Here is a 70,767-nt window from a genome sequence, read left to right on the forward strand (position 1 = left end):
CCACTATGGGCTACTAAATCTTACGAAACCGTCGACGTGACGTGCTCGATCATCGCCCTCGTCAAGAAATCATAGAACAGGTTTCCATCCGTCTAATGGCTTGCAAAAATGAGATGCGGAGCTAAGATAAACAGCTCTTTCGTCAACGCCGCGGTCGCAAATCCAAAGAGCGGTCGGGAATATCGGCGTTCTGTACCCAGTAAAAGCGCCGAACACATGCTATAAATAGGTGTCCAATAAATATATGAATGCCTTATTACTTTTAAAGACTTCAGCAGTCACGTTTTTAATAAGCAGCATGTGTCACAGCACGTTCACAGCACAGGACGTGTCAGCACAGCACAGCAGCAGTGACAGCTTTACGGAAGCATCACGATATGAGGACGAAGTCGCCCAGCACTAATTTGATCTGGTGCAGATAGATACGCCTGACGCGCATCCGAGTTGTTTCAGGCTTATGGATTTCCGACCCGGCTTCATTCTGTGTGGTGATTTTTCCTGCTACTGTCAGCATCGCTTCACATACTAATGGTCTCTGGTCACTTTCATCGCTCGCGTGACTGGCTGCCCAAAATCCGTCGCATGCCGCGGCATCCAGCCCTCTTCAAGCGGCGGTTGTGAAATGGGACAGGGTTGGACGATTTTAAATCGTCTTTTCCACGCATGTTGTGAGCAGTTGGAGCGCTCTTTTACCGATAGTCTTCACGCACCCTTATGATTTAAGTATCTAGGGCGGACGGCAGAAGAGGCTGAGCTCTCTCCTTTAGCTTCCTGAAAATTTATCTTTGGCCATATGGGAAAGTTTCAGGTGCGGGTTTTGCTAGACTTTCATATGCTAAAGATTCAGTGAAATTCATGAAGTAGGTCATTGCAAAAAGATTATCGGCCTCCAGCCTGGTAGAACTTCCATTGCCCTTGCTCACACGCCTCGTCCCCACCTCAAGGGTACGGCACGGCTACGGACTGTACCGCACCTATCTGCTCCCAAATCCCTGTGGTCGTCTGCCCCAGGGGTCGGTCGGCACCAGTCCGAGCCATGCACGAGGTCACAGACCGGTTCAAGGTCAGTGACATGGGCAGTTTGGTCAGCTGATACAAGCTCTCCGAGCGCTCACTGGCATAGGCGGGTGATAAGAGGGTGCAGTAGGGACGCTGTGGAGCCCATGGACATGGCTCGGGGCGGGTGAGAAGCAGGTGCAGTAGGGACGCTGTGGAGCCCATACACATGGGCTCGGAGCATATGGCCTTTCGTAGACAGCTCCCATCTGCCTGACGCCCGGGCCGAAGGATGACGCCCGTCTCATCCGCGCCTCCCCTTGGGTGACGCTGGTGGCGCCGCTGTCGCGGGGTTTTTGCCCGACTGAAAGTAGGCCGGTGAATGGCTGACGCGGGCACAAAAAGCGCGCGCTGGCGTCTCCCGCCGGCAGGGGCGGCGCGCGGAGACGGCCTCTCGGCTGCGGATGACGCCTGCTTGCTGACGCCAGCAGCTGCGCGGTGCAGGCTCGGCCGTCACGTGGTCATCTGGCTGCCACCCCCGGCCAGGAATGTCTCCTGCAGCGGACGTGTCGGGCCGCCGGCGTTACTGCGAGCTCGGTGCAGGGGCTCGGTCTTCGCTTTCCTGCGGTCGGTCGTAGTCACGAAGAGTAGTGGCTCAGTTACGCAGGTGTGTATCCCTGCAAACCAGCCATTCGGCCGCACACGACGAATACGATGCAAGTGTAAGTTGCATGTTACGCATCCCGATATTCCTGGAATAGAGTTTTCATCGGTCAGTAGTTAATGCAGGGAGGAGACGCGGGAGCGGGGAGGGGGGAGGGGCACGGGACGACTGAGACCCCAATTTTCTGAAAATTTAGCGTTGACCCAACGAACGTTGCCTGGAAATGGCCGCAAATGTTCCCGTTACCCCTGATTTCCTTATCCTGTTTTTCAGATAATCATGTAAGGCGACTTCTCACACGTGTGCAGTAAATGAATTACATTCCAGAGCGCGTGGATTGAGCGCTGCCAGCGGAGCAAGGGCCAGCTCAGGGCGTTTTTACGCACACAGTACGCATGCTGCAACTGACGCTGCGACACCGCTCGCCGGCCGCTCAACCTTACTCGGCGGCTGGCGGCGGACCACCCCCATGCCAACCGCACGCGCGCCCCAGGACCGCGCGCCGGCGGCATTTTTGAGGTGCAGTCGTCCCGGCGCGGGTCGGCCCGAGCCCGGTGCTGACCGGCACGAGGTGACCGCTGCCGGTGCCGGCTCGGGGGCCCTGCAGGGGACCGGCACCCGGCCGGGCACACACCTGTCCCGGCGGCGGCGGCGGCGGCGGCGGCGGCGGAACACGCCCGCGGGCGCCGCGCGCCGCAGACGGGTCTGTGACGTCACGGGCCCCGGCGGCGAGCGTCGGCGAGACTGTACGGGCCGCCAGTGGCGGAGGAAGGGGTGAGCCGGAGGTTGCTGAGGCGCGGGAGGGCCAGCCATCTGCCGAGTCCTTGACGTGAGATGAGCCGTGTACTGGGAGACTATATGTATCACGCGCTACTGTCCGTGTATGCCCGCTATATGTATTATTTCAACGTCATTGCAGTAAATGTGTCAAATAAGTGTCTTAAGGGTTAAATTACTGTTAAAGTGAATGTTTCACACTTGGAGGCATGAAAGCAAGCATCAAATACGATGAAATAAGCTCACTTATAACTGTTGGTGTACTTGAAGGTGGAAAAGATTGCCCTGGACAACCAAATTTTACTGTTTAGAAAATGTGCCCCTCAGTGCGTCATTGTTTGATAACGTTATCTTACATTGCACAGCATTGATTGAGAGCCAATTGACCACCGGTATGTAGAGCAATCGTGCTTACGAACGCCAGATATGAACGAATCAGCAATCACATCTGTTTTGACCTTGCAGGTGTGTAGCTCAGAAACTAGAGGGGTTATGTGTTAGGGAGGGCACGGCTGGAACTACACCGAATGATCGTTAAGATGCCTGTTTCATTTCATTAACCCAACTCTGAATTTTATAGTATCAAACATCTCTGTTCCTATTATCTGTCTCAATTCCATTTCTGAGGATTGTTTTGAGCGCGTGCCGTGCCGTCAGCACTGAGTCAACGTGCGAGCGCACCCTCGATTGGACTTTTCGGCTGCAGTTTTTGATGTGAAGGCAGGCGCCTGTGTCCGACCGAGGCTCGTCAAGCTCCGTTTAACCGCTGATAAATGGAATAAAATAACGCGCGGCGATTGGCCAACCCCCCGAGTGACGGCGGTCAGTGCGGACGACCTCGAAATCGGCCCGAATATAATGGAAATGCTCACAGAGGAGCGGAAACCACTGCGATGTAAGGGACATCGCTCCAATGAACTGACCGTTCCGGAGCGCCATTCATCGAGTCGGGCCCGCCGCGCCAGCAGCGATGAGGGCGATCACTATCGCCTCGGGTTTGACGGCACGCATTCGCTGGAGAGAATCGACCATTGTGCGCGCGGCCTCGGCTAGATGAATGAAGCCGCGAGCCGGCGGCGGCGCGGTGCACGCCCGAAAATAGACACGCGATATCCCCGTCACGCACGCGGCCGCCGCGTCGCCGCGCGCCGACGCCCGTCGGTTACGGCATCGATCCCGGGCCGTTCTCCGCCAGGCCTGTCGTCAGCCACTGGCTGGCGGCGAGCGGCGACGCGCGGCGCGCGACCTGGCTGACCACGGCGCTCGCGGTGACGCGCGCCGCTCCTGCTCAGCGGCGGCGCGCGCCCTCCCCCCGCGCCGGCCGCCTGGGCGCGCCCCTGGCGTCGGTGCGTGGGCTGGCCAGCTGGCGGAGACTGTCCGCCGGCGGGTCGTGTTCCGGCGCGAGCCCGCTGCCGCCGCCGCCGCCGCCGCCGCCGTCAGTGCTGCCGCCGCCGGCAGGGAGCGTGTGTGTCAGTCGGTGGAGCGGGGTGCGTAGCGAAGCCACGGGAGCCTCGACCGGACGAGGCCGGGCGCGAGGGAGGAGCAGCAACGCGGCGCGGCTCTCCGGGGCGCCAGGCGGGCCCCGCCGGGCTGAGCAAGCCCACAGCGCCGCCGCCGACGCCCCTTGGACGCTGGCCCGTCGGAGCGGAGCCGCCTTCCCGCCATGTGGGGCACCTCCGCTGAGGTCACGACGTGCACCTGCGCCGGCGTGCGCGGATGAGGGATGTGCCGAGGCGCGGCGCCAGAGGCCAGCCCCGTAGTACTCCGTGGGTCGCGGCGTAGCGAGCCGGTGTGGATGAACTCTCGCCGAGCGGAGGCTGCCAGTTGACGGACATTCCGCGGCGTCGATCGTAGGTAGTTTGGGGTGAATGAGCTGGTGATACGCACCGAAGGACATGACTTGATCGGATTACACCCCGCCGCTGTCAAGGTGACCCTGTAGTAGAACAGAAGAAGGCGGGAGTTTTGCCGAGCTGAACCCCTACGGTCCGTTGTCTCCACGTGGGACGTGCAAGGCAGGTGAGTGAACCCGAACCATTTGGCTAATTGGTCTCGAGTCGGTCAAGTATTGATTCAGCAAACGCCTGATCGCGTCGCCGCCCCGTAGTAGCGGAAAGGGCGCGTGACAGCACGCAGAGTAGACACCCCAACCTCCTGCACCAACGGAAGTCGGCCCGCAGCCACCGCGCGGTCTCCATGTTTCGGCTGCCGAGGGGTTCGTTTGTCAGATCGGTCCGGCGGCTCTCACGCCCGCGGCTGTCGTTCTCCCCATCTCCCGCCCACCACCCCCGCCCTGGAGACACCGCTGATCTCCAACGCTTCCGCCGTCGCACCGGCGCCGTGGCGGCGGCGCGCCTCCAGCTGATCCCTGCAGGCTCGCCCCGCAGCGAGCCGCGTGACGCGGCGCGGGATACGGCGGGACATCTGAGCACGCGGAGTCCGTGTTAATCCAGGCCCGGGAACTGGACCTCGGATAACGTGCCAGACCTGAGGCCCGCACCTCCGGCTGCGCGGCTCGAGGCTGGGGATTGGGAGCACGTGCGCCTGGCCATGGGTGTGCGGCGTAGTGCCTGGTCAAGTTTGACATACCTGACATTCGCGCGCGAGCGTGGCTCGACATTTAGGTGACCTGATTTTGTGACTGAGACTGGGGTAGTTCAATTCTGAAAGTTCGTCCCACCAGCCACCGCGAGGCAATTCAACCACGTCATTTACGGGCCGAATAGCCCGAGAGCCCGTTGCCGGCCGGCCGTTTTACAGCCCTCCAAACGACCGTCCGCCTCGCCGCCACGACTGGCCCTGACCCCGCTCCCGGCTGATGGGGGTCCGAGTCCGACCCGCCGGGCCCGGATCCCGGAAGAGGGCGCCCCTGCCCGCCGCATAACCGGCTGTTACCGGGCGCAGGAGCCGGCGCCGCCCATGCATAAGTCATGGCCGGCATCGCTGCAGCCGGCCGGCTAGCGGTCCGCGCCGCCATCGCCACGTCGCGCCGCGCCCATTATGGCGCGTCGGCGGCGCTCGCGGCGCGCCGGCCACGGCCGCGCGGTTTGGGTGGCGTGTTGCAGAGTTGTAGTGCGCGGTCGGCGCCGCCGCCGCGCCTGTGGAGCTCTGCGACCCTGTGCCGACTTCTGCGGGCTTGATCCCGGGCGGCGGCGGGGCGGTGCCGAGTGGGGCAGAGTGCGGCCGGTGCCGTGCCGTGCCGTGCCGTGCCGTGCCGTGCGGTGCCGTGCCGTGCCATTCCGTGCCGTGCCGTGCCGTGCCGTGCCGTGCCGTGCCGTGCCGTGCCGTCCCATACCGTCCCACCCCGTCCCACCCTGTCCCGTCCCGCCCCCGTCCGATCCGCTCCGACCCTGCCGCGGAGGGTCGTCCGGGCCGGTGCCAGCTCGGTCGGGGTGTCGCGGCCGTGAGGGTATACCCCTTCCGCGGTCCCAAGGCCGCCCGTGCCAAGGATAGCCGGGCCATGAGCCGGCGGTCTGGCGGCGCGACCCTTTCAGCCCGGCCCGCGCCTACCGGTGTTGCGCTGCCTTTCATTGTCGGCCGCGCGCTGAGCGGGGTGGGGGTAGGGGCAGGAGGGAGGGGCAGACCGGCCTTTCCGGCCGCCGGCGCGCGGCGGGTCTGGCGGTTCAGGAGAAGGCGCGGGACAAAGTTAGCGACCATGTGTCGGCAATTGGCATGGGACGTGGCGTGCCGCCCCCGCGTCTGGGAAGTGTCCGCCGTCGAAGTTGACAACACCGTACGTCGAGTGACATGCTGCTGATAAAGTTTCACCTAACGATTTAGGTAAAACATTGGTGTAACGGATGAAAAATTGATATGGATTATTGTCTTCATCGGTGTTGGCATGCACAGAACGTTTCGGTCAGGCAATTATCCGGCCGTCGTAGGCGTCACTGAGCCTCTACTCAGTCCTCAGGACTCGAGCTGAGAACGCAGCTAACATCTGACAACGGCCGGAGAACCGACTTGACGAAACGTCCGCTGCGAATTAACACGCCAGGGAGGAAGATAGTGAGAACAATCAATCCATTTGCAGGCTCTGCCGTATCTGTGAAAACAAACATGATGTATTGATTATCCAATTGTCTCTCGGCACTTACTGCCTGCAATCCGACAGATACACGCACCGATAAGCTTGGAAAAACGGCGAGAGGCGTACTAGTTTATGTGCGGGCGAGTGGCGATCCCTCTTCGACCAGCTCGCAGGCACGCCCCGCAGACGTCACCGCACTGTCCAGATTTCCAGCTAACCGCCTCCACTACCCGTGAAGTGATGACGGTGGTGACGTGAGCCGCGCTCTCGCGTCTGGGCGCGACACGTCAGTGGTGGCCCGCCACTTACGGTCGGCCGGCCACCGCTGCCAGCGCCCCTCCCCTCCCCCTCCCCCGCCGCCCGCCTGCCGGCGTCCAGCGCGTTGCCGGCGCGCCGCTCGCCGCGGAGCCTTGGGCGCCGTCGCGGAGCGCCTGCCGACGTCTCTGTCGGGCTCTGGGCGTCAGTGTGGTCCGGAGGGCGTGGCCGTGTGTGCCCAGCTGATCCCCTCTCCGCGGCGGCGGCCGGGCTGCGGCGGCCTCGGCCGGCTGCGGTCGGTGACCTTGTTCGGCCGGCCGTCGGTGCAGCCTTGGGCTGTCGGGCGGCCGCCGGTGGAGGGGGCGGGCCGACGGACCATTCAGCGGGCTGGCTGATCCACGCCGGCGCCGGGGCTCAGCGCCGAGGCCTGGCCCAGCCGGTGGCCCCGTGCAGAGCGGGGTCAACGAGGCCGCCGAGACGCGGCCATGTGGCGCGTGACACGGGCGGGGCAGAAGACGATGGCTCCTCAGGGCCTGCCGAAGGTCGCACGGGTCCAATGCAGGACGGGATGTCTGCCTGGCGGTAGTTACGGGTAGCGTGTGCTGACTGTCCCGGGGGCTGAGCGAGGTCACGGAAGACGAGTAGGCCAGCGATGATGTGGTTGTGAGTGAGCACCGTCCGCCATTGGCGGAAATATGGTGTAGTGAATGACGGTGTCACGGTATTAGTGCTGCGGCAAAAATTCCTACCGACAACATATGCTTCTGCAGTAAAAGTTTTCTCTCGTAGCACTAATGTCGCGGTGTGTAGTTGTTGATAACAGAACAAATTTAGCACTTCTGTCGGTAGGATTTTTGCAGTACTAATATCGTGGAACTGTGAAAGACAGAATCGACCCTGATAAACGTAACCAATACCATCGTGTGCCCAAATAATGCGTGCCCGGCACTGAAGCAAGAGAACAACTGAAGGCTGGAGCAGAGCTGCTCGTCTCTGTTCTGTCATTAAGAGGATAATGCAATTTGCTGAGAACACATTATTTGTACGTTACAAACTGCATAGCGCAAACTTCACTGCACGATCCATGACGGTTAACTGAACGGACCTCCGATTCACTGTAATCACAAGGTTGCGGTTGGATGGATTCCAGCTACGCCCCGTACACCAGCTTGTAATAAGTGAAGGGACGGAATGTTGACCGAAGTTCGACAGCCTATTGGCATGGGACCACAACCACATCGGAAACTGAAGAGGGGCGTGGGACGAACCGGTCTTGCGTTCGAACGGACGCGACGCGCGGCGCGGAAAGCTAGCTTCCTTGGGATGAAGAACCTCACGGACCGGCTGGGCATGAAAGCCCAGCTCAAAGCGCGCGCTCCGGCTCCGCTATTTTCCTCGTTTATCGTCCTCGCATGAGGGTCTGTGTCGCAATGATGACGTCATGCCCGCCCCAATTCATCAAAGCGTGGTTGAGGCGCTCCGCCGTTGACAGGTCTGAGTGGTGCCGCCCACTGAAGGAGCCGTAGCAGGCAGGTGGTGGCGTGACGGCAACGGCTCCCCCGTCTGTTTGTGGATCGGCGCTCAGAACGGGACGATCACAAGCGTGTGGACTGGGAGCACGCTGCTGTTCGGGACGAACACACACACGCGCACGCACGCACGCACGCACGCGTATTCATTGCATGCATTGAGCGCTGATAAGCGCTCGAAGCGTGGAGCCGTCGCTGTGAGTGGCGCGGTTTTCCTGTGGGCAGGAGTACGCTCGTGGCAGCAGGAGTGTACCGTGGAGACGGGAGCACCTCTGGTCCCAATGCCCTTCCGTGTGACGCTCTGGGTTCGGTGTCAGCGTCGCTGCGGGAGAAAAACAGATCGTGTGAGCACGGATGGAGAAGGTGGAGAAAAACTGGTCTGGCATTGATTGCAACGAGCACCCCGCAACATCAAACTGTAAAAAACGTGAAATTAACTGAACGCTCCCGTAGCTCCCGCCACACCATACCATGCCACATACCGCATACCATATCGCATTCTCCACGTGCGCATATAAAGTCAGGTTTTGGCGGTGCATGCCTGTGTTGCGCATGATCGGTGTGCTGTGCTGGTATAGACTGCAGACAGGGCGAAGCGGTGGCAGAAGCGAGCGAGGCGAGGCGATGACGGTTACGAGGCAGGTCACTGTCCGATTGCCGGGCAATGGGACCAGAGGCCAATGTTATAAAAAGGAACGCACTTTCTGCAAAAAGTACGGCACTCTCCCTAATATTTTAAAAAGACGACGAGACAGCAAATCTGTCTTTTTCTCATGCTGGTGTTTTCTTCTTCTACTGGCGTATTTTTTATAAATAGCTCGGTTGCTCTATTGTGCACCCGAGCAAGAAACCTTTCACCGGTTTATGTAACCGATAATGTAAAATGTAACCCATAGTGCAAGTTAATGTAAATTTTGGAGATATTATGCTAATGATATATATATATATATATATGTATATGTATATGTATATACTAAATATCTAACACATATTGTATGATAAATATCAATCTTAAGAACATAATTTTGTCTTAGAAGTCAAATATCTTGAGTCGCATTTCTATGACCCCCCCCCCCCCCGCTCCCCCGTCGAGGCTGTGTTTTTTGAGGGAACTCACGATTAAATGTTAGTTTTTTGTTTATAATTTGCATTGCATCAGCTCATTTATATGTTGACAGTATTATACGAACACAGTTCTGAAAGTTAGCTTATTGTTTATCATCTGCATTTACATCGGTTCATTTATATGTAGACAGTATTATACGAACACAGCTCTGAAACTGGGGCAGACAAAAGGGTGCACTGTATGACAATAAGAATTGGCTTGCATTTCGTGTTCAACTGCTGGGCCTCCGTACATGGACGCACGTCCTAATAATGTGCGCAGTAAGGCAGGTGTCTCACCAATGTTTTCCTCGCAACGGAACATAAGAAACACGAGGTACAAGAGACGGTATAAAAACATGGTTGGAACAATATTAGAACATTCTTGGCTTCATTTTCCATCTCAGATTGCTGAAGTTCCACTCGAAATGCCCGAGTGTCATGCCGAAGTTGACAAAAGCGTTGGGGTAGGGTGGCGTTTTTATCTGACGCAAAATTTGCCGTCTCTTTACTGCTATGGGATAGTGCTGCGCCACAGATTGTCTCTCAAAGAGTGTCATAATACTTAAACGACCCCGCCGTCTGCTTTTTCGTGACGCATTTTCCGTGCCGTTCTTTTTTGCCAGACGTTTTATGATGCTCGGTGATATAAAAGTAAAAAAAAGGAACGTCAATGGTGTTCTTTTTTACAACACTGCCTGCGGCCCGTAGCGTGACGTGGCCCACAGCGGGAGGTTCGTGGACCTCTGAGAAGGTCTTTGGACCTATTGGCTGGGTTTGCCGACCTGAAAAGAGGTCTGTGTTCTGTAAACGGTTCTTACAGACCAAGGGACGTCAGCGTGTGAGAAAGGGCATCTTAGAGCGAAGCTGTTGTGATGCTTTGGAACGGTTTTGGGTCCTGGTCTGAAAGGAGACCCCGTGACTTATATCGAGCGAAGTGTCCCTTTGACAGCCAAAAATGGGTCCTGTTATTAGGTTTCGTCGTAGTATTGCAGGCCGCTCGCTCACAAACTTCAGCTGTCGCTGAAATAAACTTCACTCGCAGATTCATGTGCGGTCCGCTGGGTCATTGATCGTTACAGAATCATTTCCCGTTGACCGCTTCTCGCGTGGCTCATTTCCAGCAATTTCAGTGCTACGTTGTTATGTTGTTCGTCCCATTACTAAGGGATTTCAGATTTACTTGCCTGAGACATGATCCATCCTGACCACATTGTGAACGTTATTTGACATCATCAACGCTTAGTTTTTTTTCGCAATTTGTTTCCGCGTTCGTGGTGCTGAACACCATCCGGATTCCATACTCCACATTCCAGAAAATCATCGATCTTCGCCTGGCAAAACCGGTCCACGTTTTTGCATTCCGATTTGCAAGCTAATGATTGAAAGCAATTTGCCGAATGCCCAGTGACGCTCAGTCCCTGACCAGGACTCGGTATGTCCAGGGGGACCCGGATGCTTCTGCTAGGCAGCGCGTCACAGCCAACTTGGAAGCGGAGAGCGCCGCAATACATAGGCCGGAGACGTACGCCCACATATTACACGTAGGCACAAACCCGGCCAGCCAACCGGCAGGAACGACACCCGCCAAGGATGCCGCTAAAGACCCGAGATCATGGAGTGCGTGTTCTGAGATTGGCTTGTATGCGTCATCAGCCGGGTCAGTTATAGCAGCTGTTCTTCTGGTTCCGTTCTGAGGTGGCAGTTTACAGTAGACAGGCTGTCCCAGCTAGGTTCATGCGTATTGTCTCAGACAGGTTTACTGGATAGGTGGCTCGAGACTGGTCGTCCAAGGCAGGCCATCGTAGACAGGTCGTCCCAGGCAAGTCGTCCCAGACAGGTCGTCCGAGACAGGACATCGTAGACAGGTTGTCCCAGGCAAGTCGTCCCAGACAGGTCGTCCCACACTGGTCGTCCCAGACTGGTCGTCCCAGACAGGTCGTCCCAGGCTGGTCGTCCCAGACAGGTCGTCCCAGACAGGTCCCAGACAGGTCGTCCCAAACAGGTCGTCCCAGACTGGTCGTCCCAGACTGGTCGTCCCAGACAGGTCGTCCCAGACAGGTCGTCCCATACAGGTCGTCGCGGACAGGTCGTCTGTGGAGTGTTGGATACTCAAATGAAAATTAAGTTGTTGGATCAATGTAGATTTGGTCATAGTGCACAAGCAGCTCATGTTGCAGCTTGCATTCACTGTAAACCAAGGCTAGATGGCAGATAGGAGGGGAGCAAGGGAGCAATCAAGCTAACTTGGGCTACTGAATCCGCATGAACTTGCCGTCGCCGCGTAAAGTTAAGAAGAAAAATGAGTATGGCAAATACATGACAACCTCCCGCTCATCTAAGGGGCAGCACGTTCGGTACATGCATTACGGATCTTCTGAGAACAGGCTCAGTCCTGTTTGAAATCAGAGTCTCGTACATGGGCCGTGATATAAGGCATTCTCGTACACAACTTGCAATGCGGCGATGTGCGTAAGGTCAATATTTTGCTGTTTGGACGTAGGGAATGCTGAATGGAAACGAATGTCCATATTTGGTGTATGACTGTCTGAATGTGATCTCATTTCTGATAATAAGTGTACGCACGCGTGCATGTCATGGTGTCAGAAGTAACAGCGTTTGGTTGATGTGTACAGGCGGGTGGTCAGAACAAAGTCAAATGGACTCACATAAATTCCGAGATCGACCTCGGTAATTGCTAGCACACACACAAACCTAGTGCATCAAGCGCACTCAAACGCACACAAGCATAACACACACAAACCAAGCGTACTTGCAAACACGAACACACACATATTTAGCCCACACAGGCGTAGTACACTTTGCAAGCTCAATCTGTTTCAGGCGCATATCTTCGCATGAGGGCTGTGTCAGCCTTTTCAGTCCTTTCGAATCCCCGGACGTGCGAGGCAGCTTACGGAGGATGCACATAACGGAGGAAAGGCTGACAGGGCCTAATTATGTCTGTGTTCATATATACTTGGTGACAAAGCGACTTTGACTTCAAGGTTGAGACTTTGGTTTTGATTTGGGTATGCTCGTAATTTGAATGATCATTGTATAAGAGAGCCGGTGTTTAAGTTGGGAAGTGCGTTTTCATTTGATGACCAGTAAAAAGTATACACACAAACACACACTAATACGAACATCAACACAAAGTGAAATTCGGAGTGAAATGTGGGTTTTTATGATGGGACGCCTTTGAAAAGTGTCACGTGTTGTCATCCCTCCACAAAACCGAGGGCTGGATCCGGCAGCGTGCGTCACGCAATGAATGAAACTGTTCTGCAAAGCCACCGCTCCGTCCCTGACTGCATGCGGCTTACTACGTGAAACCGCAGCCTTCGCGACGGAAAAAAACGACTCCGATGCTGAGCCGTCTGCAAATCGCCGACGAGCACAGCCCATCATGATGCTGTTCCAGATGATGAAAACAATCACCTGGCTGCTCACTAAGTGGGATGATCATGCTTACGTCTTCCCGCTCAGACCAGGGAATACGAGGCGGGTATGAGTAAGAGAACTTTACTATCATCTTGAGGTATCAATATCTTCCTCTGCGTGCTCTGGTGTGCAAAAGGTGCACTGCTACAAGCGCTCTGTCCAAATCGGCGGGTAATGACCCGTGCTCCCCAGATGCAAGACGTGGGTCGGAGCATGACCTCCAGGCCACATAGCGTGCCGCTTGGCGCCGTTGGCTCGGGTGGACGTTTTCACCGGGCGAGGTGGCGACTGCATCGCTTTGAAGCGCTTGTGTCGCGCCGCAGGCCGGATTGAGACGTCGCTATGGCGCAGGCTTGGAAGCGCTCGTGTCGTATCGCAGGCGGGATTGAGTCGTCGCTGTAGCACAGACTTTGAAGCGCTCGTGTCGTATCGCAGGCCGGATTGAAGCGTCGCTGTGACGCAGGCTTCGAAGCGCTCGTGTCGTATCGCAGGCGGAATTGAGTCGTCTCTGTGGCGCAGGCTTTGAAGCGTTCGTGTCGTATCGCAGGTCAGATTGAGACGTCGCTGTGGCGCAAGCTTTGAAACGCTCGTGTCGTTTAACAGATTGGAATGAGACATCACTGTGATTGAGACGGGCTTCCGCTGTCAATCATCATCGTTAACAGCGCTGACAACGTCATGCGTTGCCAAGCTGCCGCTTTTTATTCCGCTGTGGAGGAGTGCCGTTTTTGCCCGTCCGCCGTCGACAAGCCCTTTGTCTGGCCGGCCCGAGCAATAATTCGTAGCTCTGCCATGACTGGAGCATTCCCAAACGTTGATGAAAAGCGCTCTTTAACCTTTCCTTGGCGCTATGTCCCAACAGATATGATCTCTGTTGTTTGGGTGCACCTGTGATTGTTTCAACCAACTGCACGCCATGCATACGACTGAATCTGGTGCAGCACCGAATACATATGTAGTTGTTGTGCAGTTCGCTGGTGGCGATGGCCTGACACGGGTGCACCTTGTGCCATGTTCAGTGATGCATACACATGCAATCGCATTACGTAAGTATGTTAAATTTGAATGGCCAAATCTAGCAGCGTCGGGTGCAGGCAACATATTTTACCGGCCGAAACATACTTGTTGCTGTAAATGCTGCAACGTTGATGACCTCGGCTATTGAAGGGGTGGATAATTGACGAAAGGAATTTATCACTTCCTCGTAAGGCGCAGAAGGGGTGGTCACTACTACTCTGAGAAGTTCGCGACCGTCTGGTCACGCAGCATGCCCCCCCCCCCCCCCACCTATCCCCACCCACATGGGGCCAGTCCTCCCAAATGTCTGTCAGGACAGCTGACCACCCCATCCAACCAAAGGCAGGGGGAGCGGCTGCGGGACTTCACCAATGACGGACCTGTCCCGAGACATGGGCAGAGGTGGGAGGTGCGCCTGTTTGTTCGGCGGCGGCGGCGGATCGAGAGGCGCGCCGGCGTCATCACCTGCGAGATTAACGTGCAGCTTCGCCGGCTCCGCTGCGGCCAGCACCATTGACCTCCGACAGCCGGCGGAGCTTATCGCGCTGCTCACGGATGGCTCGGCCCACTCGGGCCATTAAGGACTTAGTCGAACGAAATCGTTTAAGGATCTCGAATGTGCAGGGGCCTGCCGGTTGTCTGTCCATGGCCCGGGGCGGTGCCGGTCAAGACAGGCGACTGACGGGTGAGGGGGGGGGGGGGGGCAGCGGCCCGGTGCCCGTCTCCATTGTTCTTCGCTCTTCAAACGAGCCGGCCGGCGGTGTCGGATGCGCCGGTGTCGTCCCCCCGTTCCCGTCGACTGGGACGCACGGACGGGCCTTACCTCAACCTGTCCGCCAACTGTGACGGATGGGGTGGCGTTGTCTGTCGCACGCGCCCGCAAACTGCGTCCGACGTGCGAACTCGCTGGCCCGCAGGCTGTCAGGCAGCAGGCGAACGGGACAAAGTCAGGACATCGTCGTAATTACCCGCCAGCTGCTGTGATGCAACAGCGCCGCACAGGTGGCCCCCCGTCACCCCTTCCCCGACTACCCCTCCCCTCGCGCAGGCCGAGACCGGGTCACTCACCCGGCAGCGACAGCCCAGGGTCGCGGCTGCAGCGCGCCAGGCAGCAACGCGACGGCACGCTGACAGGGATGAACCAATGGCCGCCGCGATGCTGGGCCCCCCGCCAATCAGCGGGCGGCGCTGCGGCCGGCACTGCGGCCGCGGGCTGCGGTGGGGCCCGGGGTCGAGCCCGCTGCCTGGCGGGGCTGCCGCCGGCAGCCGGTGGTATCCGACTGATGCGCGGTGCGTGTGGGCTCCGCCCGGCCGGCGCGACCGCGGCCGGCCCGCCGCTGAAGGTCACCGGGGTCGCGCGGAGGCGGCGTCACCGAGCGGCGCGTTCGGTCGCATCCGCGCTCGCTGCCAGGCTGGACTGCTGACGACTGGGTCGCAGATGTTGCTGTGACAGGAAGACTGGGCGCGGGCTAGCATTGGATTACCCTTCGCGCAACCGCTCTGAGCGCGGCGGGCATCCCAGCGTGCTCTCCGGCAGACCACGCCTCTCCAAGCGCCGCTGTGGTGCCATCCACTGTCGCTAAGTCAGCCGGCCGGGCCGAGAGGGCCGCTGCCTGCAGTGTCGGCATCACGTTTACAGCCATGCAAACGCACACCAGCAAATCATATTGAATGCCATGCAACCGCGCACCGACAAGCGACCCCGCTGCCGACCACGCCTGGCTCTGTGTGTCGGGCCAGTCTTCTCCAGAAGCCGCCGTGGCAAATACCGTAAACTTCAGCTCTGCCGTCTGCCTCAAAATAAACAGCAAGACGAAGTAAAAAGTCGTTGGGAGAATACGCACAATCCGTACTGAGTCACCTTAATAGAGTGGCAGCGCGTAAGCGCACGACCACACCGACATGCGGCGCCGAGTCGCCAGGCGCCCTGGAGCCGCCACTGGCGGCGTCGGGTGTCCCCGGTGGCGCTGGGTTGGCTCACCACGTCACGCACATCCGGCGCATACCAGCTCGGCTGCAGTCTGCAGTCGGCGCGCTGGGGTCACGGGCGGCCGTGGAGTGGGCGGGGGGCGGGAGAGGGGGTCGCAGCCCGAATCGGAGCAGACGTGGGCCGCCCGCTCAAGGCGGAGGTGGCGCCGCCGGCGCCGGCCGGCGGGCGCCTGTTTGCCGCACCTGACGTAGAGCGGCGATGGTGACGCAGGCATCGATCACACCCCGATCGAGTGCGGCGGAGAGCCGTTGCAACACCTGACCGCCGCCGCCGCACACGCCGTCGGAATGGCCGTCTGAGTTGCCCGGTGCGGGGCCGACACCTCTGAACTGACGGGGCGTGAGCCGCTGGCGACGGCCGCGGGCGTCGGCCGGGTCTTGCCGTCGACGTACTGGCGCGGGTGGTTGCCGGCCGAAGGGACGCAAACGCTGCGTTCGGCGACGGGCTGTGCCAGACGCGGCGTCACATAGCCTCGCTTCATTTGCCTTCCTCTCCCCGATCATGTGTACCGTCCTGTATCGCCGTCCACCCCATGCGTCAGTCACGTACAGCGGTGATTCCCAACAGTGCGCCCTGTCCACCGCATGTTTTGATGTTTATATAATTGCCTGGAATGCTTATTGAATGTGTCTGGTGCCCATAAAATGCGAAAACAATGGTAGCGGTCCACGTTTTACTCGGCATGCAAGGGTAGGTGTGCCCGGCCCTGCGGTGCAGAACTGTGGTGTTGCAGCCACGTTTATGTGACGGCAGCTTAATGAACTAGTGCCTTCATAGTCACCAGAACAACGGCTTCGCTGTCGGCAGAGCAGCTTCGGTAGTCATCCGTCGCTGGTTTTCGCAGAATGGTTCAACTTGCGATTTGTTGTGTACACACACACACACACACACACACACACACACACACACACACACACACACACACACACACACACACACACACACACACACACACACACACACACACACACACACACACACACACACACACACACACACACACACACACACACACACGCACGCACGCACGCACGCACGCACGCACGCACGCACGCACGCACGCACGCACGCACGCACGCACGCACGCACGCACGCACGCACGCACGCACGCACGCACGCACGCACGCACGCACGCACGCACGCACGCACGCACGCACGCACGCACGCACGCACGCACGCACGCACGCACGCATATATATATATATATATATATATATATATATATATATATATATATATATATATATATGCGAAAACTATGATACTCGAACTGCATAACTGCATGCATCAGACACCACGGTGATTCAGACGTTGCAGAGTGGTGGTATATGTAGTGGCTCATAGCTTCAGCTTCGCTGTTGTCAGTCGGGCTCGGAGGCGCAGGTGAGCCGTCACCATACGCGGCACCTCGGGTCAATTTCACGGATTGTCGGGCGGATCCCGCCATAGAGCTGGCGTTCGGAGTTTGCTGGTCGCGCCCCCGTGCTTGCGTATTTTGCTGGATCAGTCTCCCATGTTCTCAATGGGGCGCAGCCTGGGCACGCGGAGAGCTCGTGTCGCGTTGTTCGGCGGACTCGCTGACCTCCTCAAGCGGTTCTCGGGCCTCACGTACGTACTGTGTGCTCGAGTGATCTGGACAGAGGACGTGCTGACCGTCTCGGTGGTGAGCCTGCAGGCACGGGAGGATATCTTCCCTCAGACACCTACCGGTTTGCTTCTGCAAGGCATGCTCACCAGCCGGGTGACACTGCGCGAGCAGGTAACCGGCCGTACCAGCAGTCTGCGGGGAGCGCGGACCGGCCGCTCCCCCCAGTACCTGTCCTCAGAGGGGACACCTCCAACGTGCGTGGAGTGTGACATGTGAGGCATTCGTGCGCCGCTGTACGTGCGCTGGGACGCGTCATCCAAGTGACGTTCTCTCGCTCTCCGCAGGACATCGGTCCCAGGATGAGATGCGAATTCGGGTGTTCTGTTGGCTTGCCTGGAGGCCGGTGGACTCCGATGGCTTGTTCCTTACTTCATCCCCTTCTCCTTAAGTTTCTCCGTCATGCTGGTCAAATCGTCGTTCCTCCATCCCCGTCTCTCCAAACATTTTTGGCACATTTGGCTGTGGTATGCGAACCTGCCCTGGGCGAGGATTGCTGTGCGCTGGCATGTACCCTTTTTCTCGTTACAGCTCTGACGATATGGGGCTCGCGCTCGTCGGGCGTCTTTGCCACCTTCTGACCTTTCCCGTTGTGACGGTATGTCCTCTGGCATCCTTTTTTTAATGATCGTTATTGCCATCTGCTAGCTCGCGACAATGTCGTAAACCACCTGTGGATTCACTGTTTTCACAGCAGGGTGACACTAAAGACGGATGTGCGCAACCTGTTGGGAACAAATGCATCCAACAAATCCGCGTGACAAAATTATGACGTTGCCAATGAAGGTAACCTTCGTATCATAGATTCAAGCTCTTTCCGAAAGCACACTATTCACCCGTTACATGCATAGCTACGTCATTACTACTGCTTAGTATTTCAAGAAAACGATATAGTCGAAGTTTACCTTCCCACGCGCCAACGCAACAATCGAAGCCGAGGCCAAGCGTCACCAATGCGGCCATGCCGGACGATGTTGCTGTTACGACACAGCCGGTGGTCGGAGCGGCGCCGTGGCACGTCCGCCGCGTGGCGTGCTGCCGTGGCATAGGGCCCGTTGAGCCACGCACGCCACGCCGGGCCGCTTCCGTCGGCCGGCGCGCCGCCCGAACAGGCGATTTTCCTCGACTCCTTCCGCCGCGCCCGGCCAGTCACCCGTCCCCCCCCCCCCCCCCCCCCGGTGGCGAGCCCGGCGCAGCGGCGGTGGCGGCGAGCCCGGCGCAGCGCGCGTCGCCGGCGGCCGCGCGCTCGTTGCGCCCGGTTTTTGTCCGGCCGCCACTCACGGCTCACTAACGAACCGCGTACCGACCGGCGCGCGGGGACGAGCGTGAAGGCTGGGGGAGCGCCGGCGGGCATCAGCGCGTGCTGAGCCGCACCCACGGGGGGAGGGGGAGCGTGAGGTAGGACGCGGTCGCGTGCCGCGGACACGACATCGTCCAGGCTTAGGCGCCGGTACGTTATGACCAAAGCAAGCTCCTGCGGCCCTGCCACGGCCGGCATGCTCGCGCCGTCGCAGTGACTGGATGCGCTGGGGTGGCGTCATTGCAGGTTGGCTATGGGAGGGCGAAGTGAAGAGGCGAAGTGGTCTTCGGCATCGCAAAATCTGCGGTGCCGTTCGGTTTCTCCGCAACGGTGACACAGGGGCTTGGAGAGAGCGCGTCCCACGCTGCGGTCGGGGACGGGCTCAGTGGTGTCATTGTACAAACGGTCCGATCTGGGCATGTCACGTCAGATCGGATGTCATGCGAGCCAGTTCTCACACCCCGGGACATGGCTTGCGGGGTCTGATCCGGACCGGGCGGAACAAGGAGGGACCTGTACCACGGTTGTGTTAAGCCTCGATGACGGTCCGGCTGCACTGCTGCTAGCAGAAAGGACAGGGGATTACGGGCTAAATCCAACCGAGCCAGACTACGCCGGCTGACAGTGTGTAGGCGTGTAACGGTAGCGCTAGATTGGAACGCAGAGCTCGTAAACACGCACGGGTCCGCCTGGGCGACGACGCATTGCACGGCGCCGTCAGCTCCCACGCACATGGCCAGACTCTTCTGACGCTCTCTCCGGTTTTGGTGAGAAATGCCGCGCGTGGGACCGCCCAGCTCTGGGCTGTCACTACACAATGCGGAAGTGATGGACCGAGCTGATGTGTCGCGCGCCTGCCTGCAGAGTCGGGACCAAAATAGTCCCGATCGAAATGGATGTGGCAGCGGCCCTTGTCGTCGTGTGACGGCTGTCTCCGCCGTCACGTCTCCGGCGGCGGCTTGACGGCTTTCCTCGGCGTCCGCCGGCACCGGTGACCACCGAAACATGAGGCGGCACGTTGCGCTTCATTTCGTCGACAAGCTGCCCCGTTACTCCGCGGCGCGGCTCCGCTTCTTCTGCGGAAGACTGGGCCGATGCATGAGCCTCTGCAACAGCGGCGGGTTCACACGGCACAAGGGTGCAGGTTCAGCTCGGCGATCGAACGGGATCTTGCAGGAAACGGTGCCGCCTGCACAGTTACACACGCGCCATCGGACAGCCATGTGCGGAAAGGCTTAGGGTCGGCGCGATCTTTTTTCGCTCAGCCGACATGGCCTTTTAGCGTAATGCTTTTGGATAGGCTACTTATCCGTTGCGGTTCATGGAGTCGATTGTAGTTCATTAAACCAATCTATGCGTGCGGCGTGTTCAAAACACTCGCCTCTTCTGTTCTTGTGAAACGCATTTTGAAAAACGTTAACTCGCCGTCATCGGAATGCATCTGCCTGTGGTGCTGAGCCAATTGTGTGGAACTCTCTGCGTGTGGCATTGCTGAGCGGCCCGTCTAATCAGTCACATCTGTAACGGGATTGGGGCGCGGAGGTCGTGTATCCGGGAAGGAGCACCGCAAAAGACTGATACTATCTCGGTCTCTAATTTGTGCCGTTCGTGACGGTGCTGTGGCTCGGGCAATTGCGGCTGTACGTTATGTGCAATAGCTAACGGCGTTTCTTTTCTTCCACAGAGCCGCTGTCCAGGTGGCTGAAGGTGCAGCGAGCTATTCACCGTGACCGAGCTGACCGGTGCGTACACCACCGCCCCCCCCCCCCCCCCCCCGACTGGGAAAGAGTTTACCCGTGTCTGACGGCGCGCCGCGTCTACGCGCGTCGCCTCCGTGATCTTAACTGTGACCTTCGCCGTAACTCGGATCCGTCCCGTCTGTCGTGGGTGAAGCCACGCACTGGATGTTTGGGGTGGCAAGTATGTGGGTCTGAGGGGGCAGCCGGACGTCTTGTCTGTTTTGTTACTGGTATGTGACGATTTGCGAGTAATATTTTATTTTTTTTAAAAAACTTCTGGAGAAGTGGGAACATGACCCGTAGACCGCGTTGTTAACTACCCCACGCGCACCCAAGTTGAGGATGTGTCAGCGATGATGCTCATGCATGCATGCAACTGCGACCGCACTCCGACTTCATCCTCCCAACTGTGATCCTACCATTAACCCCTTCCCAGCCTCCATCCTTCCTCCTGCTGCGAGCTGCGACAGTGATCATGTCCCCGACCCTCGGCGGGGTCGGCCAATGCACGGTCCTTGTTGGGCCGCCGCCCGTGACAGGGCCACTTGGGTTGTAGCGCGGGTGCCAAGAACCACACGCGATTTCTTGGAAGGGTCCGCAGACCCGGTCCGAACAGCTAGGGGAGCTGCCCGACCCCGCGTCCCCATGGCCACCGCTCGTGCTCTCCGCCATTTGGATCAGGTGGTGATGTATTGCCCCGGACTGATCGTGCTTCTCAGCTGCTCGAAATTTCGTTGCCGCCTTTGTGCAGTGGCCACATAGGTGAGAGCTCACGCGACCAGAATCCTGATGCTGACGCGATCAGCGGACGCTCCGTTGTAGCCAAAGTGCGCAAAATTCTGCCTGTGCGACATCCTGTTTTGATCAGCCTTGCTGAACTATGGTTGGTAGCAGCTCCAACTCCAGATGCATGACGAAACTGGACCCCTACCGCGAAGGGAACGGCTTTTGGCTCCGTGCCAAGAGTTCCCCGTCCCGATCAAAGTCTCCCGTTGCGACCATCACGGGTTTTTGGCTCTCTGCAAAGAGCTCCCCGTTTCGATCAGTCTCTCGTTGCGACCATCACGGGTTTTTGGTTCACTGCCAAGAGTTCCCCGTCCTGATCAGTCTCCCGTCACGACCATCGCGGTTTGCGACGGATGCTGGCGGGTCTTCTCTCTCCACCGGCTCCCTCGCTGCGTTTGGCTCCTGTGCCCGTGTCTTGGGCATCCTCCCCCCCCCCCCCCCCACCCAGCGTCAGTCGCTGCATCTGCGGTCATCCCCGGCCCAGACGGGCCCGCGGCTCGGTCTTGATCCCGGCCTGGGAGCAGAGTCGGAAATGAAAGGCTGCCCCTGCGAGCCGCCGGCTCTTCCGACGGTCCAGATTCGTCCCGGTTTGGCGGAGTGGCCGGCCTCGAGCACCCACCTCAAAGACCGCCGAGGAGCGGCGGTGGGCGCGCGCACCGCGTGCTGATGTGGCTGCGCCGCCGGTGTGAGTGTGCTGGGGGGGGGGGGGGGATTCGATTAGCCGCCGGCTGCGCGGCTTCTCAAGCGCGCGGGCTCGCCTGCCGCGCACGATTGCGGCGGCGGGAGGTGCGCTGGGACCTTCTGCAAACGCTCGATACGAGCGAGGAGACCGCGCCGAGGCGGGCGGGGATGCCTGCGTGGTCTAGCGTGGGCTCTGGCCGATTATCACCAGTTTGTTGGTAGTCAAACGCCAGTCGTAGGGACGGTTTGGTCCCGCCCCGTCCGTTAGAAGCGGTCATCGCCCATCCGGACACACCCAGGGCAGCCCTTCGTGTCGCCAGTATGTGACGCTAGGTCGGTGCTATAGGCCAGCGTCACACACCACGGTAGCGCCTCGTGTCACTCTCCACCGTGGGGACCGGTGCAGGTGTGATCCGATCCCGAGCCTCACCCGAACACGAATGAACCGATCGTGATGCGCAGATGGTTCGCGGTCCGACCGCCGCGAGGGGCGGCTTTTGTGCATCAGCTCTGTGGGCAGCATGCTCGTATGACCCCGACAGCCACCCGGCTGCCAAGCGAGGGCCCGCTGACTGTCTAGTCAGCTGACGGGAGTCATCTGAGCTATGGACTCTCTGCCACGCATGTGGGTGTCATATGACTATTTTAGTTGGCGTGCCCTGAAGTTCAAATCATCATCACCTATCCGCCACACAGCGGAGGAGTCCTGTGCGTAGACTCTGTCACACAGCGGAGGACCCCTGTGCTGTGGACTCTGTCACACAGCGGAGGAAGGAGTGCTGTGCTGTGGACTCTGTCACACAGCGGAGTCCTGTGCTGTGGACTCAGTCACACAGCGGAAGAGTTCTGTTTAGGAGTTCTGACGCGGCCTGACACGGCCGCGTCAGGAGTCCCCACGTGTCCGGCCGGCGGACGGCCCGCTGAAGTTAATGAATGGGGGGCTCCAGATCGCCCGGCGGTGCGCCGCTCGAAGGATCCAGGGCTGACAAACGCACGCGTTCCATCGACTGCGCCGACGATGTGAGGCCCTGGGCTCTCGTGTATAGTGATAGATTGTCAGGCCCTGAGCGGGCGTTCATAGTGGTCGATTTGCCGGTGTCTTCACTGCGGACGTGGTCTTCACACGCACTTGTATCACGCAACTCTCGGGACGCTCTTGAATGCACTGCGGCACGCGCGTAGTCTAGGAGTTTGTCTCCACTGAACCTGAGAGATCCGGTTTAGTAAAGGGGGTTACCTGGTATTGGGCTCTATTTATTTTTTATCAGTTTGTCAGCAGCCTGCTGCAAGGGTTTCCGACGGTAGATCCGTTAACTCGCGTTGAAATAGAACCAGCAGTCTCCTTGTACAGGCTCCAAAGAGCGTCGTACTGATCCCACTATGCAACACCCGGAAGTTGCGACTTCAAGACTCGGCAGCATATGAAAAGGAATCAGAGCGTCTCAGCATGGATTGGTGGAGCGAAATTCTTAATTAGCTGTCTTGGGTGGAATAATATAGCGCACGATTGTCTGGCACATCACTTAAGTTCGCACAGATGACGACAGCGTATGCTAGAGCGAACAAAGGACGTGACTTCCTGAAGCTGCAATGCATTGCAGGCACAGCTGTTGCACACAGCAGGTGTGCTAATGACATGCAGTTTCAAAGCTCTGACATTGAAACAAATGTGGGGAGGTCTGTACAAGGAAAAGCAGTCTGCGGCGTGAGCAGATTTCTGCTTCCCTCTCAACTTAAGAACAACGTCATGAAAGGGCGCCTGGAAGCACTGGCCCGGCGTTATGAGCTTCGGGATTTTAATTTATTTTCAATTTCTTTGTTACGTTCTTGCGCTTTTGGGAGAAGAGCGATAGGCTAGATATAACGATAAACAGTGTCCTAGAATTACCGACTTTGGATGTACAGTAACACCCCATGTGGAGGAATTTTTCGCTCCTTATCCGTATATTTTGTCATTTCTTCAATCTTACCTGATGTCTTACCATACATTCTTAACCATATTTTAACCCTTCCAGAGATTTTAAGATGTTATCCAAATCAGAGCTCACTTGAAACCACTAAGCATAAACAAGGCTCCACAGGACCTGTACGCCTAGGGCTTTGTTCTGCCTCACCTACATCTGAATCATGCCTATGCATCCACAGAGCGAGGGCACTAGGTACCTTCAAGCCCGAGAGCCCTCGAGACTACGGCCGCTTGCATGCATTAATTTTGGTTTCTTTACAAAATACATAGCAATCTACAGCCGTGTGCCAAGTACAAGGTTTTTACGCATCCCAATTTTTGGAGTCACACCAGGCGAAAACCACACCAGCAAAGTAAAGCCCGCTAAAATCACCAGCAAAGCCTGATGGAGAGTTTTACTCCACATATTTAGTTTTCCCGAAGAAACTTGATCACTAAATTGCACCTCTCCCGAAATAAAGGAGAGAAAAATCGAAGAAATGTCTATGATTTGATTACAAAGTTTGACCTAAATTCAATAAGTTTTTATGTTTAATTATGTACTTTTGTTTCCTTCTTCTTACACAGATGTCATACAAATTCATTTTTCCTTCCTTTTCGATATTCTTCAAAAAGTATATATATGGCCTAAAGTATTGACCAGTTTCTCTGCAAAGCGTTTCAACTGCAGATTTGCACATACTTGATACGTATATCGGATTGATTCGTCAGCCACCCAAACATGTTTGATACGCAGCCAGCTGGAAACAATTCATATGGAACGAAGAAGACAATTTAAGGCAGGGATTAAAGCAAACAGGGATAAATTTTTATCCCCGTTTTCGCGTTGTTAAACCTCTTTAGTTAGCCTTTTTTGTTCAAGGCCCGGCTCAATGATGATAAATCTAAGTTATTTCAGTTTCACCTCCGCACCACGTTACATCATCCTGCCCCACCTAGCTTTGGAACAGACCTGGCGCAGCTAATACAGGAGTGCTAGGTAGCGAAATTTTGCGATTCGGAAATGTCTTCTCATGCAGAGCTCCTCTTAGTTGTTTCACATTTTCATCTTGAAGATTGGTGTGCACGATTGATGTTTGTGTTTTGCGGGTGGGCCGGGTGTTCCTGTCTGTCAGCATACCATGCGAAAGATACCGACTTGGTACTGTGTGGGGGAGCGGAAAGAAGGCTTCCCTCAAAAAGTCAGTAATTTTACCCTGTAAGACACCTCATTGCTAACCTCACCTGCTTTCAGAACGTGATTTTTACCAGATTTGGCAGTTTTCTGTTTTCACCCATCAAATTTTGCTCATAAGGCAAGTTAGGATGTCACAGGACATATAATTAAGCTATTTTATTGCATACTTTTGGTCATTTGTTCGAGTGGTCCCTCATGTCTGTTTAACAAGATGTTGTCCGTGGTTGAATGGCTTGATGGGCGCCATTTGGCTAACGTAGTTAGTGCGCCACAAAGCCCAAATCATCATCACGCCTCACTACTGGCAAATGACTGTGCTGGAGGTGTGCACTATATTTCTAATACAGGAACACTCTAAGCTGCATAGGAATTAGAATATGAAGTAGATATAGCTATTCAGCGAATAGTGAACCACCCCATTTTTAATGTGAAGCCAACATCTTAAACTTTAAGTCAGTACATACGAATGACCAAACCTAAGTGGATATCTTCGTTCCAACTGAAAAGGCAAGCGGCGAAACTGGTTGTGTGGCTATCCATAAGTCTTGTTACGTTTGGAGGAGAGAGACTGTTGTGTGGAGCATACCCGCTGTTGTTATTGACAGAGGCTAAGCCAGTTAGAATAAGTTGTTAAAAGCGATTTAAATAGTTAATGGATAATCCTGCCCTCTCAATTGGCTTCTGGGTTTTGGTTGGTGTGTTGTCAACGTGAGTGTCAACAAGCTGACACAAATGAATTGAACCAAAACAAATGTTGAAACCATCCAAAAATAAGCGTTGTCGTTTCCATCATAACTGCTCCTGTCAAGGCACAGGTGAAGTGAGTTGAAATGATGTTCAACAGATGGGGTACTTTAAGTAAGGTTAAGCTGGTTACTTACATGGTAAATAGCAGTTGGGTTTTCACCAGAATCAGTGACTCACAAATGCCGCTGTGATACGAATTGGTCAGACAGGATGACGTGAGGTGAAGTTTATTTGAGTTAGGTTTAGGTTACTTTCATGGAAAAGACATAAATGTTTTGCAAGAAACAGGGACATAAGATTTGTAAACCCTGATCCCATCTTAACAAAACCCAAAAAGCATGTCCGTTGTCTCTTTGATTTAGTTGTGTGTTGATGTGCAGGAGTCTAATACTTCTTATTTGAGCGCCTCATGTGCGTTGAATTGTTTTTGTTTTTGGTGAAATCCTTTGTTTTGTTTTGTGTTTAAAAGAACCTGTGGAAGGGAAGTGCAAAGTACAGCACCAAAACATTGGTGTTGCATAGTTTTTCGTCCTTATCACACTATTATGAAATTACTATTGTTAATGTATTCTGTCTCAGTGTACTAACGTAACATATGAACAAAAGAAAAATCATGTGTATGGCAATATGTCCGTGCCAACCTGAAATGTATGCCCGTGTTTGCCGGAGCATCTCTCACCAACCCATAGGTTCCATCTTTTGTGAATGAAATTTTTCTCTTCTGTATGGTCGTTTTGCAATGCAATTTCACTCCCGCCCTTGCTCAAAAGCGATTTTAGGTCACTGCCGGTACAAATGGACTCCTACCGCATGCACACTTCACAATTCCTTTCTTTTTCCAATGATCTCTCCATTTTCACCTCCCATTTTCTTAGTTCTGGTATTATTTTCAAAGTTTGATTAGTCGCCCACGAGCAATGGAGCGACTTCACTCGACCGGATAAATGACAATGTTTTCTATCGACTAAGCACCAATGCTAAGCACCAGTGTACCCGCTATGTTTGAAGTTTCTGTTCGTCACTGAATACGTAATTTGCCTGACTTTGAAGTCTACGAATCTTCTATGAGATCAGCAGGACTGCGCCTGCCTGAATGTAGGCCATTCTGCTCTCTGTATAGTTTTAAACAGCATCGTCGAGTTTCAGCCTAAGAGCTGCATTGTCGGTGTCCCGACGTCGCTGCCACCCAACATGACGTCTGCGGTGCGGGCCGAACAAGCTGGCTGGGCGCCTAACCGCCGTGTGAAGGTGTGAATGTGAAGACAGGATCGGGTATGCCGGAGGCGTTTTCGAAAGTGTGCTAGTTTCCTTAGCTCGAGCATTCATTGTTAACAAGAAAGGCAAACGGCTTGTGAATCACAATCAGGGCAGTGAATTAGGGTATTAGTTAAGGACCGAGTCTTTTTAGTGGCGAGTTGATGGCCAAGCCACTATAGATTTTTTGGAGAAATTAAAGGATGTTATTGGAAAGCGCACAACACGCAGTTGCGTGCCTTTGCGCGGGCAACGATCTGTTTTTTTTTCTGTCTTTCTGGTAGCTTACTTTGCCATCAGAGACGCATTTGTACCTTTCAAATGAGGTATGTGTGAGCCCATTGAAAAGCATTAATCAGCCTTAACACAATAAACTGAACAGTGCAATGATGGATGTTCTGTTATTGATGTCAGCGTGAAAGTGACGATATTTCGTTTGTTCGAGATTTTTAGGCTTAAAAAGCTGTAATCACAGTGCACAGTTTTACAAGAAAAACAGTTTTTTTTTGCCCGGACCCATTACGTTGGAGAAGGCGCAATTATCCACGGTTACTACATCGTGAACGAGGTCAGCTGGTAGGCCCTGGACGAAATTATGCAAGTTAGCATTATTCTGATAAAGGAAGCCATTGTCAGAATCTTTTCTGCGCGGCATGATTCTATTTGTGCTGCGAGCGCGAACGGTACTTGGTAATTAAGGTCATAAGGGGACGTTGCAGCGGGCTTTTTCCTTCACACGCCAATGCCGCAAGCTCCAAAAGTCGGCGGCCATCTACCGCCTCAGGTGTGTGTGTGTGTGTGTGTGTGTGTGTGTGTGTGTGTGTGTGTGTGTGTGTGTGTGTGTGTGTGTGTGTGTGTGTGTGTGTGTGTGTGTGTGTGTGTGTGTGTGTGTGTGTGTGTGTGTGTGTGTGTGTGTGCGTGCGTGCGTGCGTGCGTGCGTGCGTGCGTGCGTGCGTGCGTGCGTGTGTGTTTCTGTACCAAGTAAACTTGCTGTGCATTCCTCGGCCGTGTAGAGCCTCCCTCTGTCCGTGTCCTGGCCTCGCCCCTGCCTCTGGCGGCAATGCGTGCAGCCAGGGAACCGCAGAGGGGGGGGGGGGGGGGGGCTGCGCCCGTCCCCTACCAAACCCCGCACCGGCGGTGGGAGGATTGCGCCATGCTGCGCGCCGGTTTCGCAACGTGTTTTGGCGGCGCTTGAGCTGTGCAGAATAGCTGGTGGGCTGGTCTCATCCGTGCGCGGCGAGAGCGTGGTGGCATCAGCCGACCGGCGGCCGCCCGGCCGGAACCACGGCCGGACGACCTGCGGGGCCCGGTGCGGCGCGCTGCCTCATGTTGGCGGCGGGTCTCGCGTTGGGTGGGTGCTGTCTGCGCATTGTATCCACAAGGAAGGAGAACGCGTGAAATTGGGTAGGAACGGCTCACGGTGACTTTGACAACGTCTTTCCACGATTTTGATTCTAGCGGTGAATAACGTACTGTGCAGGGTGTCGATGGCTTAGACATGGTCGCGTGATGTCGTCACAGTTTGTAAAGCACAAGTAAAGTAGAACTTTTACAAAACTTTGAATGTTGTGTTGAATTGGTCGTCAGTGCTAGGAATAAAGCAGAACTTTTGCCTTCAGTCATGGCGGCGGGCGGTGCCCTTGTTAGCAGCGTCGTCTTGTGAAGCCATTGTTCGCTCAAATGCGTACCTGTCTAAGACACTACGGATGTGACAAAACGAGAGTTGGTGGCGGGGACTCAAGCGGAGACAATTGAACGTCTAGAACAGAGCTACTTTATACGGGTGCGTCATTTTTAGACGGCACTCTACGCGTCCCATTAGTTATTACAGTGTCTCGCTCCTGAAGCGTTGCCTTGCCTTTGCGAGATAATTATATGTGCGAAGTGCAGTCATGCTTGGCAAAGCGGTGATGTACGTCACAGCCCGCGGTGGCTCGTTGGACAAATATTGGGCCCGCCTTTTGTGCCCTGCGCCGCCCAGTTTGCTGACCAGCCAGCGGAACGCACGGCACGTCCCACGTGTCCCGCAGTGGAGACGGTGTCTCGGATGAACAGACTGTCATTGTTGCCGCCAGCACCGGAGCGTGTCGGCAGCGGCCTGCATTATGCAATGTGGCCGCCGCCGCATGATTAGTGAGTTTGATCGCACGATTAGTGCCGCACGATCGCATGACCGCATCACCGCACGCCGTGCGATAGTGTGGTGTGTGGCGCTTGGTGTTTGTAGGCGTGTTCAGTGTACGGTAGTTGGGCACGGCGCGCCCCATGCGAACAGAACGCTCTGTGACATTATGTTACGAGTGCGTGATGAGATGTTTTGCGACGGAAAGATGTTTCTACATGCCATTGTTGAAGCGGCTTTCAGTTCTGCTGTCCACCAGCTGTGTGGTGAAGCGTGCTGGTACGCGGGCGTAGTGTTTAAAGGATTCTTTGTTAAGATTGACTTGACGCAGGGGAAGTTTTGCATAATGAGTGTGGAGGAGGGGGAGGGTTGACAGGGAAGATGACTAAAAATGCATTCAAAGCACAAGAAACAACTGTTTTCACCCGGATTTTGACCACCTTTCTTTCAATTTTGTAGGACTTCATCCCACCTCCCCAATCGAATAAAAAGCTGCAGCGTGATTTGACGTATTTTTAACGGAAGTCCAAAGTATGGCAGAGACGTCGTGTACCAGTCTCTTTTGCATTCACACATATTGCTGTTTAAATGATAAGGAGTTTGCACGTGTGACTAGCTCATTTTCGCGTTTGCTTTTTACATGCAGATTACCCAAATGCGTTCCAGCGTAGCTCCTGTCTGTTATTATAAGCTGAGTGGCAACAGTTGGAAATATCAAGGTGGTTTCATGTCCCTATGGTAAAATGTCTACGAGTGAGTTTTTCCTCTTTCGTAAGCGCCCTGCATAGTTACCTTTCCGCGAAAAACGCGAACATCTTGGTGGTTTGAACCAACGGCGTCTGCCTGTTACTGACCGTGCAGAACACATCTGTAACCGCAGTCGGCCGCAACCCGTCTTGTCCTGCAGTGCAATCCAGCTGAAGCTGGACCACGGCTAGGGCCGGGGCCGGTTCCAAAATAAATCAGACTGGTGTTGAGTCTCGGTGAAATCGATTCAGTTCAAAGTGTATACGTTAGAGCGGAGCGGAGGTGAAGAGCCGAGTCAACTAGATTCATCATGGTTGAGTGAGATTGGAAGGAAAAGACGACATGTATCCTCATTCTCGCGGCTTTTGTGTGTAGAACAATGTAACTACGCGCACACAAGCCCCCACACACAAACATTATGTCTTATTTGTGAAATGCTTATATTTTGTATGCTTAATGGAGCTCATAGAATTCGTCAGACCCAAGCTGTCGTCATTGGAATCGGCTCCATCAGAGTGAACTCATAATTGCTCTTGGCTGCTCCGAGTCGGAGTCGAAGTCAGTTCCGCTCCCGTCGAATAAGTTTGTTTAACTCATTGTAGTTCGAAATTGTTATCGAACAATTTCCTTTGACCTCTCATACCGTACTGCAGTATAAAAGCTACACTGCTTAACACATTTGTTTAATCAGCCGCCTTTTTAATGCGGCGTCCCTAACCCATGCAGTATGAGAGTATCTTGCGTCAGATGTATGGCAAACCGATGGAAAATTGACCTCTTTTCGGAATGCAGACACGCCTGTCGATAGCGGATAGATCGTACTGATGTGGCCGGGCTGCCGGAGCGAGCATTCCCGATAGCAACGTATTAAAATTAGACTGCGGAGAGAGTTGGTGTCGCTGCCGCTGCCAGAGCTGTTATGCAGTCGGTCAGGAAGCACCCAGGAATACCAACCATGAACAAGTTGCGGAGTGTGTCCTTGGTGGGCCCGGCATGCTTCGGCACCATTTCTGTATGCATTATTTGGGAGCATTTATTATTCCGTTACACGTTTTTGAATTCCAATGGGTGCAGTAGAGATGAACCGGTTCCTGTAGCTACCAGATCGCTCCACCCCACACTCACGCAGTAGACTCGCTGAAAATGGCCTCTGCCGTGCACCGAACGACATGACCGATCCGTTTTAGTCTGTAACGACAGGGGTACATTCTTATAAGCATTTGACCACCAACAGCACACTCCCTCCGTACCTCACGCGCTAATGACCTCGGCAATTACAGGCGCTGATAAATAAGGTAGCAATTACCATCCTATTTCACACCCGCATTCCCGACGGCTGACTCCGGGCCTGGCCTCCCTAACCACCGCACGGTCTTGCTGCGACCGCGTGGCGGCTCGCGCCCGTGCTGCCATCTCCCGGTGCGTGACCGCAACGGCGGCCGTCTGCGCCGGCCGGGCCTCATTTGCACAGCATGCCGCGCCGCCCGGCCGCCCGCCGGCCGCTTCCTGTTTCGCCGGCGCGCGCGGCCGGCTCTGGCTTCGGCGCCGGCCACCGGACGGCGCCCGCCGTTCGCTGACGTCACCGGTCAGTGCGGCGGGGCGGCCGGCAGCCGGCGCCGCGGCGGCGGGGCCCGCTCGGAACCGGAAGCCGGCAGGGGTCCCCTGGTGAGCAGCCTCAAACCGCCGGGTCAGACAGGGGGACCGGTGTTGGCGCTACGCCACGTGTCATGGGCTTTACCTGTGGGGCTTCTCAGCACGGCAGTCGAGTCAGCCTGCGACGGCGGTCTGTACGTCCGCCGCTGACAAATCCGCTGGGTCACGATGCTGGCAATCAGCTGATTGCTAGTCCTTCCCGTCATCACACGGTCGGCAAGGCGTCTGCTCGCATGTTGCCGGCACACAGACACCGACCCTATCGCCACATCTAAACTGAACCTGTACACCAGTCCCAAATCACCGCCGCGATCGTGCCGGGAAAGCGCGCCGTCCGTGGCCGATCCCGGCGCCTGGCGGACCGACCCGTCTGGCCGGTGCGTGCAGTGCCCGGGCCCGGGTCCGGGCTCGGGCGCGGTGCGTGGGAACGGCGCGCGTCGCCGGAAGTGGCGCCGCTCGACACTCAGCTGACGGCGCGCCTCGTTCCAGCGCGCCACGGCTCGGCTGCGAGGGGCCTGCCGCCGGGCGCCGCCGCCGCCGCCGCCGCCGCCGCCGCCGCCGCGCCCGCCCTGCTGGCCGCCCCGGCTGACAGAGACTCGTCTCGCCCCTCAGCTGGTGAGAGCGGCCGCCGACGGGGGCCGGTGGGCGGGAGGGCCCGGCCAGGGGGGCGTAAGGGCCCCCCGGTCGGGCTCTCATGTCCCCCTGGTCGCTGGTCTGCTGACACGTCTGATCTCGCCTGCCGTGCGGACCTCTCCGGCCCCGTGGCCTTCCGACCGTCCCTCTGACGATTCCGTCCTTTCAGGTCACTCTGACGCCTCGACCCCCTTTGATCTCACTCGCCATTCTGGCACGCGCGAGCCCTTTGACCTTTCTAACCTAGCTTACGTCTGTAGCCGCTCGGGCGGCTGCAGCCACACTGGTCATCATAATCACCCTGACCCACTGATCATTCCGACCCCTCAAAGCCCTTCCCGTGACCAGCCTGACCTTTGGGCTGCTCTGACGCATCGCTCTGATCCGCCAGACATCTCTGACCCAATCACCCTCGACCTGTGGGCGCGACCGGACGCGGTGGCTGGGCGCGCCAGCTCCCGCCCACCAGGGGAGCGGGGGTGGCGAGAGGCGCAGGTCAGCCCTCTGGTGGGTGCGCGTCCGCCAGCGGGTCGCCGCCGCTGGACCGTGTCAGCGGCGTTGGTCGGCGGCCCTCTGCTGCGAGCCTCCCCATCGTTCAGCAAAGCTATTTTAATGGGCTGTTGCATGAGTAGCAGCTCTAAAACGGTACTCACAGTGAGCCAATCACTGGGTAATATCCACTCGTGCAGTGCATGGCGCTCCAAATAGATTCACTGATTTGAGGGCAACTGGAACACTTTAGAGCACTTCCAGTGTTATTGCGCTGCGTTGGTGTAAAACAGTTCGTTGAGCGTTTGTGTACGTGACGACTGGAGCGAAGCTTTTATCAGAAACAGAAGGCATTATGTCATCATAAGCCAACCCACTGAACATGTGTCTTAGTCACAGTTAGTAGTTTTGGCATCCACTCATCCGTCGTGTCCAAATTCATTGTTTTTGGACTGAGCGGGTGAAAAGCCTGCATAAAACCTTTGAGCGAAATTTCGGACGCGATGCTATTTTGACCGCTCTTGATTCCGCAGAGCACTGCGCCCGCTCTATCTGCACGTTGTACATCCGACTGTTTTGTTTCTTCCGATGTCTGTGCTGTCTCCTTGCTGCCAATCGGACTGCTTTCTGGCAAGCCTGCTGTGCACTGTGATGCGCTGTGTCCCCTCCCCCCTGCGATGCGCTGTGTGAAGCGCTGTGTCCCTGTCTGGTGTTGATCCGGCACTTCTGACACGCTCCTGGGCGCCGCATAACCAGCGCAATCGGCCCGTCCCAAGGCCCCGCGTAGCATCACGGTCGACTCACGTGCGTGTGCTGTGGCTCGTCCTACTGTGTTGCCCTTTCTGTGATCAGGTCCTGACATCTGGCACCCGCTGTTCACTGCGTCGCTGCGATGTGCCGTGTTCCGCACCCGCGCCCCACTGGTCTGATGTGTGCTGTGTGCTTTGGTGCCGTGTCACGCTGCGTTCATCCGTATTACCATGTGGATATCCGTGTTACCATGTGGTGTCCCATCTTGCTCTCACGATTGTGTGATCCATCTGACATGTGGCGTGTGTGTTGGGCAGATGCTCTGATGGCCGACAGGGAGTTGTGGTCAGCAGCCGTCCTTGGTCCGTCTCGTACATGTGCTGTGTGTGTGTCGGGCAGATGCTCCGATGGGCCGGCGGGGAGTTGTGGTCAGCAGCCGTCCCTGGTCGTCTCTAACATCTGCTGTGTGTGTGTCGGGCAGATGCTCCGATGGGCCGGCAGGGAGTTGTGGTCAGCAGCCGTCCCTGGTCCGTCTCGTACATGTGCTGTGTGTGTGTCGGGCAGATGCTCTGATGGCCGGCGGGAAGTTGTGGTCAGCAGCCGTCTCTGGTCCGTCTCTAACATCTGTTGTGTGTGTGTGTTGGGCAGATGCTCCGATGGGCCGGCGGGGAGTTGTGGTCAGCAGCCGTCTCTGGTCGTCTCTAGCATCTGTTGTGTGTGTGTCGGGCAGATGCTCCGATGGGCCGGCAGGGAGTTGTGGTTAGGAGCGGCTCCCTGGTCCGTCTCTAACATATGTTGTGTGTGTGTCGGGCAGATGCTCCGATGGGCTGGCAGGGAGTCGTGGTCAGCAGCGGTCCCTGGTTCGTCTCTAACATCTGCTGTGTGTGTCGGGCAGATGCTCCGATGGGCCGGCAGGGAGTTGTGGTCAGCAGCCGTCCGGCCGCCGCCGTCCAGCCCGTGGCCACTATGTCGCCTCTGCCGCCGCGGCCGCCCAAGAAGCGCTACCTTATGGAGAATCCGCCCCGACTCGGGGGGCTGACAGAGGTAAGACCCCGGCAAGAGCGCCGGCCGCCTCCGGTCGACAGGCCAAGGCCGGCGCTAGCTGTCTTGATTGCGCACCGTTCTGCTCTTACCCGTTGGCCTGCACAAAATCCTGTTCAGAGAAACCCCTGGCTGCCAGTGATGTGCAATCAACTCGAGCACTTGCTCCCGTTGAACCGGAAGCACTGCCATTTCGGAGGTGCGGTGTTGCTGAGGTGACGGTGTCTCGAGGCGGCGGTGGCTCGAGGCGCGGCGGCTGCGGCCGCCGAAGCGGGCTTCGACTGGCCGGCCGCAGCAAATGCCGCACCGGTAACTGTAACGTCACGCGCGACCGTAGCTGCGACGGCCGGCCGGAGCCGCAGGGTGTGCCGGGTGCGACGCGGCCGGCGCGACCCGGCACGCGGCCCGACGTGCTGCTCGGGATGCGGCGGCCTTGGCCGGACCGTATTCGGCCCGGTCAGCGCCCCGCCGGCCGCCGGCCGCCCGTCGCACCTATGCCCCGGCGTCCTCTGGAAGCCGCGGACAAAGACGCGGTGTGCATTGCCGCCGCCGCGCGGTGCGCCTCGGCTGGTGGCCGGCGGACGGGGACGGCTCTGTTTTCGTCGGACGGGCGGCGCGGTGATTGGTCGAGCGTGGTCCGTGCGTGGCGCGATGGGGTCGGATCCGGGTGGGAGGGACGGCGTGCGTCGAAGAGGCTAGCTTTCCCACCGTGAGAATGCTCGAGACTGCGGGCCCGTGAATTTTGGGGAAGGCGATCGATTGAGCCGGCAATGATCGAACAGATTCGCGACTTTTTCCACCACGGCTTAAACTATCGCAGTGATGTCAGCAATTAGCGCTCACATATCTCAATCGGCGGCCAAGTTTCCAACAGATCTCCCTGGAACGAAGGTCACCGGTGTTGATCCCCGTGCGGACCTCACGACCCCGGCGGGTTGACGTGATCAAGGCGGCGACACGCCGTTTCCGGCCGGCGCTGGCAGCCCCGCAGGGTTACGCCACCGGCCGCCGACCTGCGCCCAGCGCCCCCCGAGGCTCTGTCGGCACCCCCGGCGGTGGGGGGAGGGGCAGAGTCAGGGCCGCGCGAGACGGCGCCCAGTGGCGGCAGCCCTAGCGCCGCGGGAGGTGGGTGGGCCGCCGGTGGTCCGCTAGGGTCCGCCGGTGGTCCGTCAGTGGTTCGCCTGCGTTCCCCCAGGATCCGCCGGTGGTCGCCGGTGGTCCGTCAGTGGCTGCCGGTGGGTCCGTCAGTGGTTCGCCTGCGGTCCGCCAGGATCCACCGGTGGTCCGCCGGTGGTCCGCCGGTGGTCCGTCAGTGGCTTCGCTTGCGGTCCGCCAAGATCCGCCAGTGATCGGCCGGTGGTTCGCCGGTGATTCCGCTGGTGGTCCGTCAGTGGTTCACCTGCGGTCCGCCAAGATCCGCCGAGTGATCCGCCGGTGGTCCGCCGGTAGTCCGTCAGTGGTCCGTCAGTGGTTCGTCGATGGTCCGTCAGTGGTTCACCTGCGGTCCACCAGGATCCGCCAGTGATCAGTCGGTGGTCCGCCGGTGGTCCGCCGGTGGTCCGTCAGTGGCCCACCGATGGTCCGCCAGTGGTTCGCCTGCGGTCCGCCAGGATCCGCCAGTGATCGGCCGGTGGTCCGCCGGTGATCCGCTGGTGGTTCGTCAGTGGTTCGCCAGTGGTCCGTTGGTGGTCCGTCAGTGGTTCGCTGGTGGTCCGCCAGGATCCGCCAGTGATCAGCCGGTGATCCGCCGGTGATCCGCCGGTGGTCCGCTAGTGATCAGCCGGTGGTCCGCCGGTGGTCCGCCGGTGGTCCGTCAGTGGTCCGCCGGTGGTACGCCGGCGAACCGTGGCGGAGACGGGCGCGAGCACCCAGCGCCCGCGCCTTTGTTGCGTTCTCTGCTTTGTCACCCAACTCGCACACGTAAATGCCTGTCGCTCTAATTTTTCCTTTATTTTCCTCTGAACGGCTTGGCCGTCAACAAAAACAATCAACCGATCCGACGATCCAAAAACAACAGATTCACGCACTGGCAGTTTCTGCAAAGTTTAGCTTGGGTCCAGCTTCTGCTTGAAGCTCATTCAGCACGGTTACCGCATTTGTCATCGTGTCCTTCGACCCGTCTAAAATCACCGTCAAGTCATTAGCATAGGCTGATGAATTGATCTAAGCATCGGAAAACATAGCGTCTCTGAAAAAACGGAAAACAACCCGGATAGCGTCTCTGTCCCAATTTTTCTCAGCAGCGGCTCAATGCGTAGTGTCCAAGTCAGACAGCTTGGTGGGCATCCTTCTTGTGTCCAAGTCAGACAGTTTGGTGGGCATCCTTGTCGTGTTCCGCCTTGGATCTGGAGCTCCGGAGCATGAAATTATCGGAATATATTCACGCGCTGTGCGCTCGAGGAGGGTAAAAAACAGACAGCAATCGTCGGAAGTAAGGCCCGAGACCTGATGCTCTGAAAATCATGTTCGCACACATCCAGCTTGTGCAGCTTTAAACAAATTGCATCGAGCAAGAAATGGTTTTGTTTTACTGCGCTCTCTGCACTCCAGTCGCTCCAGAGCAAATTTGATGTTTTTATCAATGCATCGATCTTTGAGGACACCAGTCTCGTCTGAATGGATCAAACTGTTTCCAGCTTTTTAAACCGTAAAGCCATTGCCTGCCAGAATTTTATTGGTTACAGGCAGAAGGCTAATAGGTTAAAGTTTTCAACGTACCTCTGATCATTTCCTTTTTGGGGTCATAGTTGTCACACTTCCTGCAAATGAGTTCTAAGTTTTCCTTTAACGCCTCGCTTCTACGTTTACAGTAGTTACGTACTTCCCTCTGACTTGCCAGTCTCGGTTTTGATCTGTGTTTTTTGTTAAACACATTAAAGTCACCGGCCAAAATTATGTCCTAGGTCTGTATTTTCGCATAAACCATCGCTAATCGGCATCCATGCGTATCACTACTGAATCTCATGTCTGCTAGGGCAGCAAATAGTCCATAACAAGCTTATTTATGGTGAACTGTTTTTTTCTCCCTAATCTAGGTGTGAAGGATCGCCTTCTGCGGCCATTACGTGGATAAATAAGATTCACAGCTATAAATATAAACCTCCAAGAATTGAGTTGGCTGCAGTGACAGTGCTCAAAATAGCTGCCTGCCTTCATCCTTGGAAATTTCCTTCACTTTTAAATCCAGTCCCCGTTAAAAAGAATGCAGATTTTATTGTTGTTGGTACCGTTACAAAAATAGCAGACACTTCCCCATTCCCGTGGAAGGGTATGCCGTACGGAACCAGTGCAGTGGACCGCCTGCAAAGAAGGCCATATCGCAATGATGGGCCTTCAATCACGTAAAAGCCTCAGTTTTTCGGAACCAGCTCCGCCCGTCGTTGCTGCCCATCATTGCTGCCCGTCGTTGCTGCCCATTGCGTCGTCAATGCTCAGCATGATGATGGTAAGCATCGGGCAATGATCATGATTTTTACACCAAAGCAACACATAATGCGTATCTATGCATGTTTTTTGTGAGTATCGACAATATCATCTACGTGGCCTAATCTGTAGCTCATCACACTCCGTACCGCACATGAGAGCAAATAGCAGACGTAAGTAAACAATCAAAGTAGAACGCGCACAGGCTCGAAAGGAAAGCTACGTAAACACGTGCAGCAGGATGAAAGAAGCTCAGTATCAAACGCTCAACGCCGGGGCGGAGCCTGGGACAGAAAACAGCGGCCTGCAAGGTTTTCTTCCTTTTTTGTCACGATTTTCTTTTTACGTACTCGACTTTGATCTAGCTTTGTGTCGGAAAAATGGAGTTGATTTCTTGGGTATGGCTGCCGCTACGACTAGGCAAAATTAACCCACATATTTAGCTGAGCTCCGGAACCACGCCTTCTCATCGCGTCGAAAACTTCTGCTGGTCTTCAAAAAGGAAAGAAAACTTTGAAAAAGTCCATTGTATGGGCAGTGACAGAAATGCAGTCCACCGCCCTGGAGACTGACATTGTCCTCCGAGCCGCACGAAGACTGACGTTGACACTGGCTGACGTGCTGTCGGAGGGTGAGCAGTTCAGGTGTCGCTGCTCGCGCCTCAGTCTGAGCTGACCGATCTTGACATGTTAACCGGCGTGACCTCGGCCGACCTTGACCTGGAGGCCGGCGGGGCGGCCGCCGCCGCCCCGCCGGCAGGTGCAGCTCCCCTCCCGTGTGGGCCAAGGGCCGTCGGGCGGCCGCGGAGAGGGGCGGGGCCGGCAGCCGCTGGAGACCGGTGCCTGCGCCGTCCATCTTCCCGCCGGTCACCTCAGGCCTCGGGGCGGACGCAGAGGCGGCTCCAGCTCGCGTGAGCCGGCGCATATGGTCCACGCAGAACGCCCTGACCGGGGGCGGGCCCCTCGCCCGCTTGAACTCAGGAATCCTGTTACGGCCTCGGCCGGACCAGATATTTCGGTTTTCTTTTACGCGAGCAGCTTTGCTTAGGTCTCGCCTTCAGCCTCCGCGAGCGGATCGCTCAGGAACGTAGTCAATTTCTCATGTTCTGTTTGTGAGCGAATGCTCGAATCAACGAATCTTTCCGCGGCAAATGGCGAATCATAGTGACATCTGACTTTCCCAGGTCAAAATCAGGCAAGCTGATCTTAAGCACCTCGGTGGCCGCTGCTTCAGTGTCCTCCCCCTGGTCGTCTTTGCCCTAGCGCTTCACTCGTCAAGACTAGGCTTGCCGAGCGCTGTGTCGCTGCTGGTCTTCTGATTGGTCTCCCCAGGGACCTCGATGCGCCATCAGCCGCCCGACGTTCAGGGCGGGTATCCACATTTGCGTTTTGAAAACTTCGCTCTGCAGCTTTTATTTTCTGGTTTCCTACTTTTCTAGTTTGCTGTCCTGTTTTTTTCATAATTCGATGGGGCGTGGCTTTCGTTGATTATTGGAAAAACTTATTTCAGCCAAAAGGCTCGGATTTCCCGAACTTTGGTGAACTTATAGGTTTTTTTACATTTGATTGCCAGGGGGCATTGTCTCTATTGCGTGCAGCCTCTTACGCATCAACCGACATTCGCCCTGAGCCGCCTGACCAGCTGTCATTGCAACCGAGTCCTGTGGCATCTCGTCGGCGTCGCTGTGCGCTGACTCGGAGGCTGACGTCTTGCCAACGACAGCAGAAAACGGATGATGCGCTCACAGTTAAGCACGGTTACTCATGTGCTGCCCCATCCCATGACTGTTCCCCACCGCTGGCTGTCCACTCAACGCCCCTGCGTGGACCGCAGTGCACCGGCGCGGAGCGAACAGAGCTCGGCGGGGGCGGCCAGACGCAGCCCAGCGGCCGTGCCAGCAGGTGTGCCGGCTGGTGGCCGTGATCTGCGCTGCCCCTGCTCAGACGGTAGAGCGCGCGCCCTTCTGTTTGGCGGTGCCCGGAGTCTCGGACCATTGGTATCAGGGCCTGACCTGTCTGCTGCAGTATCTCTTGACCCCAACACTCTCTCTAGACTTAACTTATTGGCGCCGAAGTGCTGACTGTGACATTGTAACCGTTTACCACCATTTTGTATTATTATTATAGATATGCGATGTTCTTGCCCGCTATTGCTCTCGTTTTCGTCCCCTCATTTGCTTCCTCTCGTTCTCATCCCCTCGTTCTCGTCCTCTCATTCTCGTTCTCTCGTCCTCGTCCTCTCGTCCTCGTCCTCTCGTTCTCGTCCTCTCGTTCTCGTCCTTTTGTTCTCATCATTTTGTTCTCGTCTTTGTCCTCTCATTCTCGCCCTCTCGGGCTCGTCCTTGTCCTCTCGTTCCCGTCGTCTCGTTCTTATCCTCTCATTCTCGTCCCCTCGTTCTGGTCTTCTCGTTCTCGTCCTCTTGTTCTCGTCCTCTTGTTATCGTCCTCTTGTTCTCGTCCTCTCGTTCTCGTCCTCTCGTTCTCGCCCCCTCGTTCTGGTCTTCTCGTCTTCGTCCTCGTCCTCGTCCTCGCCCTCGTCCTCGACCTCTCGTTCTAGTCATCTCATTCTTGTCCCTGTGTTCGTCCTCCCGTTATCTCGTTATCTCGTTTTCTCTTCCTTTCGTTCTCGATTTTGTCCTCTCGTTCTCGTTCTCGTTTTCATCCTCTCGTCCTTGCCCTCGTCCTCGTCTTCTCGTCATCGCCATCCCGTCAGTGTCCTCTCGTCGTCAAGCATAGTTCAGTGTCCGTCCAGGATCTGGCTCAGCTTCAGACCCACGACGACGTATCTTACAGGCGAATGGGGCTCCCTCTCTCACCGCTTTCACCACTGTCACCACTCTTGCTCATACTCGAACTCAAGTTGGACACGAGAGCAAGTAGACACAAGCAGTTTTAAACTGGACTTAAACGTTTAATAAACCGGAGCTTAAACTGAACTCTGCGTTTTTCATTCAAGTTCAACTTTAAATGTTGTTTTTGGTAGCTTACCATATATTGTCAATTAGATGGTTTGGTGTAGAATTCACGGGTAGTTGAGATAGAAGACAACATTACTCATATTTTGAATTGGACTCAAGCTCACGAGTTGACGCATGTATTTCGCGCATATCCTGTGTTTTCGTAGGGCCACAGCGCATTTTCAGGCCTCTCCGCCCGTAAGTGTAGTGGTCTGGACCCCTCGACCCTTCGTCCGGACCTTTCCGTGCTCACCTCGAGCCTGCCCGCGTGTGCTCCTATCTTATTCCCCATATTGATGGGGCTCTTCTATTCTCAGAACTTTCTGAAGCGTTGTCCTGGCACTGCAGCCGTTATCCGGGTCTTGCCACCATCTATTCGAACCTCCTACCAATCCATGTAGACCTGGCGGCGACTCCTAGCAGGGGATTGTAGTGGCCACGCCGCGTCCCTGTACCGGGGGCACAGCGTCAGCCCTACCGCTGCCCCTGATGCGGGCCTGCCGTCCGGCCGTTGTCCCCACCGCTTGTCCCGGCTCCGGGGGCGCAGCGTCACCCCTGATGCGGTCCTGCTGACCCGCCGTTGTCCCCACCGCTGTCCCGGCTCCGGGGGCGCAGCGTCACCCCTGATGCGGGCCTGCTGACCCGCCGTTGTCCCCACCGCTGTCCCGGCTCCGGGGGCGCAGCGTCACCCCTGATGCGGGCCTGCTGACCCGCCGTTGTCCCCACCGCTGTCCCGGCTCCGGGGGCGCAGCGTCACCCCTGATGCGGGCCTGCTGACCCGCCGTTGTCCCCACCGCTGTCCCGGTTCCGGGGGCACAGCGTCGGACCTGCCGTCACCCCTGATGCGGGCCTGCTGACCTGCCGTTGCCCCACCGCTGTCCCGGCTCCGGGTTGCCTCGGGATCAGTGCCTGCCGTGTTTGCACGCCGCGGGCTCGCCTTGTATCGATCGCCGGCTGGCGTCGGCTGGAAGACCGACAGAGCGCGCACAAACCCCGGAAGACTGGAGTGGGTGCACGGCCGAGATGACCGGCGCAGGACGGGCGTGCCTGACCCGTGCTCAGGCTGAGGCTGGGCTATACCGGCGATCAGCCATTTCCCGCGGAAATGCGATTTTCAGTGGATGTGATCTCTATCTTGTGGTCTTGTCAGCGCTTTAAGTTGGTATGGCGTTGTTTACCTGCTTTGCCGATATCATTTGAGACGCCGTGGTGTCCGTTAGAGGTGTTGAAGTCGCCTCCAGATGTTGAATGTGTTGAACCCTGTGACTTCTACAGCCTCAGGTTGTAGAAGTCACCGGGATCTACTACCACAACCTCATACTTATACAACCGTTGACTACAACCTCACTACCCCATACAACCGGTGACTTCTACAACCTCTATGAGGTTGTAGAAGTCACCAGCTGTCGCACAGATACTGTCTTCGGCAAGCGACGCACATTTGTCTTCCCGATTTCAAATCCCAACAAGTTTTTGCTTCTTATCTCTTGTAACGCTTTCTTGTGACTCAGGCTAACTAGCGTACAACTTGCCGTCAAGCGCTCGTAAGCTTCGTTGGGAGCTTTGCAATTTCGAGCGACACTGCGTCGTTACGCACATTACCGAGCTGCCATATCTGTGATGGTGCGCATCTGCAGGCCGAGGCCGCGCGGCACCCGCCGTGGCCGCCCATAACACGATGCAGCAACAAGCTGTCCCCTGTTGTTAGCTGGCGCCCGGCCATGTGCCGCAACGACGGAAGAGGCACCGCAGTTTGCGCGCCCCCGAAACGGGTGCTGGTCGCCTCGGTGCGGTACAGGTCGCCGGCACCGGCAGTGACCACTATTGCCCTCCGCCACACGCTCCAATGCAGCCGTCCCGCCGCGAACCGTTGCCCGCGGGACGGCGAGAAACGCCGGAAAACGACCGGAATGGACCGGTTAGACCAGCGCTTATTCCCGCGGAACGGTACTACGGCCGGCAGAGCCTGGTGCCGCCAGGAATGTGGGCCGTCGGCAGACGGCCGCTTGGGCGAATGCGGATAGATCGAGCGCCCCCAGCCGGCCGCCAGATTTTAACCTCAATCCGATCCCAGTTCAGGAAGGATTCCGAGGGTAGGGGTTGCCGTCCTCGTGCCCCGAACTGACCGCCGGCTGACCTGCCCGCGCCCGCCGCGGCCGGGGAGCGCGAAGCTGGCCGTGCGGTGTGCTCGTCCAGCACACTAAACGGGGTGCGCGGTGCGCTCGTCCAGGACACTACACGGAGTGTGTGGTGTGCTCGTCCAGCACACTACACGGGGTGCGTGGTTGCGCTCGTCCAGCATACTGCGCGGGTGTGTGGTGTGCTCGTCCAGCACACTACACGGAGTGTGGTGTGCTCGTCCAGCACACTACACGGAGTGTGTGGTGTGCTCGTCCAGCACACTACACGGAGTGTGTGGTGTGCCCGTCCAGCACACTACACAGAGTGTGCTGTGCTAATCCAGCACACTACACATAGTGTGTGGTGTGCTCGCCCACCGCACTTCACAGGGTGTGTGGTGTGCTCGCCCCACCCACAACAGCGAAGGCTGATCCCGGGGTATTTTTATTGGTTGCTTGTGCTGCAACAGCTGCTTAGGTGGTGCGGCACATGAAAACTCCTAGTTTGTTAGATGTGTAAGCACGGTAGCGTTTCTGTCCGTGGCTTTCAAACAGCTGTTTTTTTATGTTTTGTTCTGCATTGGCATGCCACAACGATGCTCAACTCGCGTAACACGCGTCGCAATTTCCCTTCACCGCACGCACCCGTCGATGGCTGACCAATCTGTGCCTCCCGATCGCACCGCCGGCGTGACTGAGCCGTACAGCACGTCTCACGGTCTGCGCAGCCGGCTCACGAGTCCCCCGCCTCCGGCAGGTGTCCGCGCCGCCTGCCGGCGACCTCACGAATCGTGCGCTGCCGCGGACCGGCGACTCGGCGCCGCCGGCCGCCAACGGCTTCAACGGCGCCCGCCACCGACAAACCGACGACATGGAGCCGCTCAACCTGACCACGTCTCCCACCACCGAGGTGCGGCTCTCGCGCATCGTGGACAACGTGGTGGAGAAGATGCTGACCAAGGCGCAAGGCGACAGCGGCCGGCAGGGCGACCCGCTGCGGCTCTGGTTCACCAACCAGTTCGAGAGGAGCCAGCGCCCCGACGGCCCGCCGGGCGCGCGGCCGCAGAGCGCCAGCCCGCGGCTGGCCGGCGCCGAGCCGCCGCCGGCCGCGCAGCCGGCCGCCGCCGGGGACGCCGCCGCCGGGAGCGGCGTGGTCGAGGTCACCATCGGCATGTCCGAGACGATCAGCCGCGTCATCGACAGTGTGTACCGGCAGGAGGACGCCGAGCGGCGCGGCGCCGGCGCGCACGGCCGGCGCTCCCCGCCGTCGGCGCCGCCGCCGCCGCCGCCGGTGCCGCCGCCGCCGCCGCCGCCGCCGGTGCCGCTCCGGCCGGCAGTGGTGGTGATGGACAGTGATGCGGACGGGGGTGCCGCCCGTCGCGAGGGTCTGCGCCAGGAGATGGACGCTCGGAGGCCAGCGTCGCCCGAGCTGCGGCCGCCGCCAGCAGCGCGCGGGTGAGTCGAGCCGTGGACGTCTGATCGGAGGCGATCGGGGCGTGATGTCGTGGGTCGGCTCGGCGCCGTTCAGACTGCAATGTTTGGGGTGTCTTGACTTGAGCGTGGTGTAAATCCAGCAGACGTTTTGCAGCCCGTTTGAGTGTTTATATTAGATGAAAGAATGTCGGGACTAGACGGAGCTGGTCACAAGGATCGCTGCGAAGGTAAATATTAGCCTTTACAGGGATTTTCAATAGAAAGCATGTGAAATGGAGCTGATTTTGTGAAATTCCATTATCAGGATAGCTACTTGAACGTGGTGAGCACTGACGGTCGCCCCAGTGGCTGATTTGATAGATCGATGTGCCCAGAAGAAGCGCACGGCGACACTCTCGTTTCAGACGTCTCTAAGGGGTGTTTTCGGCATTCTTCCTAAAAACTTCGCCCGTTGTTCTCCCAGTGCGTGGTGCTTCGCCGGTCCGGTACACCAGCAACGCATCATCTTCGGCATGACCCTTTGCACCGCGCCGTTTCATCCTTTCGGTTTCGGTTGTTGAACACGAACTGGACTGTGCTGTTCCTGGCTGTCCTTGCTTGGTCCCTTGGCTCTTGCTGGCTCTGCCATGGCCTTCTGGAGACCGTATTCTCTACAAAAAAAATGTGGTCTTCATCACTTGCTTTCGTGTTGACTCGTGACTGGCGTGACTGGATCTGACTCGTTGGTTGCGATGACTCGTGATGCCATCCCCTTCCGGAGTCGCGATGCTGACAGCTGACCCCCCCCCCCCTTTCCAACCCCACTCCCAAGTGTTCTGCTCCGTGCCCCAACCCATCAGCTGTCTCCGGGTCGGCAGGTCCCTGTCCCCGAGGGCGCTGCTCCGTACCTCAGCCCATCTGCCGTCCTGGGTTGGTAGGTCTCCTCCCAGTCCCCGAGGACGCTGCTCCGTATCCCATCCCATCACCCGTCCTGGGGTCGGCAGGTCTCCTCCCTGTCCCCGAGGGCGCTGCTCCGTACCTCATCCCATCACCCGTCCTGGGGTCGGCAGGTCTCCTCCCTGTCCCCGAGGGCGCTGCTTCCGTGCCTCAGCCCATCAGCCGACCCTGGGTTGGTAGGTTTCCTCCCTGTCCCCGAGGGTGCTGTTCCGTACCTCAGCCCATCAAGCCGTCTCCGGTGTCGGCAGGTCTCCTCCCAGTCCCCGAGGGCGCTGCTCCGTGCCTCAGCCCATCACCCGTCCTGGGGTCGGCAGGTCTCCTCCCAGTCCCCGACCGTGCCTCAGCCCATCAGCCGGCCGCCTCTGGGGCCGGCTCCGGCGGCACCCGTCCGGCGGCCGGACCCTGCTCCTTTCCGCTTCCTCGCTCTCCGAGCTGACCCGGGGGGAGAGCGCGGGGAGGGGACGCCGGTCCGCGGCCAGGCCGCTGAACCCTGGCGTGAGCCGGCGGCGCGCGGCACACGCGAGCGAAGGGCCCTGTCGGCACGGGGTGTCGCGGTGGATACAAGACCCCGCTAGTCAGTGCAGCGCAGATGTTTGGCTAGAGATTGGATCGCGAGACAGGATGGGCAAAATGTGATAGCCAAGCGTTTCTTACGGGGGGCGGGGGGCGGGCGACGGCTTCATATTTTATTTCCTCTCCACGAAGTGCTCTGGTGACCCGAGCTATGTGCTGTGGTTTATCTAGCATTGCTAATGTTTGTCTAGCATTGTCCGTTGTTGATGGAGAGCCACTTGAGCTGATTCAGCCTGCTGTCTGCCCCGTCCCTGTTTGTCAACGGGTGCGGAACGGCCTCAGTCCGCCCGTCCTCTCACGATGGATGTAATGGGCCGAGCAGTACTTCATGCCTGCGCCACTGGCATCATCGTCTTGCCGTTTGTCCGGATCTTGGGACCTTGCCTGGGGTGAGCGCTGTAGTCCTGATTGCTCAGAGTTGGTGCTTATCCAGAGAAGGGATGTTGTTGATGATTTTGCTTTGTTGAATCCGTTGAATCACGCGCGCGGCGCATGACTGCATCCCGGCCCAAGCATTATCCCCGCACCTTTCTTTGTTTCAAGAATCCACGTCCCGTAATATAGTGTTGTTTTAGCCTCCCAGAATCGACGACAGAGAATACCCTACCCGGCGGGCACCGTACTCCGACCGATGTCCTACCCCGGCGGCTACCCTTTCCAAGCGAGTACTGTACCCCGGCGGCTACCCTGTCCGAGCAAGTACTCTACCCCGACGGGTACCCGCTCCAACCGGATACTGTCCCCCGGCGGGTACCCGCTCCAACCGGATACTCTACCCCGACGGCTACCCTGTCCAAGCGAGTACTCTACCCCGGCGGGTACCCGCTCCAGCGGGGTACTCTGCACCGGCGGATACCCTGTCCAAGCGAGTATTCTGCCCCGGCGGGTACCCGCCCCAACCGGATATTCTACGTACGCTGGCGGAAACCCTAACCGGGTGAATATCCCTCCAGATGAACACCCTTTCCAGGTGGATACTCGGCAAATACCCTACCCCGGTGAATACCCTTCCCTGGCAGATACCCTTCCCGTCAAGTACCCAACCCGGCAGATGCCCCGCCACGGCAGATACCCCACCACGGCAGATACCCTTCCCTGACAGATACCCTATCCGGCAGGTACCCTTCCCCGGCAGATACCCTACCCCGGCAGATACCCTACCCCGGCAGATACCCTTCCCCGGCAGATACCCTTCCCCGGCAGGTACCCTTGCCCGGCAGGTACCCTTACCCGGCAGATACCCTTCCCTGGCATGATTACCCCTACCCGGTAGGTACTCTTCCCCGGCAGATACCCTACCCCGGCAGATACCCTACCCCGGCAGATACCCTTCCCCGGCAGGTACCCTTGCCCGGCAGGCACCCTTGCCCGGCAGATTACCCTTCCCTGGCAGATATCCCTCCTGGCAGGTATCCCTCCTGGCAGATATCCTTCTCTGGCAGATACCTTACCCGGCAGATACCCTTCCCTGGCAGATATCGAGCTGATACCCTTCACCGGCCCTGGCAGATACCCTTCCCCGGCAGATACCCTATATGGCAGATACCCTACCCCGGCAGATACCCTTCCCTGGCAGATATCCCTCCCGGCAGATATCCTTCCCTGGCAGATTCCTTACCCGGTAGATACCCCACCCTGGCAGATACCCTTGCCCGTCAGATATCCCTACCCGGTAGATACCCCACCCTGGCAGATACCCTTCTCCGGCAGACACCTACCCCGGCAGATACCCTTCCCGGCAGATACTTCACTCTGGCAGATACCTTGCCCTGGCAGATACCCTTCCCCGACAAATACCTTCGCCACCCGCCGGCGACCGAGCACCACTCAGCCAGGGCGACACGATCCGTCCGGACCGCACCAACAAAGCGTCCGTTTGTCCCACACGGCCGCGGCGCGCGCCGCGGCCGGTCACGTGACGTGGCAGGCCGGGGAAATCCCACCCACGCGGCTGCAGCGACGCGAGGGAGGGCCGCGTACTGCGGCCGGGCGAATGAGAGGGGAGCCGTTGTGTAGTGCAGAGTGGTCTGAATAGACATGCTATCACGGCTCCCACCCGCCCTGGTTGTGAATCGATGTGAAGAGTTCGTTACCACCCGTTCAAGCTTCTCACTACGTGAGCAGTATGGCGCTGCGTTACCCAAAACTCCTTTTTGTGAGGCTTTTGCGTGTGTTGTTTGAAAAGCACTCGGTTGTTTGGTGGTGTTTTCGTCCAAAATGCGACTGTTCCTACCTACCAAATGGCAGATCTGTTCGGGGACACAATGGAAGCCTTCATTTCCACCATAGCACTAGCTAGCGCTCCGGTTGCCACACAGAAATGCGTTAGGATCATCGTTGTTCTGTTGGGCTCAATAGTCAAAAGGCAACAATAGTGAGGGCGTGACTTTAGGACCCAACTCTGGGTCTGCGCATCGGGTCTGTGGCGAAGTTTTGCAGAGCGGCGGCGTGCACCTAATGCCGTTCACGAGCGCTTTCAGACAACTTTCGAGTCGTTATCATCGTGCGGCTTCCATGCGCCGCTGTGTTCTGGGTCGCTGCTTATCTCGCGTGCAGCGGACTACCACGCGCGGTGCCAGTAGTACTAGGTCAAGGGCCTCGGCAAGCAGAGGCCGATAGATCGACGAAGTGCCGCAGTCAGTCACGGCCCTGTGATAGCGGCTGGCCAGGCTGCCGAAGTTGGCAGCCCTAGCGAAATCGCTCACTGACGCTTTCTGTGCGAGGTCTCAGGGAGAAGGAGTTTTAGGGTCGTTTTCTTCCTGGTGATGATGTGTTGACGAGACCTTCGTTTCCAGAGCTGTCGAGCCGCCGGCTGCCACCGTCACCTCGTCTGCTGCCGCCGCCGCCTCAGCCTCAGCTTCAGCCTCAGCCGCCGCCGCCGCCGCCACTGCTGCCGTCGCGGACGGCAGGCCGGCGGACCGACCGGGCGCTGCCGTCGTCGTCGCCGCCGCCGCCGCCGCTGCCGTTGTCGCCCCGTAAGATCACCCGTCGGCGGCCGCGACCCGGTGCCCGCCTCAGGGTCCCTGCGCGCCTGCCTCGCGGTGGACCGGTGGGCCGGGCGGCGGTACCGCAGTGGCGTTTGGTTGTGCTGCGGAGTCTCCGATTGGCCGACAGATCCAGCTGTTGCTTAGGGAGGGACACGAGGGTCGACGAGACGTCCGGCCAACTCTCCCTGAGCAAGAATCTTACTGTCCGATCCTTCCGGTCATTGCTCGCAGCGCCGGGGAGGGGGGGGGGGGGGAGGGGAGGGGGGATGGACGGGCTGCCATCTACCCGTCCCTCGCAGTCTCATTGGTGCGATCACGCACACCAGCTGCTGTCGTCGCGCGCTCCCCACGGCGCTGAAGCCTGCTTATTTACACGTGACGCGGCCGTCAGGCGAGATTCATGTGCAGATTGTTCTCGCGTGCTCCACTGCGGCTTAGGAACGCTGTATGTTGTGACGTGAGACTGTAAACCTGAGAACCACTCGCCGCGATGCGATTAAATCAGCTGTTTGTTGGCGATGCCCGGGGCCGGGTAAGTCTCACTACAACTATGAGAACGTTTTTAACTTGGACGACCCGGCTCGGCTCAGCCATCACGCCTTAGAAATGATTGCATCTTTACAACTGTCGGCCTCGGTTGCATGGGGTCTCCAGCAAAAAGTGTAGTCTTTGGAACTTGTGGTGTGTGCGATTTCAGGCACTTGCAAGGCAAGACGTGTGGTCAGGATGGTGTTCATGCAACAGCGCAGTTTGAAACTATCCTCACGTAGTGGGCAAATCGCTGTCCTATCCTTCCGTCTACTACGGCAACAGGGAAACGTCCTTCACTATCCCCACTCAATTAAGCTGGAAGCTGAAAAAATCGGTCAGTGCAAAAAAGGACACAGATTGAAACCAAGCCCCGATCTCGACGGCCTAGCGTCGTGGGGTGGAGGGGGGGGGGGGGCACAAGAGACCGGCACGTTTTTCAAGAGACTGTCAGGAGGACGGCCAGCCGCACTGGCGAGAGTAGGGCCGCGTGCTCCGCCAGTCACGACCGCCGAGCGCAACGGCGGCGTTTTTATTGATCGATGTCAGATCCCGCCAATTGGGGCAGGCAAAGAGACGAAATCAACCGCACGTTGTAGGCCGACGTATCGTGTACAAATCGCTGAACGATCTCGTAAGTGTCCGCCTCGTAGTAATCGACAGGAAAGCGGCCAGGGTCACCTTATACGGACCGGGTATCGAACACAGCACATTGGCCTTGGGAGATCTGCCCATGGAAAGTACTCATGCGTAGTCTCTTGTGACCAGAGTCCATCCTGAATATTTGTGTTTGCGACGCTCTGATCGCAGCTACCGGCCACGCGGTCGGTGCGCCCGCTAAGACTGTGAATAGCATCAAAGCCGTTAATTATCGCAAAGCCGTCGATGTCGTCGACCGTAACGGCCAAACATAGCCAAATATACGCCAAGCGATGCTCAGTCAACGCCATCTGTGGAATATGCGCGCAAGGGTTACATCGGGGAACTTCTGTCTGGTAACCTCTCGCGAAAAATAAACATCCTAAGATGTCGAATGCATTCACTGGTAGGGCTCTCAGAGATGTGTAGCTTCACATGGATTTTCACACCACCTGCATCGTGACAATTCACAGCCCTAGCGGCTGTTTTCGTGCCAGTTGTGTCAGGCTGTATCAGTCGCTTTACTGATGCGCGTGGCGTTATGCGCCCCTCCCCCTCCCCCGCTTTCAGCGTGCGCCACCGCGCTGACCCCGTCTGTGACCGTGACCGAGCGCGTCTGTCTGTTGCAGCGGCGCCCGCGTGAAGGCGGGGTCGCCGGGGCTGGCCCGCGGGTCACCGCCGCGGCGGGGCAAGAAGCGCGGTCCCCCGGCCGACCTGACCTCCGGTGAGCAGGGCACGACCGAGCCCCTCCCCCAAACCACCCCCTCCGTTCTCGGCACGTGGGCTGGCGAGGCAGCCGCTGCCGGAACCAGCGGGAACGGCGGGGTGGCCCGAGGAGGGAGGGCGACCAGTCGGAAGTAGGGTGAAATGCGTCAGGCAGACAGGTGCTACTGTGGGTCGTTGGCAAGGACGCGCTCACTTTCGGTCAGTTGGTTAGGAGTCGCCGGTTTGCCGGTTCGTTTGCTTTGCTTGTATGCTGTGGCTCGTGTGACAAGGAATTGTTCTATATTTTGCCGGTGCCACCACGCGACCAGAGCGGTAAGAGCCTTTAACACGCAATTCAGAAGAGTTTGTACGTTTTGTCTTCTGTGGCTCCAGAATACCGCATGCCGGGAAAGGGTTCAGTAAAGCTATATGCGCCTGTAACCGGTCTTTTTGTTTTCAGCCGATAGTAAGGCACCGGAAGATGAAACTGGTCTCAGCAAAGGAAGCCGCAAGCGCAAAGTAGGCAAGGAAGATATAGTTCGCATACAGAAGGACGACGACCCCGGTGAGTTTTTTGTATAGTTTATCGCTGAGTGTCCAGTACAGGACTGATTTGGGTCGTTACCAAGTTTTTTCTTGCCTGATTGCCCTACTACTATGCCAGTTACGACCACGGAAACCATGCTGCGACACCTTCGAACTAGTGATCAACAATTGACCAGCGGAATAGAGTTGCCTCCCTTGAACGTTATGGTTGGCGTCTTCAAAGTAAGTTTCGCTTATCAAGGCATCTGATCCTCAAGCCTCGTTGTAAAACATTCGTATGAAATCGGAACTCGGCATTACGTGTGTGCTCGCCACTTTAGCACTGTAATCGGGGCATACCGTCATCACTTTAAACATGTAGGTGATATCACACCCCTTCTAACGTGTTTGGGATATCGCATTGCCTTTGCAGACACCAACGGCGATGAGTCGCCTACCCCGGGTCGGGACTCGTCCAAGCCAGACGCGGAATGAGCCCTCCGCGAGCCAGGCGGTCCGCCACGCCGCGGACCGTGCGTGTCTACCGACACCTGTCGGCCGCGCCGTCAACCAGAACTTACCAGAACTGTGTACAAATAGATGACGCACCTGTCGGCCCGGCGGCGGCTCTGTGATAGTGTGCGGCGACGAGTGAGCAGGGCGGCAGCCGAGCTATCGGTCAGGTCCGACAGCCGACAGCCGACAGCCGGCAGCGGCAAGTGGCGACAGCGGCAGAAGTGACTGCGTGTTGTTATTTATTGAAGCGGTGGTGAACATGTTGTTGGCTATACTACTGAGCTTGGTGTCTTATGGGAGGGTGCCTTTCATACTGATATCGGTACATATGCAATCTCATGTGTTCATTGTGTTGCGACTGCTTCTTCGGCTGTCCGGTGTGTGCGTATGCGTGTATGCACGTGCGATGTGCCCGCTCCCATGATGTCCAGGCCTTTTCGGAGTTTTCCCATGCGCCCGGTCCCGCTCGCGCGGGCCGCGGGGCCGCTGAAAGCAGGTCGCCGCTCTCGTCACCTCCGCGTCATGCCCGCCATGCGCACCACCGCCCCGTTTCATCCCCCTCCCCCTCCCCCACACGCACCCTTGCGCGCCTGTCTGCGTAGCAGGCGCGCTGTGTTCTGCCAGTAGCTGACCGATTCGACGGCGCTAACGAGACTGCTGTGAACAACGCTCGACGCCAGCTGACGGTGACGTCATGGTGACGGCACGTCAGTCGTGGACGGAGCGCTGCGTGTCGGGCCGCGTGACGTGAGAGCTGTGACGTCATGATGACGTAGGCTGCAGTCAGTGTGGTCGGAGGACCTCAGGTCACGTGACTCGTTCTTTTTACGTTTCATGGACAGTCTACGGTCGTTCTAGCGGGGGATGACGGCTTTAAAATATGTGGAGGAGTTGACACGAATAAATGACAGCGATGACATGAGCGTTTGGCTGACGTTGCGTAAGTATCCAGTATCAGCTTCTGCATGCTGTCAGGAAGTCGCAGCGGCAGCTGAAGCAGTTTGTGACCGGTCTGTCGGCGGGCATCGGCTGCCATTAAAATGCCCCATTGGACCGATGGAATAAAACCAAAGCTATGACATGAGCAGCAGTGGTGCATTTAGGCCAAAACCAATCTTCGGAATAGATACGAATGTGTTTGCAACGTGCGTTGGGATACTTGAGGAACCTACGACGCCCTATGAACGTTTTGTTCGGTGATTGTCTTTGGTGTGCTATCCGGGCGCCTTTTTGTCCTTTACTTAGATATAAATTTTACACTGAAACAGTCGCGGATTGTTCCAGTTACGACTTGATTGTTGAATCGCCGACGTGTATCGAAGCAAGTACCTACCGGTATTGGGTGAAACATCATTATTTATGGTTTTAGTTGTGGAATGCAACAAGCATTAAAACATAGTCGCTGACGGTGATAGTTGCCATGAACATATGGGTAACAGAACTCGTTTTGCTACGGCTTATGGGCTTCCGAAAAGTCACGGTTGAAATTTGATCTGGCCGCTAACATAAGCGCCGATTCTTTGAAGTTATGCGGTCCTTGTCTATAGACATTCCCTTTCTCCCCGTGACTTAACGGTTTGAAGTTGGTGACAGGGAGTGCATCTCTTTCTTTTTCACCGCCGGCTCCCCATCATGTCCAGGTAAAAGGCTGTATGTGTTTGCGGTATAGCATTTATTGAAACTAGTGCTCCTCACGTGACGTCATCAGACAGGACACTTCAAGAACACTCAGCCGTCTGTCGTGCTAAGCAAGAACGTGCTATTTGAAAGCGTCCTACAACTAATCGCTCCTGTTCACGCGATCGCCACCTGAGCTTAAAAGAGTGTATTGTGTCGACTGCGCCTTGCGAAATCGCTTTAGTCCTGGGCAGCAAGACCTACGAAATGTGCGTATAAGGGCCGAACTACACGGCGAGTCGCAGATGAAAGAACCCAAGATGCAGCTGCGTGTGAGCCTCTTGAGGTGAGGCTGAGTCTTCACGTGCGCTCGTGTGCTGTCTGTGTATGAGTCCAGGTTCATGTGAACGTGGTGAGCGGCGGTGATTAGTTCCGTGCAATATGGATCATATAACGCGGCGGCGGTGGTCTGTAACAACCATGTTGACACGACACCATTGTGCAGGGACGATGGTGCTGCGGTGGCGCCATTTAAGCTCTTGATTGTCAACACGACCCCCGACGGTGCATTGCTGTCTAAGCGCGGTTATATATGTCATGTATGGCTACCACCGCCAATTTCTTTCCCACGACCAAGATTAGCAGCTGACACGTTGGTCGTTATCGTGATGGCGCAAGCGTTGTCAGGCCCTTGGTGTGCTGGCTCAGCTTTATAGACGTCGTTAAATGATGTTGCATACCATGTCGGTTTCTGTTCTTAAACCGCAAAAAGACGACTGCTCTTCACTTAGCCGACAGGCAGCAACTGATCTGTACGCGATGTCCCCTGCAAATCCTGGCTAGCCTAGACCGGTAGAGATTCCTTGCCTAGTTGGTCCTAGTTGCTAGATGCCAGTTGGTATATACCATGTTAATTCCACCGGCAAATGACATACAGGGTAGTGCAGTGGTCCTTACGGCTTTCTCGGCACGGTCTGGCACTGGCAGCGGCAGTTGTGCTTGAGACTGGGTGTGGCACGTTTGCTCCGTGCCTGTCTGCTGCACAGGGCGCTGCGCACTGGCAGGGAGCGCCCTCTCACGGGATAATAGTGACGGTCGGACGCTCGCCGGGGCTTCTCTGGGCGGGCCGCTCCTCGCCGCTCCTGAACGGCTGCTTCGCCTCGCGCCAGAGCTGGAACTGCGCTGCCTGGTCGCCCGCCGGCGGTGGGACGGTGACGGCGGGGCGGGAGCGGACGAATGCGGCGCGCGGTGACATGGAGAGGCGCGCAGAGAGCAGCGGCGCCGCCGCGCGGCTCGAGCGACACAGCCAGCCGAGGCCGCGCCACAGCAGGTCGACCAGCGTCCAGGCGGAGCAGCCGAGCAGCAGGCCCAGCTGGCCGCCCAGCTCGGACACCAGCTGCTGCAGCGACGAGGCCAGCTGCTCCCGCACCAGACTCGCCCTCGGCTCCATCACCACGTTGACGGTGGGCAGCAGCGCGCCCTCGTAGAAGCGGCGCTCCTCCGTGCCACTGTAGGCGGTGACGCGGCATGCGCGCGGGCAGCGGCATTGCAGCGCCTCCTCCTCTGGCGAGCGGTACATGAGGTCGTACAGTCGGCGCAGCGCCGCCTCGCTGCCGCAGGGGGGCGCTGCCGGCGGCGGCCCGTCGGCGCCGAGCGAGCGGCAGCCGGCGGCGGCCGCCGCCGCCGCGTGACCGCACGCCATCTCGCACCGCTGCTGGTCGTAGCCGGGCTCGACGCTGCACGGGTGACGCCGGCGCGACACGCTCTCCGTGTGCGTGGTGCCGACGCCCACGGCCACGTGGCTGGGTCGGCCGGCGTCGCGTGCCGCCGAGGTGGACAGACTGCGCGAGCCGACGCCGTAGCGCAGCACTGGACGCGGCCCGTCGTGCGCCAGCACCTCGAACAGGCTGCCGGTGCGCGTGGCGCCGGCCGGCACGTAGAAGTCGAGCGCCAGGCCGCCGTTGAGGTGCACGAGCTTGGCGGCGGCGCGGTCCAGCTGCAGTCTGTGGCAGAGCAGCGGCCGCGCCTGGCCCATCACCAGCACCGGCCGCCAGCGGCCCAGCACCAGAGTGCCCGGTTGGCAGCGCGGCTGGCAGCAGGTGCGGCCGCCGGCGTGGCAGCGCGCCACAACCGCCGTCAGCGGAGGGTCGGCCGCGCGCACGAACGCCGCCTGGCTGATGTTGCCTGCGCGCCAGCGGAGCCGTAGCGCCGCTGCCGGCGCCGCCAGCCCCCAGCCGGGGCACACCGTTAGGTTCGGCGCGCCCGCGCCAACCATGCGGGTGCTGGAGCGCACCGGCTGGGAGAGGTAGACGCTGACCGAGTGCCAGCCCAGGTAGAGGCAGGCGGCCAGGCAGCCAACGTACAGCAGCGCCTTGCCGGCGAAGCGGGCCCAGCTGACGGCGGCCGACTCCCCCGTGCCGGTGGACAGCGTGCGGCGCATGCCGCTGCTGGCGGGGAGAGGTGGCGATGTCAGCGGCGGGAGAGGGTGTCTGGTAAGGAGCGGGTCAGAGCGGCTCTCGGAAGTCTCCGGTGGGGGTGGTCCCCTACCTTCGCGAATGGTAGATGCTCGCGGAAAGGAGAGGGCTCCGAATGGGGCTAGCCGCTGGAGACCTAGCGGAGGCTAGCAGCGGGGACCGGTCGGGTAGTCAGGAGGTCGGCGGTCACCCAGGTGATCAAACCACTCAGCACACCAGCTCTCAGCGCCTCTCAGGTCTCCGGAGCAGGTCGGACTGCCATGACCTCGGCGGCACAACTGACGAACGTCTTCCACCCAGGCCACGCCTTCGCGTCGCCGGTGGTGCGTGCCTCCGTTCGTAAGCCCAATCCATCAGACCGCCTGGCGTGAAGCGCATTGCGAGCGTGTGCTCGTAAGCGCCCGCCACCAGAGACAGCTCTTCATCATTAATTTATCAGCGCCGCCCATAGCGTGGCACGCGTTTTGTCTGCGTGTTTGCCCCCGCTGGAATTCACATGCCGTGCCGGCTTTCTGTTCCCAGCCCCATGTGGAACGGCGATGAAAAGCGTGCCGCTTTCAGCTGTTCTACAGCTGACAGTCTGAATGTCCTTGATCGCGCAGTGCTGACAACCTGCATGGTTTCAGCCGTCAGCCGCATGAGTGCATCCTTGCCTCCACGTATGCGTCACCGCGACGCTCCATTGAGTACATATGCGTGTCTTTCTCGGTCGCATTGATGCTTGACAGCCCTGATAAGTTTTACGGACGGTGTCAGGGAATCGCGCATGCACATGAGCAAGTTTGGAAAGGATATTCGCAGGTGGACAAGGACGTAAAGTTTTGTGAGACCCACCGATGCAGACATCATTAATTGCAGGCGCCGATCTATCCATGCATACACGCACCGTTCATTAGAAGCCGTCAACGAATGGGTCGCTACTGGTTGCAGCAGATAACACATGTTTGATCACGAAGCGGGCGTTATTGGACATAACTTAGCGCCTCACTCACTTGTACCGAATTCATTTCTACGCAATACTACGTACACACATTTTAAAACTGAGGGTCTCCGTACAAGAAAACTTCGTACGCGAATCTCCGTTTTATTTCACAAACATTCGTGCGCGAAAATTCGTACACATAGTTATGTCCGCTACACTTCCTATTTATTTATCTATGCATTTATTTATTACACGTCATAAGTTCACTCCACTCAGAATGTGGCTATTACAGAGCCCGTGTCATGGAAATAAAACACTAGGTCAGGAAGGCTCGCGCAAACACGTACACACGCAGGCTCACATACGCAGAACGCACTCTCACATTCGCTAAAGTCATTTGACGTAGGCGTCGCTATCCGTTATTGATCCGCCGCTGCAGGATATGACTACGCAACTCGCGTTTGAATTGTGGAAGGCTCAGCTCGCGAATATTCTGCGGTAGTGCGTTGTAGGCGGTCACGGTGGAGTAAACAAAACGCCTCCTTCCCGATTCGGATCTGATCACCGACACATGTAACATATCCTCCTGCTTCGTTGTGCGATGGTGAACATGGCGTCTATGGATGAGGTGATCAGATAGCGACTCCGGCTGGGATCTTTCCAGGATGCGTTTCAGAAGTGTCAGTGTATGATATAAGAACATGTTGTCAGCAGACATCCACTCGAGATCTCGTAAAACCAGCAGCTTCTGCAGTCGTAATGTTTGAGTAGCATTACATGTTCTGTACAAACAGATGCAGTAACGGATAAATGAGATGACTAGACCCTGGACTAGAGTACTGAGTGTGGCCTGAGCAGACTGTGCCGGCTGTGGCTGAGGCCGATAAGAACGCCAGTGCATCGCCGCACGACGTCATCAGTGTGCGCAGTGAACGTCACACGCTGGTCAAATACAACACCCAGGTTTCGAACGGAAGGAGAGCTGGCTACAGCGGCGCCCATAAATTTGATGCTAGTCAGTGGCAGGTTCCGAAGATTTTGACGCGTGCCGAGGAATACGAGCTGTGTCTTTTTGTGCGTTAATTTTCATTCCGTTTTTGCCAAACCATTTGGACAGGTGTGCAAGATGCTGCTCCATGGATGTGATCAGCGCGCCAATGTCACCGGGCCTCCCACTCACTAAAACCTGCGTGTCGTCCGCGTACTGCACAATACATGCGCCATGAGCATACAGCGGCACATCGTTAGCGTAAATGCTGTACAGCAGTGGGCCGAGCGCTGAGCCCTGGTAGGTTCCGATCGGGTCGTGCAATGCCGCGGACAGAGAGGAAGCGCCACCTGGGTTCTGGACGAGAACCTGCTGAAAGTGGTTTTGGAGGTAACTCGCAAACCAACGTACATCAGCGTTGTACAGCTGGAGCTTTCTAAGGAGTCCATCATGTGAGATAACATCAAAGCACTTGGATAGGTCCAGTAGGCACAACAAGGTGATTTCCCTTTGATCCATGGCCTCAAAAACTTTGTCGGTTACCGTGAGAAGCGCCGTGTCAGTGGAGTGATATGATCTAAAACCATGTTGACTAGACGAGAACAGGTGATGATAGGTAAAATATGCAAACAGCTGCTCGTAAACTACAGGTTCGGTAACCTTAACGATAGTCGGTGAAATTGAGATGGGCCTGTAATTAGAAACATCAGTGGATTTTGGCGTCTTTTGGATAAGATGTACTATTGTTAGCTTCCACGAGTCGGGAACTGCATGGGCTGTCAGGCTGGAATTGGCAATATGGGCGATCGCGGGACAAATAGCGTCTATACACAGTTTGAACACCCAGATACACAATCCGTCTGCACCGCACAATGTACTATTACGCATGCGGGCTATGACGCGTCACAGTTGCTCCGGTGTAACGGGCGATACCTGGAACCGGCCAGTGGCCACGCGCGGCAGGCGTACCGCCAGTTCCGGCCCCGAGGAGTCCACCCGGCGGGCGGTCGCGGTACCAATGCTGGCGAAGTACCGGTTAATGTCGTCCGCGTCCGCATCAGGCGTGGACCTGGTTGGCTTCTTAGATGAGACGACAGGCTGCATACTGCGCCTCATCGAGCTCAGCCCACACTCCCGTACACGCCTGTCAATCTCCTCCCGCGTGTCACGACGCACTGCCGACCTGACCTGCCGGTTTAGATCCTTATACGTCTCGCGGTCATAATCACGGAGTGCGGCACGCCGCCGGGCCATCAGGTCTTTAGTAGCCTCCGTGACATGTGGTGCTGTGGGATTGCACACTTTTAAACGCCTCATCGGTGCTAAAGCATCAACGATAGGACGAGTCACTGCGAGGAAATAGTCCCCACTGCTCTCCGGGGTCAACACTGCCGTACACTGGGCCCCAGTCCACATTTTGGAGACGTCTATCCGCCTCCGTCAATTCCAGTTTGTGCCAGCATCTGGCCGTCAGTGCGCACTGCGCAGGTCGGTAGTCCGGTAGCGGCACTAGAGCACGTGACCAGTCATGGGGACTATAGTCACAGTGCAGCGTGTCGAGGCTGGGGCCGGCGCAGCGGCGAGCACCAGCAGACGAACGACCGCCAGCACTATCAGAAAGCGCAACAGTTCAGGATGCATGCTGACTGCAGCGTCACGTCTTCACTCGAAGTCTGAATGACCGCCGAGCATCGCACACACGGACAGTAAGGGGCCGCGGCACGCCTGCAGCTCGGGACGATGAGCTCACCGCCCCGCCGATCGCTGCCGGCCAGCGCCGCCACGCGCCCGCCGCTGGTCACGACGCCCGTGGAGATGACTCAGGTGTCACTCTCACCCATGCACGCTCGTTCAAATCACCCTGATGCACGCACAATCAGAAGCACTCGTTCGGATGAGGTCACCAGCACTCAGCCGGTTGGTTCCTGTGGTAACACTGGACACTGGAGCCGGCGGACAGCGGAGCAGGAGCGGTCTCCGCGCGCGTCCGGCCTCTGGCGCCGCGCAGCGAAAACTGACTGACTATTCAAACATGCTGTTACCTACAAAACTCCTTTATGCAATTCTCTTATCTTTTTCTTTTTGTTCGCGCCCATGACGAACTCAAAGTGTTGGTCTTGGAAGCGGGTTAGGATTGCTGACAGCTCCGAGGTCCCAATCCATGAAGGAAGAGTTGGCCGCTTCGGGTCCCTTCAATGGCCATGCTTCCAGCAGCATTTGTTGTCTTTAGGTCTCTTGGTCCTTGAGATCTCAAGTAAAATTGCCACCTAACCCAACCCGAGTGCGTCGCATTCAAACGGCCACCCGTGCGCGTGTTAACATTGATCCGACTATTTTGCGCCTTAATGCGTTAGCTCCCACACGCCGTTTGTTAGGAAAGTTGTTTGTGATTCACGTTTCTTCCGACGTAAAATCAGGCATGCAAAGCTTTGCACGCAACACTTTGCATCGTATATCTTGGTATAATTTTGGCTCGAAAATATTCTTAAGCGCAAATCTTCGTAAACGCAAAACTTTATTAAGGCAAACGTTATAATGAAAAATTACGGCCTGCCCACAACATCGCATACGAAGTTGTACAATGAATTTGTGTACGCGCACGCATACTTGCGTGTATATCACACATACACACACACACACACACACACACACACACACACACACACCACACACACACCACACACACACATATATATATATATATATATATATATATATATATATATATATATATATATATAGTATATACTTGTTAGGAAAGAACAAGTATATATACGTAATCCTTGACTTCGCAATTATTCGCCTCGCTCACATCTTCACCTTCGTCACCCATTTATTAAGATGCATAATCATAGGCGAAAGAACGTTTAAAAGAGTAGGAAGGGGGGGGGGGGCAGGCGAAGGGTTTACTTCGGAAACTTTCTCTGGGAAGCAGGCGTGTTGACTGGGGGATAGAGATGGAGGTTATTGTCCGCGCTTAATTAACGCAACATGTTTTGAAAATAATTCAATGTCATCGCTACCATGCTTGGTACACATCTACAGCTGTTTCTCACTAGTGCATAACATGCCTTTTGGACTTATCTATGCCATCGGCAAGTAATGATATATCGCCTATCTAGCTTCTTACGATTATTCAACGTCCATTTCAACCTTGTTTTCCCGGGGGGAGACGAAATTCCACGGGCGGGTGGACATTTTGGGTCACTGGGGAAGCATCTGCCCCCATAGGGTAGGGGCCAAAATACGACCTGGACACAGGCCGATCAGAATTTTGAACGCAAGCCGGTGGCCCATAGTGCGCCAGAGTTTTCATGCGCATTATTTCGCTGGCTGCTTTTCAAGAGTAAGATTTGTCGCAGCATTTTAGGCGGGAAACTAATTCGGGAGCTTCAAATGCTAACTGCTGAGAGCATTGTTAGAAAAACCAACTGGAGGTTCTCCTGCCAAGAACCAAGTCACAACATGAAGGTTCTTCTGTCACGTATTTCTTATCTGAGCCTTGTCCCGTCCGCCGTCGGCGGCCACTGCCCTAGCCCGGCTGTCCCCCGCATGGCTGATTACGGACTGATCGTGTGGATGCTTTGCTTCTTGTCTCGGGATCACCATTGCTACTTATTGGTGTGTAATACAAATGTTGGACACCTGTAATAGAGTCTTTTTCCGAGTTATCTTCCCTCACACCTCACCACCGCAGAAAAGCTTTCGGGAAGCTGCCCACCTTATGCATGAATTGGTCCAACGGACATTCAATTGCCCCTCATTCAACGAAGCCGACTCGATCTGCTTTTGTATGTAGGCAGGTGCGTATCCAGAGCCTTGCCAAGGGGGTCACTGGGTTGACAAAAAAACCCTGATGGTGACCCCCTGCTTAAAGAAAACATCGCTGGATATAGCTTACTGGTTGACAGGGGTATCGTTTTCTTCGTTGTGTTGTTACCTTTACCTTGCAACCATTACACCTTTACTGCATGCCACGAGATCATTTCTGCCTGTATTTTGAAGTCAATAAGCTGGAGACATCAGGTGTCGAACGCCGGTATGGAATAAATTACCGGCGCTCTTTATCTTACCAGGGTTCAGTGGGCTCTTTCTGAAACGATAAAGTTCAGAAGCTTCGTCAGAATTTTTATCTGGGTTGTACACTCGAAATGGGCCGACAATTTGCATTAATGTGGCCACGCCACGTTTGCCTAGAAATATTCAACTTTCATTGAGAATCGATGAGTGATACAAACAACGTAGCGTAGTGTTGTACATGCGCGCTGGCAAATTTCAGCAACAAAAACCTCGACACCAGACGTTGCAGTCTCCATAGGCTGCGCAGCATCGACCCAACGGCTAACGCTGGGTCATAGCCAACGGTTGGACGAAAATGATGGCGCTCCTGAAAGAAGCATCTTTGAACACATCAATCGATTAGTTATACAATTATGTATCGTAGTGTTTAACATGCGCAATCGCAAATCAGAGCAACAAAAATATTGACGCTAGACGCTGCTGTCTCCGCAGGCCACGCAGCGTCGGCTCAGCGGCTAGCCCTGAGTCTTGACCAACAGGTGGGCGAAAATGATGACGCTTCTGAATGACGTACTTTTGAACATTTTAGGACATCCAGTTTTATATTTAGGAGGTAATCTGGGCATATATTGACACCTGTACGATTTTTTGGATTGATGATAAGAACGAATTAGCCCTTACAGCAACGTAAAGTGGTGCTGGAATCTAGTGATAGAACTGGAAGGGTGAAAGTAGAATTTCTATTTTTGCGTTCCTGTGGCTGGTAATCTGTCTAGAGGACAGACAAATTGCTGTCTTTGCTCCCGAGATTGCGGGCGCGCATGTTCGAGCATTTTGACGCACTACTTGTTTCACTAATCGATTCTGCAGAAGAATGAACTATCTCAGTGCTAACATGAGATGGGGCGCTCATATTTTGAGCTCATTTCGATCCAGTCTTTTTCACAATAATAAGACACCTTATTTTCTTGCGGACAAAGGACTCCTTGAGTAGAACATTAAAGGCATATCACTATTCCTGGTCAAGGGCTGAAGGGCCCTTCCGTCCCAAACCGGGGTGTGTTCCGGCTGTCATATTGGTGACACGGGTGGGATCCCCTGGTCGATCCGGAGACCCTTAGAAAGATACCTCACGTCACATTGTTCCTCTGCCTGACGCCGGAGGCCTTCTGACTGATTGCAGGAACCCTCTTTGACGCAACAACATCCCTGATCGCCGCAGGTGATCCAATGATTGTCACATAGACTCCAGTTCTAGTCTTTGTGTGTGTGTTCTTCGGAGATATTGGGACCCCTGAACGTGGATTGTAGATCAAAATGGGGTCCCAAATTTGCATGGACATGACTAACTAGTCCATATTCGTCTTGAAATGTTCAGCATTCAGTCAGAGGTGATTGCTGAAAAATATTGTATAACATGGTTTTGAGCAAGCCCGCTCGCAAAGCTTAGCAGCAGCCACGACGCCCGGCGTTGCAGTCTCAAGATACCGCGCAGTGTCGGCCCCCGCGTTTGTCACAATGAGCGTGGCCATTGGGCAAACGAAAAAGATGACGCACTTTGAGGAAGATGGCTGATGAACTAGGTAAATCAGCATGCATGTTTAAAGTAGTACCAAAGCAAGCTAAACGCAAGTAAATATAAAAAAGTGGGAGGAGGGCTAGGTGACATTGCTACCCCCCATGAAAAGTGGGAGGTTATGTCTCCCCTGCCCCCCCCCCCCCCTGTTCCTATACCCATGTGCACAGTGATAGGCAAGCGTGATTAGTTGCATTGCATTTATTCAATGACACAATTATTTATACAGGGCATTGCGTTTACGCTTTACTTTCCATATGCATGAAATTTGCACTGAATTTCCTCGCATAGTTAATCGTATCCCAGTTTTCATGCTCCATCCTGTTTTTCCCGTCGATACTATGATAATTCATAGGGACTCCGGCTTTTTGGTGATGAGTCGGGCTCCTCAGCGTTATAATGCACTTGATGCCCTCTTCCGCCAGGATTTTGCGCCAGTAAGCTTGACTCATTCTGACCCCACCGACATGAGATCGACGGAAGAATGCTACCTAATATGTACCATCAAGCACAAGTGTGGGACATCGCTCACAGTCCACTTGCAAGATTTATCCCTGTTTTGTGTTCCACGTAACTTGATTTTTACTCTGCTCAATACTTATAAATCATTGATCTCTCTTCCCAACTGTAAACAACCGAATTTACCTGGTATCTACGACTAAGGCCGATCAAAATTGACAAAAATCTCCACAGGCATCGGAAATTTCGTAAAAGTAAAGCTAGTCTGCCAGATGCTGGATGCTAGGATGCAATGATGTTAGTGAGATGTCGATGTCAGTACGTGCATGATGCTACAGTGTAAATGAAGCCGCCACATTGACAAACGCCGAAATCAGCCTGAGCCATCTGTCTGTGTGCACACGCAATTCGTAAGTCTTCCTCTGAAGAAAAAATCATGTCGAAGTGACATGTTTATGTAGCGAAGATATTGAATTAACTGATCCTGAAAGTATGCATGACACTAGTTTCCAGCCTTTTAAGCTCTCCACGCCACCCATTCCATTCCTGAGATTATGCACGCCCGGAACAACGCGATGAGAAGAATGCCGGAGGCAATACCGCCTGATATCCTGGATCAGGCTGTTTTGGGCGATGGCTTTAACCTCGAGCGCACTTGAGAGGGTGACAGGCCTAGCAGTTACAACAACTTGGCAAGGGCCTCAGCGCACAGTGGCTCTCGGACTTCTTGCACAGAATGCTGCACGCGGTCTAAGCTCCCTCACCGGCGGGACAAATGCGGAAATGGAACGGAGGTTTTGAATTGCATAGTAGGTAGCTGTGAATGTAGCCAGTGAATGAAATCATTCACTGCATAGTAGCAGTGAATGATTTACGAGCGATCATGTGACTGAAGTTATAACAAATGAAAACCTCGCACTTTTCAGAAACATCGATGCTGTCAATGGTTGTAGAAGACCCTGTTATATATATATATATATATATATATATATATATATATATATATATGAAAGACGAGCTTGAACGAACGCTTATAATTTCAGGGGCATTTTCCTATGCGCTTGTGTGGAAAGTGAGCAGCCATAATACGGAGGGCGCCCCTAGAGACAACGTCAGAAAATCTTCCGATCCCGGCGGCTGGTTGTTTGCGGATACCCGAACTGTAATTGGAGAGTTCAACGGAGGACTTTGAAGCAGCACGTGTCCAGTGGCGGACCCAGGAATGGTCAAAGGGGGCACGAAACATTGTGTGCTCCCTGTACTATGTGGTACCCTCCAAATGTTTCGGATATCGGCGATTAGATTTTAAGGTGCTAAGGTGTGCTATTTTATACGGAAAATTACGTTCCTGTAGGCAACACTAGCGGTGTGGTACGTATGAAGGACTCCCCCAGGCTCCCCCTAGATTTTCCCCTAGATGGCACTCCCTCTTCCCTACTCCCCCGACCATCCTCTTCCCTTTCTCTCCCTACTCTCTCTACATTCATCGAAGGTCGTGGTGCATTCTGTAATTTTAACGCCAAGTTTTTTTCGGAGAAGATACGGCAAGATGAGTTAAAGACGGCCGCTAAATGCCACAAAAATTAAGTTTGACACTTAAGTCACGGGTTATTTACGGTTAGCCGGCTTCTGGCGGCAAGACCATTTAGCATCGAGAGCCTCGATGTGTAAACTTACGTGGGACTCAGCAATAACACAGGGCCTCCGAACGAGTGGAAAGTACCCGAGACCATTGTCCAGGACCGCTGAGGAACCGAGAGTACCCAGGCATGTTAGCATATGGGGCCCTGACAATAGCGTATAAGCATTTCAGGCGAACTGGAGCAATCGATGGAGGGGCCCTGATCGATCTAGAGTATCCTGGCATGTCAGAAGAAAAGGCCCAACAACAGCGTAGGGCCCTCGGAGCAAATGTAAGCAGATCAAGGGCAACGTGGAAAGCCCATTAGCAATTGGATTAACCCGGTAAGTGGACACATAGAGCCCTGAGCTGAAATGTTGAGCCCCAGAGGTGTGGCATCGCCCCGTGAACACCCCCGCCCCCCTCTCCTCTGGATCCACCACTATTTTGGTTTTTAGTTGAGCACGTGATGAGTTTAAACATGGTGCCACCTTATGGCCGATTGCCTGGCTAACGCAATGTTTTGAAGAAATCGCCTCCGCGTAGACTCAGTGTTGGATCCTTTAATTCACGAAACCCGTAGTCAATTTCAGCTCAACAAGAACTAGAATGGAAAGCTAGGGTCTGACGCATAATTGGAGTCAACTTCATGCACCATGAGGTAGATTCGTGGAGAACGAAAAAACGTGGACTTCATTGTGGAGCTGCTGACATGTTATGTCGATTTCGCTGTAGTGAAATGAGGCGGTGTGTTCATTCTGCGTGTAAGTTTGCCCGGTCTTTGTATTTTGACATGAGAAAACAGCACGAGCCGACAGTGCTTCACAGTTTCTGATTTGGATGGAGCACGCGAAATTGCCACAGCCACGCATCACCTGGTGCCAATAAAAACTTTTCAGTCAACAATAAGCTTTTCATGATAGGCACCATATGGTAGCGGACCCTGGGGCAAAATGGCGCTCTTGTGTTATTTGCGCTGAAGTTTGCCTTGTGGTTTGTTATTCCAGTCTCGTGCCGTCGTTCCGTGCTGGTCAGTCGATGTTCCTGATGTGAGTGGGGTGGCCAGAATGGGAGCGTAGGTGCGTTCTATGTAAAAGTGGTGTTTTGATGTGATTTTTTTTCTTCCTATGATAGTTTACATGCCGACCAAGTGAGAGTTGCACGTTGTATTACCGCACGGTTGGGCGGGGGCTTCCTTGATGGGGTTCGGGGTAAGGCGTGCTGAATGAGCCTTGCTATGGGTTAAAACAAGGCCTTTTGCGTGTTTTTAAGTGCTTAAAAATTAGAAGATGGATAACCAATGTGTTGGTCCTGGCTCCACACACTCCTGGAGCTAATGCAGTTTCGATATTGGATTGTCAGGCCACCCCACAGGCATGTGACAAATGGGAATGGGCCAGGGGCTCTGGTGGTGGAGAAATGATGTCAGGTTGTAACAAAAATGGCCTCTTTGCTGTTGCGGGCTTATTAGAATTGTAGCTGTAGCCAGGATTAGTGAGAATGGCTGGGCACTCAACTGGCAGTGGGTGGGCATGTCATGTTTTATCTTATGAGTCCTGGCTCCCTCCAGGACCCACCCATCTGATGATGGTGAATGCTGAAAATTTGTACTCCTAGCCACCCTTTTGAAAACTGATCTATTAGCATAAATATCTCTAACAACAAACTTGTTTTGTTGGCTCAAGTGCATTGTTTATCATTAAGGATAGTATTTTATAGGTTATTGGTTATCCAACACTTTTTGGAAACCCATTTTGTAACTTTATTGCCATGAGCATGAAAACTGCCACATTAGGGCTGGAACAAACTTATAGGCTCAAATATGCAGTATTTTAATAGTTAGATCTTAGCTTATGGTTGTGCTGGTGTATAGGAAAATAAATTGAAGTTTCTCTGAGCCAGTTATGCTGGACAGTCTCCTGTGCTCATGCAGCAGGGCTTGCATTAGCATAACTCCTGTTAGGTTAGGTTAAGGTTAGGAGGTAGTATGATGGTCTATAAAAAAACTTTAACTTAGAAAAATGACTAGAAGACTTAGATTAGACTTGTACTTAATTATTATTGTAATTCAATCACTCTGTGATTTTATAGCAGCATATTATTGTTCCTGTCCTTGTTACAGTACCTTTGGCATTACACAACTTTGGTGAACTACACTCATTGAATCTAGGGATGTAGTTCAGTATATATTTGCTTTGTGATGGCATGGTACCATTGAGTATTATTTTCCTGTAATTTTGTGGTGTGCAGGGTGGTTGACAACACAGGTTTTCAGTGAAGGATAGGTGAATCCAAGGGTGAGTCCCAAATCTGCTGGACCAAAGGTGAGTCCCTAATCTGCTGGGACCAAAGGTGGGTCCCAAATCTGCTGGCACCAAAGGTGGGTCCCAACTCTGCTGGGACCAAAGGTGAGTCCCATATCTGCTGGGACCAAAGGTGAGTCCCAAATTGATTGGGATAAAAGGTGAGCCCCAAATCTGCTGGTCACTCAGGTTTTGGGTAGAGGTATGCTGTAAAGGTTGCAGGTGTATTAAGAGGTTATATTGTAATACTTTGATGCCAACTTTTACATTAGGCAATAAATGTACATTTGGATCAATTCAGTACATGCAGCCAATTGTGAATGTGCCACATATTCAGAGCATATTGGGTGAGGGTGAACAATTGTTTGGAATGTTACCAAAGCAAGATTTGTCATTACCTATTCATGCATGATGTTTAAATAAATAAGACTACAAAAGGGCTCAAGCTGAGCTAAACTGCTTCTGTGATGCATCAGAATAAATGGCAGTAATTATTCTGGTTTCATGAGGTAGTAATTATTCTGGTTTCATGTAACATTTCAGTAAGGACCAGTGTGCTCTGAACCTGTGTACTCTGGAAGTTTAGTGTGCCAGTGATGTATTGTTAATACAGTGGAGATCACTCCAGGGGCACTAAAAACTTCCCATCTTGAGGGGCCACTAGTCATTTTTGGTTATTAGTTTCCAGTCAGTACTAAAAGAGTTGATGTGACATTTTCAGAAAGCTGTAAGAGCCCAGAATCAAGTGTTTCTGGGCCATGTTGATGTAACCCCCAGAACATGTGGTTGGGCGCCAAATGACCACCACAGTTGGCGCTCCCCTGAACTCCAATAACCAACAACAACCAAAACATGTGGCATATATTTGCTGTGACCTGTAGTAAGGCCAAGCAGGAGCTGCCCATGGAATACTTTTGTAGCATTTACAGGTAGCTAACTTTACGGGAAATGTGCAAACAGGGCTTACCGGCTTCACTTCCATCATCCTTAAGTTGTAGTAGCCGCATGAGCTTATCCAAGTGTGAGATCAAGATGATACTATGGTGTCACTAGGTCTGCTACTGGGTCATTTTTACCATTGCTGGCAGTGTCATTGATGGAACATGTTGCATGAAAAAGAGACACCTACTGCTGGCATTAGTTTTGGCATGTCGTGAATTGGTACAAAAAGTAAAATAACCAGTCCATTTGGGCCTCGGTGGCAATATCCCCTTCCAGTTGGGTGCTGGATGAGATTGCAAAACTTGCATGGATGTCAGGGCATTTCAGGGGAAATTGTTGCAGGGCAAAGCTACCAGTATATCATTATGTCATGGAATGCTTTGTGGGGACACAGACTGTGCCTGGAATATCACATTGAGCATTACATGTTGATTTGCCAAGCAGTGGTATGCATCATTGCTAATTGGAAAAAGTTTCAAAGAAGTTTGTGCACAGTGAGCTTATTAAATGTTGACTTTCATGTAGCCACTTTTATGTTTTGATAATGATGTTATGTTTCAGGTGTTGCTGTACTGGTATTGAATGGATATCAAAGTTTTTAGTCATTTCATAAGGTACTTATCAAACTTTTTAGTATGTGGCAACAGCAGTAACTGTGCCAATATCCACTGTGTCTCGTGATTTGAAAACTGCGACCAAGTGTTGCTGAATAATCTTGGGAGAAACAGCAGGGAATGACACCATTGGCATGAAGTCCTGACAGAGTTTGTGACAAACTGTGGATTATGGGCATAGTTTGCTGTGCCATTTGAGACATTTGAAGAGAAAACTCCAAGATGTCTGCTCATCACACTCTCAAAAGTTCCACAGGTCAGTCATTGTTTGTGTGTGCATGCTGATTTTTCAGAGTGTATTTTCTATCACCATTTACCAAAATAAAGGATTCTGAATGTTGAGGCCTGAATCTTGCAGCCAATTCTGAATACAATCAAGGTTAAGAGCAAGATCGGTGATTGTCACAGATGCCTGGCTTTAATTTCAACCTTGGAGCGTTCTCAGATGTGAGTTGTTCAGTTCTTGAGGATGGATAGGGCATTGGATGTGATATGCACAACAGCAGGTAGAAAGCTGGGCGTGATAACGCGCGCTGGACCACTCCTGTCATGTGCCTAATTCAGAAAGTTCCCGGCGGTGGGATAGCGGTCACCTAGCTGGTCGTTGGTCGTGTAGTCTGAAGGAAGTTACGGTTGCGGTATTTAGTTTAGGAGCAGACTTGGACGTGACACCGTAGCCAATGACATCTTACACTCTCATCACATCCAACGAGCAGTGCGTAGAATCGCCACAAATCATGCCTAATGCATACCTTTTACGTTCTAGAAGATCAGCATAGGGCTTCCGATGATGAGGACAAAGCTGAGTTCATGAAGCCATTTAAAGAAGGTGAGGCTGCCTGCGTTTTCTGAAGCTCTCCAGGGCCAGTACAAAGTTCCCTTTTGCCGTCTGCTGCCGACATCACGTGCTGGCGGTCGATCAACTTTCATACGGCGTGTCTGCCCAGATCATTTGCGCTGCTGCCATTCCGCCCCGAAATAATCAAATCAATTCAGGGGGCCTCAGGGTATAACTGCGCTTTGAAATGTCAACGCTATTAATATAAGCACCTATGTGGGACTCGTTTGAAGCTACTTACTATTCTGCATCGCTTCCCTCCGATTTTGAACTTGCCCACTCACCTGGGTCACGTAAATTGAGTTGCACGCAAGTTTGGAGCTTTGTGTCTCATTTCATGGAAGGTTGAGCCATCGTCCGTACCACTTGTCAAGCTGGGCACTTGATTAGCAAAGCATACAGCCATGCTTCTAATGTATGATCACCTAATGTGAGGTTAACATATCCCGGAGTTGGACTCGAGCAGACTGAGTGTCGACCGTTGCGGAGACATTGCTATGGACCAGCTGTGACTT

General features: G+C 55.5%; 1 protein-coding gene and 2 long non-coding RNA genes across 4 annotated transcripts; all 3 read left to right on the forward strand.

The window, feature by feature from the left end:
• Positions 1-3,955: 3,955 nt before the first annotated feature.
• Positions 3,956-44,497, forward strand: LOC119093802 (WAS/WASL-interacting protein family member 3). 2 transcript variants are annotated; one of them, XM_037216813.1, is made up of 5 exons: positions 3,956-4,456; positions 20,436-20,493; positions 32,113-32,238; positions 34,391-34,539; positions 43,793-44,497. In XM_037216813.1, exons 4-5 carry the CDS (start codon positions 34,399-34,401, stop codon positions 44,492-44,494), a joined length of 843 nt encoding a protein of 280 aa, XP_037072708.1. In that variant the 5' UTR covers positions 3,956-4,456; positions 20,436-20,493; positions 32,113-32,238; positions 34,391-34,398; the 3' UTR covers positions 44,495-44,497. The 2 variants fall into 2 exon arrangements, with proteins under 2 accessions (XP_037072708.1, XP_037072709.1); XM_037216814.1 differs by lacking the exon at positions 32,113-32,238.
• Positions 44,498-50,794: 6,297 nt separating this feature from the next.
• On the forward strand, positions 50,795-52,795 carry LOC119093803 (uncharacterized). The gene is made up of 3 exons (XR_005093681.1): positions 50,795-50,856; positions 51,298-51,402; positions 51,796-52,795. It is a non-coding gene; the product is annotated as an uncharacterized LOC119093803 (long non-coding RNA).
• Positions 52,796-66,602: 13,807 nt separating this feature from the next.
• LOC119093079 (uncharacterized) lies at positions 66,603-70,244 on the forward strand. Its single transcript, XR_005093589.1, has 3 exons — positions 66,603-66,634; positions 69,362-69,670; positions 70,181-70,244. It is a non-coding gene; the product is annotated as an uncharacterized LOC119093079 (long non-coding RNA).
• Positions 70,245-70,767: the final 523 nt, after the last annotated feature.

Source organism: Pollicipes pollicipes, unplaced genomic scaffold (assembly GCF_011947565.3).
Source record: "Pollicipes pollicipes isolate AB1234 unplaced genomic scaffold, Ppol_2.1 Scaffold_4002;HRSCAF=4701_pilon_pilon_pilon, whole genome shotgun sequence".
Classification (NCBI taxonomy): Eukaryota; Metazoa; Arthropoda; class Thecostraca; order Pollicipedomorpha; family Pollicipedidae; genus Pollicipes; species Pollicipes pollicipes.

Excerpts from the sequence above, each read along its gene's own strand:
- LOC119093802 (XM_037216813.1), top strand. The coding sequence starts at position 34,399 with ATGGGCCGGCAGGGAGTTGTGGTCAGCAGCCGTCCGGCCGCCGCCGTC. Across the intron at positions 34,540-43,792 it reads GACTCGGGGGGCTGACAGAG|GTGTCCGCGCCGCCTGCCGG; the intron begins GTAAGACCCCGG and ends CGCCTCCGGCAG.